Source organism: Argentina anserina, chromosome 7 (assembly GCF_933775445.1).
Source record: "Argentina anserina chromosome 7, drPotAnse1.1, whole genome shotgun sequence".
Lineage (NCBI taxonomy): Eukaryota > Viridiplantae > Streptophyta > Magnoliopsida > Rosales > Rosaceae > Argentina > Argentina anserina.
In genome coordinates, this window is record NC_065878.1 from 5,021,578 (window position 1) to 5,092,433 (window position 70,856).

Below are 70,856 nucleotides of genomic sequence, written 5' to 3' on the forward strand. Positions count from 1 at the left end.
AAACAAGGAGACTGCTGTGCATAATAAAAGGAGAAGATAATTATCAAGAAATAGAGGAGCAGCCATGAGAATGGAGAAGATAATGCACGGTATAACTTAATGAGGATGTTGTTCAATACTTGATGATAGGAGAAGAAGATGACGTGCTACAATTAAGGGTGAATTATATGAAGATAATGGATTCATAATTAAAGGAGAGAAGCCGTGCACAATAGTAAGAGAAGAGGAAGGAAGCGTTGCAGCCAATGAGGAGAAGTCAACGATTTAGAGAAAATTAAGAAGCCGTGAAGCTTGAATGAAAGGAGAGAAGATAGAAGAGAGAATTAAGGAAAGAAGAATTCAACCATGCAGCCCTAGAGATAATTAAAGAAAGATAAGTCAAATACTTGGAGAGTATATGGATAGCACGGCATGATTAAATGAAGATAATTGAGTCGTAAGAGGATGCCATACAACAGACCAAGGACAAGATAATTAAGGAGAAGGATAGCCATGCAACCAAGGATAATTACAAGATAAACATTCTCATCATTCAAAATGAAGAGACTCACGGCAAAGAAAGTAGGGAGAAGCGATAGGGAAGAGAGAAGAGTCACGGCTGTGTAACCTATCACCCTCACTCTTCTATAAATAGCCACGTCATAGCATTCATTCACCATCACATCTCATTCACAAAGCTAATTCGAACCTCTGCCAAAATACATCCAGAAAATTCAAGCCACAAACTTCATTCATCACCACAAAACCGTGCTACCCTTTCTCCTCTTCCATACTGAATTCATCCTTGCCGAATCCTTCAAGGTTTCTAATGTGTGATTCATCCATGACTTGTAATTTTTCTTTTGGTTTTCTGAATATTTCGAATTCATTGTATGAGTTATTGGATACTATTTTCGGTTTCATATATGAAAAACATATTTTCAAACTTATTTGGTTTTATGTTTTGATTATATGAACTCTTGAATGTGTATGTATGCCGTGCTTGATGACTAAGGGCAGTAGGTTTCCGATTTCTTTTTAGGTTTTATTTTGATTGATTCCTTGAACTTGTACATCTAAATCAATGCTTGAGGAAGCCACGGCCATGGCTCTCCTAAGGTTGCGATTTCATTCACCAGAGTAATCTTTAATTGAGTTATGCGCTTCGTGTTTCAATTTTTGGTACTTAGATAGGGCTGTGATAGTTCTAGGAATTTGCATGCTTAATCAAGATGAGTGACGCCATGCTTGTGTTCATATTTCCGATTCGACTTAATGTGTTTATGTGTTTAACTAGTACGCTTCGTTATGTTAAACTCTTTTTAGAAAATGTTTAGGATTGGACGCTTCGTTGATTCTAAATAGTTAAGAAGTCTTAACGATTAGATGTTTCGCTTCGGGCTCTAATTAGAATTGGAATTGAAATGGATTAAGAATGAATCGAAATTGCTTGATGCCTATTAGTTGTTTTGTGCGTGTCATACATGTTCTATGAGAAGCATTCGTGTTTTGGTTATGTGATGAGTGGTAGATCAATTGTATATAAGTAATTTAGGATTTATTTTAAGTAGTAGTTTTAGAATCCAAATCAAATCCTCCGATAACATGATAAGTTTTGAGTACCCTTTGATTCCCCGGACTGAACGATCCCTGCTTATTCTATACTAACGATGATATTTTTCAGGGTTTACTATAGACATTCTAACTAACGATCTATCAATTGGTTAACTTAAATGACATTACTAACCACTCATATTGTCCATACCACGTGTTGAATGCGGTTTTAATCTTATCATCCTTTTTGACAAGAAGTTGGTGGTACCCAGAGCGTAAGTCGATCTTTTAGAATACTCGAACTCCTCGTAATTGATCAAATAAATCATCAATTCGCGAAAATGGGTACTTGTTATTGATAGTCACCTTGTTTAGTTGTTGGTAGTTGATGCATAGATGGAATGATTCATCTTTCTTTTTCACGAACAACATAGGTGCTCCCCAGCTAGAAGAACTACGCCGAATAAATCCAAGATCGAGCAACCCATTGATTTGCTTTTGTAGCTCATTTAATTCCTTCGGTGTCATTCTATAGGGTATCACATAAATTGGACTAGCTTTGGGTATTAGATCAATGCTGAACTCAATTTCTCGACTTGATGGTAAATGAGTGATTTCTTGGAAAACATCTTTATAAGTGTTCACCACATAAATTTAGTCTATTGAAGGTTCATAATTCTTCGATTCAACATTGGCAAGAAATTTAGTAGGAGTTGATTTTCTTGGAAAGTTACAATGGAGTTTTGGAATAGGTTGGCTAGGTATCGAAAAAGTGATAGTTTTCCCACGACAATCTACAAGGGCATGATATTTGCTTAACCAATAAAATCCTAGTATTATGTCACAACGCCTGAAATTTAAAACTATAAGGTCCTATGAGAAATTTTGTATCCAAAACATGTATAGGACATGATTTGCAAACTTTGGTTAAGATGACAGATTTTTCTAATGGTATCAAGACCATTAGAAACTCATCTTGTTCAGTTGGCGTTAAGCCTAATATTGCGACAAATGCAACAAATATAAACGAATCAGATGCACCGGTATCAAATAGTATATGAGCATGAGTACTATATGCTACTAGCGTACCTTCCATGTATAGATTAATTCCTTGATTAACATACATAGTCACCATGTAGTGTTTTATCATCTAGGTTGATACTATGATTGTTTAGGGAAATATAAACACACATATTATAGGCCAGTTGCCTAGCATTAGCATCTAGTTCCAAATACTCATTACCGAATTGAAAATCATTTCTTAGTGCTTCTACGAACCGATGATCCATACTGTCAAATAATCATTGTTAGTTAGACCAATCAACTCTAATTTCAAAAGACATCGATTCAAATCAAGCACAAAACTTCAAGATGCAACAAATTATATGTGGGAACTTATATCCAACTCTTCTAACTTTGAGAAATACATTCGCATACAACATAAATACATAACCCTCCCTGTTCTTGTTAAGTTTTTGAAAATATATATAGATTTATTTTTAAAACAAAAACTTAAGAGAGTGAATGCTCTGATACCAATATGTCACGCCCCCAAATCCGAGACCACTATTATATGAAATATGGTTCCCGAATCAGAGGTGTGACATTAAAACCAATAAAATTTTCTCAATAAAACTGATATAAATATATGTCTGAATAATATTTTTATTAGGAAATAAAATCAGAGTTATTTTACAATACAGCAGATTAAGAAATACTGAATTTTAACGTAGATAGATGAGTCTTGCATTTATTGTCTTGAAATAGTAATTGAAGAAAAACCATCATTATATTTATTAGATTCATCACATTCTCCAACCATCTACTCATTACTTGAAAATAAGATTGTGTAACATCATGAGTACACAGACCCACTAAGTACATAGTACATTTTAATAATAATTTAGCTAATGAGAAATTCAAATATGAACAACCAAGTAAAATGTACCAAAAACCAGGTGTATTTGGTAACACGATTTCTTATTTATGCATATAGATATACATATCAGCATCAATATATTCAATTAATTGTGTGAATTTTTAAGAAAACTAGTAATTAATTACAAAGTCACATGTTAGGGTTCACGTTTACCTAAAACACGGATAAGCCTCAGCATACCGAGGCCAACACCAAAGTATGTATACTCAAGGTCAATTCTCCTATGAGTATAATAGTTTTTTGAGTGAGTTTATTAACTCTAACTTTGATTAGCCATAACTTCTCCATTTCCAAACATTTTTGAGTGATTCAAAAGTCTAAATTGAAGCATTTTCATGAGGAAACCTATGCCCCTACCGTACTTCAGTTTGGTAGTTTCCACCGCCTGTCCAGGGTTGAGCCCTGGGATTTGATGGTGGACTTAAAAAACCACCTACAGACGCTTTACGCCCAATCATTCCGGATAATGTTTAATGCTATTGTTATCTTGGACAAACTCAGAAGTTATAAAATACGAAAATATAGCTCTTACAAAAACATGGTCTTTTCCATTTTATCCTTAGGTTTTCACTTTGATAAATCTTAAAAGACAAAAGATTATAAGGATGTAAGATGTACTTACCTTAAAGTTTCAGGAGTAAAAAAAAGGTTTTGATGTGGATCCAAAGTTGAATTACTTTAGTAAAGAAGGAACTTGTTTAAGAGAGAAATAGTGAAGGCTAGAATTTTTGCTTGAGAAACATTGGCTGGTTGAGTTTTCTATCAACTACGAGAACTGTAGACTTGCATGATTTCTGATTTTGAAGTATGAAGAAAGCTGAAGGCAGCTCACAAATATAAACTGGCCAAGAAAGAACACAAAAATTTAATTATCAACTACCATTCTTGACTTAAGAGACCAAGAATTAATATGAGTGATAACTTAGCTAGTTATGGTGGTTGCTCACAAAGAATAAAAAATAGTGCGATAAGATAAAACATAAAAATCAACTAGGTTCAAAATGTATTAGCATAAGGATTATATATATATATATATGTAGATATAACAAACACATTTATGTGTTATTCTAAAAAGTAAAGGAATGTAGTATATTTTTTTCATAAGGTTTTAATATATTTGCACTATCCAATACTAATATAATGCATAAAAGATAATACTATTAGTATTAGTCTTAAACTCGATTATAAAGTATCAAGTATACGCAAGAAATATGAGCTAACGTACTCAAATTGTGGTCTAATAATTACAAAAAAAAATTCTCTATCTTTAAAAATATGAACCTTAACATCATTGGTTTCTAAAGAGAAATATTAGAAGAAAAATTGAATTAATTCTAAGTTAATATAACCTTAGAGCACTAAGTAGTAGTAAATACTAAATTTTGGTATTACAACCCCAAGAAGAAGAAGATGGGTCGTTTAATCACCGAAGAAGATACCGCCACTCTTATACAGAGATATACAGCGACGACGATTTTGGCGTTGCTGCAGGAAGTGCACACAGCACACTTGTCCTCGTCGGAGAAGATTGACTATGATCAGTTGGTGGCTAAGACTACAATTGGGATCAGAAACCCTATAGTATCAGATGCTTTGGCGACATTTGGCTTATAGGGAGCCTTTGCCCGACAAAATTGAAGACGGAGCTCGACCTACGGATGTGGATAGTGACTACAAATATGAAATCGAAGCTGCTCCTCCTGTTACTGCTGATGCTTCAACTGAGGCCGCAGCATGTGTGAAGGTCCTTATGACTTCTGGAATACCGATAAGTGATTCCAGGAAAGGTACAACGACGGTGGATGATCCATGGACAAAAACATACCTAATGGCCAGTCGTCGGAAACATATGAACCATCTGCTAGCTTCACCAAAAGGCATAACATTACAGTTCCGGTTTCGACTCGGAAAAACAGAGCCTTCCTCCTGCCATGACAACTACTGCAGCAGCAAAAGATGAAGGAGATGATGCAAATACTCCATATAGCAATATCATGTCACCTTGGTAGAAAAGAAGAAGGTGGTCAGAGGAGGAGGATTTGAAACTGATGACTGGTGTGAAGATATATGGTGAAGGAAATTGGACTAAAATCGTAAAAGCAAACTTCAGAGGGGAAAGAAATGCTAATCAGCTATCTCAGAGATATAGTATTCTTAAGAAGCGACCAAAGTTGGGTCTGCGAGAAGAAGGCACACCGTGCAATAAAAAAGAGGAGGATATTCTGAGAGCTCACCAAGCAGTCACCCATTTTATAGGTAATGGGCAGAAGAGAACACCTATTACAGTGGGGAGTGGTGGAACAATCGTAGAGAGCAATGCTGCTGAAGCAAATGCAAACAGGGAGCCTGGTGTAACAAATGAAATACGTAACTCTTGGCTGCAAACTACTAGAGCTGAAGGCCTTAATGTACGAAAGACGTCTACGAATCGGATGGGATCATTCAGTCCGACTCCAAAAGGTGGAGTTGTGTCCAAGAAAACATTGCCAAAGTCTAATATGGATGCAGATGGCTTAACATCAACTGGGGTTGCTGCTGGGACACCCATTGTCTCTCAATCAGATGCTCAAGCAAATAACACTAGCACTATTTGTACTAAGCTGGTTGCGACACTGCTACCTTCTACCCACACACCCACACACCCTGCGGGATCCTTAAAAGCTGTATCCCAGACAAGTCGGCAAGCTTTAAAGATTGAAACATCCAGGAAAATCACTGGGTTTAAGAGTAGCCTTGGTGCTCAAGTCTTACCAGAGCAGGTCCAAACTGGAGCTGGAGTATATCTCTCTGGCAGTGAACAGGTTCAAGAAGGTAAAGTAGAGTAACCAAAGTAGAAAGCTGTGGTATAAAATTCATTAACGAATGCTCAAAATCCTGCTGCCGGTTAGTGTCCCATGAAGAAATAAGATCATTAGGTGGTATATAGGAGGCAGCCATTAAGGAGTAGTAGGTAGAGATGGAAGATGGTGGTCAAACATTTTTTTTTGTGATGGTGGTCAGACATAGATAAATTGAGTACATGTAAATGTTTTTAAAATCTCTTGGAAATAAAACAAAAGGGCGTGATGGATCTTCTTCTGGAATCATGGAAAGTCTTGCGAATTTCAGTTAAGTCCGATCCTACTCAAAATGACTTTCATGTTCAAAACTAACTAGAGTCCAATTGCAATGCATAAGATATGTTTGTATGAGGGTACCATACTTGTACACAATGTTCTAAAAAGCGGCCCCTTGTATCGCCTAGGCAGCGCTTAGGAGTTAGGAGGTGGGTCACCACCATGTTTTTTGCATATTCGGTCATCCGTGGCGTTTGAGAGATTTGGCGGCCGCCTAAGCGGTCCGTAACAATCAAAATCGGTGGACATTTAGGAAAAAAAATTAAAACACAGTGAAAGTAAAACAATTTCAGGATGAAGATTTTATTTTAGAAGATGAGGAATGAGAAATTGATATTGAGTTTGAATCCGATACCGAAGAAGTTGGTGAAAGATTTGGAGAAAAATAACTTGAGATATTAGTCTTTCATTTGTTTTACAATTTACCTTTTGTTTTAATATTTTTATATGCACTTTGAACTTAAGTAATTTTGAGTTTAGACTATTTTGAAAATTAATATTGAGCATTATTAAATATTTTTAATCATATAAATAGTTTAAATACATGTATAAAAATAAATAAATATTTAATAATTCGAATCCACCTAGGTGCCGTCTAAGAGGACGTCTAGCCGTGTAGGCGTTAGGAAATAGTTGTCTACCTACATACTGCCTAACGCTTTTTCGAACTTTCCTCATACATAAACGAAAAAAACCAATATTTTCTAAGGCAAAAACGAAGACCAAGGCTAGTGCCTTTACCTTTTGTAGTCATCAACATATAAACACACAATTTGCCATGCTTTCATATACTCCAATTTGTTTGTGTGTATTTCCATACTTCAAATTGTCTCTTCCATTTTCCTTTCCCACCAGTTTCAGGTTATCATCGACTTCAAACATGTTTCAGGGCTTCTAATAGTGTCTTTTCTGGGTTAACTTTTATCCTACCCCTAGTATGTGTTGTGTAATAGTAGTCTTTTCTTTGCAAATCATTAAACGAAAAAAGAAACCTTTTAAAGTTTGGGCCTTGCCCATAGAGATAGGGATGAGCAGACCAAAAATAAAGGAATGAGCAGACCCCTCTCGTGTTTCTCGCTACACAAGTGTAAAACCCACTGAAAAGCCAGACCAAGCAAGGGTAGAACGGTTGCCACTGACTCAGAGGAAGGTAAGGAAGCGACTTTGTGTTTCTTATGGTTTGAGATTTGATTTCTTTGGTACATTGAACTGTTTTGATGTCGATTTTGGGTTGACAACGATACTTCATATGATTGGAATTAAAGGAAAAACAATTTGGCTTAGTTGATGTAATTGTAGTTATGGTTATTCTGTTGGGTTCTTCAAAAGGTGTCATCTTTGTTTTAAGTATATGTTTAATTAGTTGGGAACTGAGGAAGTGAGGAGAATCAATAAACTAGCTACCAGTTCTGAAGCTTCAGAGTATAGGGTAGCTTCATGTTCGTAATTATATGTATTTTTTGTTTCAATTTGATATGCTATACCAATTATCGGAATATATGAAAAACTTTGAGGGAAAGGAACGGAATAGAAACCAAGTTTGCTGCCCAATCATCTACTTGTCTCTTCTTGGTCAGGTCACGATCGCAAAGGGTTCATGTTTTGCATTACTTCATAATTTTATTTGAGCATTTGGGGTGGAAATGTTCCTGATATTCGACACGTTTGATGATTCTTGCCGGGTATCTGATATTCTGCAATTTTGGATACTTGAGTTTGACTGAGAACATATTCCACTGCCCAATAACTTATTGTTGCAATTTGTCTCTGATGGTCTTTTAGCTTCTTTGTTTTTTTAGAAAGCCAGAGTTCTAGTCATGTATTCATTATAGTATGTTTGTCTTGTTTGTATGTGCTTATCTTGAGTATGTTCTTGCCATTTGTTGTAACCATAGTACTATCTACCCACAGATACTAGAGAACACATATCTTCTAACTTTCTAAGATATGAAAGCTATTCTTGGGTAGTGGAATCAAGTTACCATAAGGTTTAGGGAGATTTTGTTTATCCCTTAGGCTTCTTGCAGTTGCAGATAATCTAGGTGGAGAGAAGGGACAGGAGTGACAGAGACAACAAAGAGATATGCTTCGTTTGTCTGCTACTGCTGGTGCTCCTGCGGTTACAACATCTAACACCAATCTTGTGCTGTTATTCTCCACCAAACTTTTAATTACTGATTCTACTACATTCTCTTCTTTCACGGTACAATCCAATCACAAGCTTTACCTTCATTTCATATTATTCATAATGTATAAATCTGTCTCTATATATGTATGTTTATTGATATATATCTATCTTTTTAGTGTACAGTCTTGCTCACTGAGGACATCTCGGCTGCACACCAGTTGTAGACCAATAAAAACGCTGGCTGCCCAAGAAACTCAATCCTCAGCCTCAGCCTCATCCTCAGGTTTCGTTCTTTTTTACTATGCTTTATGATAAAGAAAAAGAAAAAGAATAAATAATTTTTCACTTTTTTGTTTTGTTTTTAAAATTGTTCTGTTGCTGTTTTTATGGTCTGATGAAGCTTGATTGTTGGTTCGTGCAACCTTCTTCTTTGTTTCAGGTGACAGGCAGGCTCTGATATCTTTGTCAGACAAAAACAATCTTGCCTTTTTAGGGAATGGGCTTCAAAGCTTGGGGTAAATTCCGGAGCCTACTTTTTCACCAAAATATTAAAATTCTGCAGTAATTATAAGAGGACATGTCACTTTTTAAATGTCCTTTATAAATTCAATTTGTGCTCGCGCGTACGTATCACATTGATGTCTCCCCCGTGATGATGATTAGGAGAGTGGACTTCTTTTGTGTTATAAGGCTTTTTTCTCTGTACACTATCTTGTTGTTGGGTCTTTAAGCTTTCTGTATTGTTCTGCGGGATGATCGTCTTTATTTAATCTCTTTATGATCTCATCCCTAGTTTGGTTTTAATGGTTAGCAATATCTGGTTCTCGCCTTAGCACTTTAAAAAAAAAAATTTAGTTGGCCCCTCCTAGTTTGAACCTCTTTGGGAAACTTTACATGATGTTTCATTAGATTTTAATTTTAACTGTATTTAAATAATGGGAAGTATATGTACTTGACTGACAAGTTTTTCTACATTTTTTTGGACACTAGATATAAAATTGTTTCCACTGGAGGAACTGCATCTGCTTTAGAAAGTGCCGGGGTGTTTGTCACTAAAGTTGAAGAACTTACTTGCTTCCCGGAGATAGTAAGCTAGCTGGCACTTTTCTTGGTTTGTTGTAGAGTATACAGAACTGAGATGTTATCTGCATTATGATTTGCCTCATAATCTGTCTAGATATGTATTGCAGCTCGATGGTCGTGTAAAAACTTTACACCCCAACATTCATGGGGGTATCCTTGCTAGAAGAGACCAAAAACATCATATGGAAGCTCTTAGTAATCATGTAATCGGTGAGATTTCCTATATGAATGCCTGCATTAACCACTCTTTGTAATGTGAATTCTCTTATAAGTATATTTGGTCACAACATTTTTACAGGTACATTTGATGTAGTTGTGGTGAATTTATATCCATTTATGATAAAGTTACTTCAAAGTGAGGAATAGAATTTGAGGATGGAATTGAGAATATAGATATTGGTGGTCCTGCCCTGATTAGAGTGGTTGCAAAGGTAGTTTATTTAAATCACAAGGATAGCATATTGTTGGTTGTATAAGTTCATAATTCATAATTGTCTTTGCACATGGCACATACAAAACTCTAAGGTTTGCTCTACGAGTACCTTTTGATATTACCAATGTAATACTACATTGGTGTTGTGATATCTTTATACAATATTTTAAATAAAATATGCCTGTCAAACAGAATCACAGAGATGTCCTGGTGGTTGTTGATTCAGAAGACTATCCTGCGCTACTAGAATATCTTAAAGCAGACAATGACGTCCAACAATTCCGAAGAAACCTTGCGTGGAAGGCTTTCCAACATGTTGCTTCTTATGATTCTGCCATTTCAGAGTGGCTTTGGAGGCAGACTACCAAAGGTACTTTGCTGAGTGACTTATACAGTTAAAAATTGTTCTTGATTCAATTTAATTATGTAGAGATCATAATCAGAATTGAGATACGGCACATGCCAGTTCATTATTAATGAGCATGAACACCGAATCGACTGACATTCATGAAAATAGAATCATGAGTATTCAGTTGTGTGCAGAGAGAAGGTGGAGTTTGTTCTAATTTCTTGAATGGCAATATGATGCTCATAGTAAATATAAATGATTGAGTTAGGTAGGGAGGGACTGGGGGTCGGTCTGAAAACATAATTTCTTTAGGAACACACTCAACTCTTTTGTCTTTGACTTCTTTTACGATTGCCCACGTAATTGACTTATTTGATTTTTTGAAGATAAATTCCCTTCTAGCTTAATCGTCCCTCTGTTGCTCAAAAGTTCCCTTCGCTATGGTGAAATCCTCATCAAAAGGCTGCATTTTATGTTGACAAGAGTCTTTCTGAGGTTAACGCTGGTGGCATTGCAACTGCTATTCAACATCATGGGGAGGTAAAGGAATCTTGCAGTAACAATTCACTCCACTTCAATTTAAGCTTTGGCAGTGATATTTATGGTATTTTTATTTTGTCGAATACATCATATTAAGATATTTAATTGATGAGGTTAAATCTGAGTTTTATAATGAATGTTTGTTCAAAATTAGAATATCAGGGTATAAAAAGCACACTAATTAACTACTCTGTGTAATGTTACTTGCCGTTATGCAGATTACTGCATATATTGCTGGTGGCTATAAAAAAAGCACACTAATATTACTTGGAATGACCCACTTTTGAATGTTGCTGTGCGAGAGGTTACAGTTTGCTTAAGAAAAGAGGTATAATACTTGGGGTGGCTATTTTTGGTGGAGAGTTGGACTCTTGATGGAAAAGGTTCACCATGTGATTCTGTATGGGAATCAGTAAAATCAGAATTTCGGAGGAGCATTTTTCGGGCTATGCTATTGGCATGGATTGTGGAACTGCTGTGTATAGGAACTCTTTCTTAGCCATTCCAATAGCTGTATAACTTGCATTACTCTGATGTGTGGCTTTTTTGTATTTCCTGTCGAATCTATGAATGTCATATAAGTTCCTTTTTTTTTTGTTGGGTAGGAAGAATCCACTCTGTGGATAAATGTTGAATTTGATGGTTAGCGGGGATGGTGACGCTTGATCTTCATAAATGAACCTTCTTTCTATGCAATACATATGTTCTTATCTCATATATGTTCTTTTTAACTGTAATTTTTTCCTGCAGGAAATGTCATATAATAACTATTTAGATGCTGATGCGGCTTGGAATTGTGTGTCAGAGTTCAGGAGTCCTACCTGTGTTATTGTAAAGCATACAAATCCTTGTGGTGTAGCATCACGTGATGATATACGTGAAGCATACATGCTTGCTGTCAAAGCAGATCCAGTGAGTGGATTTGGTGGCATTGTAGCTTTCAACATAGAGGTTGACGAGGTAAGTTTCAGATTGCAGGGCTTGACATAGATGCATAGATTGTATAGATGATACGTGACTTATTTTTTGGTATGGTCTTCCTAAAATATTGGTTCACCAAGCTTGTGGAACTGGATTGAAAATAAAATTATGGCTCTCCTTTTCTGCCACACTAAATTGATAAAAAGAAACGGCTAAGGTGCACCTCAATCGAACCACAAACTTGTACCAGTTGCACGCGCTTATACCAAGGGCTAAATCTATTTATGTGCAATGAAAAAAATGAAAATGTGTTGTCTGTGCAATGGATAACTTGAATGCAAACTTGCTCCAGTACAAAAAGTTGGTATGCACTGAGAAGTTGAATCTTAGTATTATTACCTGATATGCTGCATCCTTTATTTTCTATAATAATATTTTTCTTTGTTTGTAGGATATTGCTAAAGAAATCCGAGAGTTTAGAAGTCCAACAGATGGTGACACTCGGATGTTTAAGTATTCAAAGAAAGGGCTTGAAATCCTTCGTGGAAAATCAAAGACTCTAAGGATCCTTGAGGCAAGTAAAAATGAGAAAGGAAAACTTTCTCTAAGACAGGTTGGTGGTGGGTGGTTAGCCCAGGACTCGGACGATTTGACTCCCCAAGATATCCAGTTTAATGTTGTGTCTAAGAAGTGTCCACAAGAACATGAGCTCAGTGATGTAGAGTTCGCATGGTTGTGTGTCAAACATGTCAAAAGCAATGCCATAGTAATTGCAAAGGTAGTCATTCTTTGTTTTTACCCTAACCCTTCATCCTGTTCGGTCTTGTACTAAAGAAAATTTAGGTCCTTGAAATATCTAATTGTTGGAATTTGGAAAGAATAACTGCATGTTGGGCATGGGAAGTGGACAGCCGAACCGTCTGGAGAGTTTAAGAATAGCATTGAAGAAAGCAGGAGAGGAGGTCAAGGGCGCAGCTATGGCTAGCGATGCCTTCTTCCCATTCGGTAATTTTCATTTCTCAGTAGTCTTTTTATGTATGCTTAATATAACACAATTTTTTAAAAATATATTTATGGGGTTCAACCAAGTAAAAGGATAATTAAACAAATAGAAGCAAAAAATCATGCAATGGTCGAATTGTTGTATACTGCAATATCTACTGAGAGCAATTATGCTAAACTGAAAATAGATGTCAGAACCTGTAAATTAATGTGAACAATAACTGTTTACACGTAGCTTGGAAAGATGCCGTGGAAGAAGCATGTGAAAGTGGAGTTAGTGTTATTGCAGAACCTGGTGGCAGTATAAGAGACGGAGATGCTATAGATTGCTGCAACAAGTATGACGTTTCACTTATTTTTACTAATGTGAGGCACTTCAGGCATTAATTTCAGATTCTTTTTTTTTCACTTACATCCCACCACCATCGCTTAGAGCTCAGAATCTATTTTCTTCGGATCAGTAGGTATTTTTTTCTTCTCAGCTGTATGATGCATGTATTTTTTTATGCCGACTGGCTAATGTTGATAACTATATGATCCATTTATCTGAAGTTAAGGAAGCTTCATTTCCATTTGTAGAAATATACTGATCAATAACTGTCACTACCAAACCATTAAACTTCAGCCACGGAGCAATTTTGATCACCTTCACTACTGAAAAAAAATGCTCTTCAGTTGTTTGCCATGGTGTCTTGGTAACATGTGACCATTTCTTAATACCTTGTATTTTGTTGAGGTTGTTAAGAACAAGGTAGGCTGTTAAAGATTGTGAACTGTATCAGTTCGAGATTCCTCGTCTGTGGAAATGCACTACTGAAGAGAAGGAGAAAGAGAAATAAGTGAAGCGTGGAAGTAGAAATAAGTGAGGATAGGGTGAAAGTGACGATCTTAAGCTTGCGGGTTTTTTTGTTTGTTTTTCTTTTGTTTGCTGTCTAGGGGTAGGGCTAGGGCTAAGTCGAAATTGTGGGCAGATGGAGAAGAGAGAGAGCTAAGGAAGGAAAAGAATAATTCCACTGGATGATTTGCACGGTGACTGGTAGGTAACCAGAATAGGCATGTACATAGGATAATAAGATTGGGATAAGTAGAATGAAATCCTGGTCGTATACTCGGATTCTGAATCTAGTGACAGTGATGATGAAGAGGAGGAAGATGAAGGTGAGTAATCAGATGCAAATGATGAAGCTGAGGTTAATGATGAAGAGCAAGGAGAGGAAGGTGTTAGCTAGGGCTGACCACCCATTTAGAGGGTATGTAGTCCTAGAGAATCATGGTCTCATTACTTTGCTAATGGGATTGAGAGGAAAATAGGAAAGCAGCCGAAGCTAATGGAGCTTCAAATTCTGCATAAAGATGCATAGGATTCTCTGGTAGAAGCAGAGAATCTAGAAGACCATGATTTTGCATGCGTTAGAAATCACAAGCAAAACAGTAAAAGGAAGAAGTCACATGCATAACAGTAACAACGAGAGCAATCACACTTACAAATGGTAAGCATATGTAGTAACATTTGAGCAATTCCTTTAGTTCTATTAAAAAAAAGCTGGGTCCTTTTGAACCAAAATTGCTGGTTTTAGACTTCTAATTTCTATTTTCTTTTTAGTTGTAGCTTTGGTGATGTAATAACTATGGTGATGTAGTAGCACACCAAATTTACTGAAAATTCCACTCACCAAACTAAATGGTACAAACTTAAGTCAAAATGGGAACCCATTGATGTCACATTTATTGTCACCCCATTTTATTACCCACCCTAAAATGGGTTTCACTATATTCGACCACTGTCAATTCCAGACAGTAAAACTTACCCAAAAGACGTAACAAAGTAAAAAGTTTGCTTTCCATATTCCCCTATATAAAAGGGCTTTGTTTACAGAGTGACCAAACATTTAGCAACAAAGACCGGAACTGAGCTAACTGCGCTCTCTCTCTTGGAAGACTCCAAGGCCCAGTAATCGATGAACACAGCAAACAGGTAATGATCTATTTCTTTTCTTGTTCTTCTCCAACTGGATATTCTCTTGCATGTTGAATCTGGCTGCTGTTTATGTTTCAGATACTATTAACGCTTCTTTGTTCTCTGACCAAGTGCCCCTTTGATGCATGTTTCCCGTGTTTTCTAGATCTCGTTATCTCTAGATTTTCTGTTCAGTTTTGATTCCTGTCTTCAAATTATGTTTCTTTTTTTTGAATAAGTGGTAGCTCAGACTGCAATCTTTTCATGCAGAGAAACATGTCTTCAGCAGAAATGAAAGCTATGTCTTTGATGATCTAGTTGAGAACCTGGGATCTAGAGGAATGTTCAGGACCCAAGAAATGGGCATTTTGGGTTTGTGGGAGGAGTGAGGAAAAAGTCAAAATTTTGTGTTGGTTTTTGTTGTGAACTGAAGGGTTTTGTGTGATTATGGAGCCTCCCAATGGTATTGATAAGTCGAGGGTTTTGGATGTTAAACCTCTGCGTACTTTGACCCCGGTGTTTCCAGCCGGCGGTCAGGCCCCTAACTTTGGTTGCATGCCTCCCTTTGGCCATACCCCTAATGGGTTTTCGCCTTTTTACCCATTTAATGCACCACCACAAGCCACTCAACAAGCACCAGATCTCAATAATCATGTGAATCATACCGGAATGCAGACACCAGTTGGTCACATGCCGGCTCCACTTCGGTCGTATAGAGCCCCGAACCCGTCTGCAGGACTGCCCCATGACTTTCCGGAGGAGTCCAATGGAGATAGGGAGTCGTCAATGGGTGGGACGGGTGACGAAGATGGGTATTTTGATGGTCATAAGGACGTGTCTGCTCACCGTGGTTCCAGTTCAGCTCGAAAGACTAACAGAGCTAGTTCATCTCGTAAGAAGGTTAGGAAACGTGGAGATGCTGATGCATTATTTTTTCCTGGAAACAAAGGATCAGGGGTGAACTTTGTTTCTGTGATCAGTCCAACTCAACTGGAAGATGGTAACATTGAGTTGGTCAATTATGTACTCATGAACTTTGATGCTGTCAGGAGAAGAATCTGCCAGATTGAAGATACCAAGGAAAAGAATACCGACTCCATTAAGCGTGCAGATTTAAAAGCTGGTAATATTGCAATGACCAAAAAGGTTCGAACAAACATGAGGAGGAGAATTGGAGCTGTCCCTGGAGTTGGGATTGGGGACATTTTCTTTTTCAGGATGGAAATGTGTGTGGTGGGATTACATGCTCCATCAATGGCGGGTATTGATTACATGACTCTCAAGGGTGATTTGGAAAAAGATCCCATAGCCTTGAGCATAGTTTCTTCAGGAGGCTACGAGGATGACACAGATAGCAGTGATGTTTTGATATATAGTGGTCAGGGTGGTAATACCAACAACAAAGATAAGCTGATGGCTGTCACTGATCAGAAGCTTGAAAGAGGAAATCTTGCTCTTGAGAGAAGCCTGCACCGTGGCAATGAAGTAAGAGTGATTCGAGGGTTGAAAGATGATACAACTCCAAATTCCAAGGTCTATATCTATGATGGCCTGTACAAAATCCAAGAGTCATGGATGGAGAGGGGAAAATCTGGTGGTAACATGTTCAAGTACAAGATAGTGAGAGTGCCTGGACAACCAGATGCCTTCTCAGTTCTGCAAACAATCCGGAAGTGGAAGGACGGGACTTCATCAAGGCCTGGGCTTGTTCTCCCAGACCTCACTTCAGCTGCTGAACGTATACCTGTTTCCCTCGTAAATGAAGTTGACAACGAGAAGGGGCCTGCTTATTTCACATATTTCCCTTCACTCAAGTATTCCAAATCTTTCACTTTAATGCAGCCTTCTCTAGGTTGCAATTGTCGTAGTGCATGCCTCCCAGGTGATATGAATTGCTCCTGCATTCAAAATAATGAGGGTGAATTTCCTTACACTGGTAATGGGATTCTAGTTAGCCGCAAACAGTTGGTGTATGAATGTGGTTCTTCATGTCCATGCGCTCCTAACTGCAAAAACCGGGTATCCCAAGGTGGTTTAAAAGTGCGCTTGGAAGTGTTCAGGACAAAGGATAGGGGCTGGGGCCTATGGTCATGGGATCCTATTCGTGCTGGTACCTTTATATGTGAGTATGCTGGTGAAGTTATAGATGAACTGAAATTCAAAAATAAAGGGTACGAAGGCGAAACTGATGAGTTTATCTTTGATACAAGGCGTGATTATAACCCCTTCAAGTGGAATTATGAACCTGGCTTGCTAGATGAGGAGAGTCCTAATGAGTCTGTCGAGGACTATAGCATCCCATATCCGCTGATCATAAGTGCCAAGAATGCTGGGAATGTATCTCGTTTTATCAATCACAGCTGTTCACCCAATGTCTTTTGGCAGCCAGTTCTATATGAACAGAACAACCAGTCTTTTCTCCATATTGGGTTTTTTGCAATCAGACACATTCCTCCCTTGACAGAATTGACATATGATTATGGGATTTCAATGTCTGTTGAAGTGGACAATAACAATGGCCCCCATAGGAGAAAGAAATGCTTATGTGGATCCTCAAAATGCCGGGGTTATTTTGGCTGATGGTTTCTGTAGTTTGTACCAACAGAGGAGGACAGTGCCAGCGAACATGGACACTGGTTAACAATGTTAGCATCCTTCACCATGTTTATTTATTTTAGAACCAAGCTTTTGTGATTTCTCTTTTGTATCTTTGAATCTCGGATTGTTTAGTATGCAGGATACACCATGTATAAGTATTGAAGCTTGGGTTGACTTTAATTTTCTTGATGTATCTTTCCAACTTATATGTTTTAGGGTTATAGGTTTAGATGATTCTGGTACCGGCCTGTAGATGTGACCTGGTTATAGGTTTAGCCTCTTCATCTAAGTCTATGTTCTTGAACAACTTGGTGTAACTCCTTTATCTTTCCACCTTCATGGAACACATGCTTGCTTAGTTTACTTTCGAGTTTAGGCTTTTCACTTCATCTTTAAAGCTTGTTGCCTGCAAACAGTATGAACGCTGGTATGGAGATGTGAGAAGAATTCATCTAAATTCACATACTGTTTGTTGGTTTTTAATCTATTCAAGTACTTTTGGGGTCCATTTAGCACAGTTTAATAGTTATACTCCTTTTTCAGGTTATTCTGATACATGTAATCCGAAGCAAAGTTCTTTTGGTTATTCTAAACCAGACTGACTGTTCCTTATTTGATTTCAAGCATTCACTTTGTTTACAGGCCAAGTACTTTGTTCACCAAAACTTGTTTTAAATGTGGTTCTGTTGTCATCGAGATGCTTATTCTTCATCAGTTGAATAGATGTTTGGATTTCTGTATTTCCAGAAAGTGCATTGGAAAGTTTTATGTTTTGTGTGGAGTGGTATTCTATGTAAAGACTGTTGAGTTTAAGAATATTTTGCTTGTCTAATAGCTAAAGTACTTTTAAGTTTTACTGATTGGTTCTTCATTGCCATCTAGCATTTATGATACTTATAGTGGAAGCCTGAGAAGGGTCTCAATAACTTGGACTATTTTTGGATTTCTCGGTACTGATTTCTGCTGCTTTGCTTAAACTTATGCAAACGGAGTAGTTGTCCTTGAAGGTTTCTCTAAACCTTTAACCGTTAACATTCACAAATGAAGGTGGTGGGAGATTGCATCTGTTTTTCTCTGTTTAAAAACGGGGTAGTTTCCTCTGTTTTACAATGTTTTCGAGTTTTTCAATTCTCCATCATCCTGTGAACTGGTCGTTGTCAAGTAATAATACAAATGTCTAGTTGTCAAAACATTATTGTGGCCGAGGGTGTGATCATGCCAGCAATAAGGCACATAATCACAACAATTATGCACCCGTTAAGTTAAGTTTGCTTGGGTGAATAAGTTAAGCTTGCTCGGGCGACCTCCGGTGTTGCGCCCCTAATACAGTCAGAGGAAACAGTACGAGGATATGAAGCGATCATATATGCTATGGTTCAAGACAAATATACACAAGCAGATTTGTTTAAATGGGTACTTACTGTTTATACTCTCACAGCATCATTTGCATGTATTGAGTTGAATTTCCATACAAAAAAGTAGCAAAGCATTATTCCGATAAATTGATAACATCTTCTGGTTACTACTAGGGGTGTGAATCTGAGTTCATCAACAACATAGTGGAGCACAAATATTGTAGAAAATACAGCATAATATTAAGTTCGACTACTTTCATAAATAAGATTATAGAACCAGTCATCCATAAGTTCGATTCACAAATCTATACTTACAAAGAATATGCCAATGAACCAAATGGAAATATAATCTACCCTTTAGCCATTGTGCATCATGTTCAGAGATTAACCCAATAACAGCCAATTCCCGCCATAACTGCAACCAAATAACTTTGACTATATTCCCATAATGCTCTAAATTTTTTCTCAAGGGGGATAATTCGATTACATGATTTACATCAAACATACAATCCTGAGATTTCTTTCCCGTTTGAATGAATATATAGAGGCAACTACAACTACAAATAATGCTTTCAATGAGTCAACAATAAAGTTGTTTGTTGTTGTTGTTGTTGCTTTGTAGTTCTTTTTGTTTTGGTTTTCTTGATGTGGATTGAACTAATTCCATGGTGTTTCCATGGTAATTCACCCCTGTCTATTTTCATGTACAATAAGAAATGGCTTACACGTCATGACAACTGCAACTAACTCCACCAGATTCAAGATGAAGAAAACCATCTGGATACCTGTAAGCAAAAACGCAGCAGTAAATTTTCAGAACCTTCAAAAATCAGTTGATACTTATAGTTAGTCTGATGTAGAAACATAAATATTATCAAGCAACTGAATTATGAAAAGAAGGTGGTGAAAGTACATACAATATGCAAATTGAGATGATGAAAACAAGGTACATTTATTTCCTACTCTGATTATGAATGACCTCTGAAAATGTACTGCATTATCTGACTATATTCACTTAAGCGATCTCTAATCTGATTCTTTGTTACTCAATAATAAACCACTATCCCCTCAAGATCTAGCTGAATACTTGCTGGAGTTTTTTGTTCGGCAGGAGCTACAGAGTGGTTATCATTTCCATTCCAAGTTTCCAACAAGCACAAACGATATAATACAACAAAATAGATATTTGATGGCCAAGCATGCCAATACTTTGGCGTTGGGTTAGATTTGAGTTTCATTGGTACTGTGTTGTCTTCTGATTATGTAAAATTAGCTCAGCCTTATGATACCAAGGGCCATCCAAGTATATTGGGGTCAAAAACTGTTCTAAATATGTAAACATATGATTTTCCAAGTCAATGGATGGAAACAAAACTGTTAACTGGAAACATATCATTTTTGTAATAAGAACCAGTTACCCTAGAGCAGTAGAGCCTGGTAATCTAGATAACATAACTGCGTGATAAAATAATAATATGTACCAGGTAGAAAGGAAGCATCCAGGCGTTTTTGTGCCCAAGAAAACCTGTTAAGAGAAAATCATAATCAACAAAGCCTTATTTGAAATACCAAGACGTTGTAAAATATCTGACTGAGTATGATTTCAACTGTAAGCTGTATCAGGTGCTATTAAATTGTAATGCTGTGTGATTTCCTGGTGTCACAGCATCAGTAATCTCAATAACATCACAGAAATAAACAACAGAAAATATCGACAACTGTAAGTAGACATCTAAATAGAGATTGCAATAACAAATAAAATATATGTCTTGTATAAATAATCACATAACAATTACTACAGATCCAGGGCATTATCACTAACTAGATTATGGATTCATACATCGAATTCAATTAAGATAATCAAAGACTTACACTGTACCACCACCAGCTGGACCAACTGCCTTGAACAGCGACATCAGAGTCATAGCAATTCCATTAGCAGCACCTCTTTGACGCTGGTCCTGTTGTGCAGTTAAGATCAGGTTAAGACACCTTCAGTTGAAGACCACTTATACATGATATGAAAATAGAAGGTAAAAAGTAAAATTACCACAGCTCTGTTTTGGAGAATGAACAGGCCAGTGACGATCATGATCTAGTTACAAAGAAAGCTTTAAACGTCAGAAGAACATACAAATAGTTGACACATATCAGCTTCTGTGGTATAGCTAAGTGGATATTTGAAGTCCCATATGTACGTACAGATATGACATTTTTCGGCAGCGATGCAATATTTAACAGCACGGAGAGGGAAATCCCAGACAATAATGCTATAAAGGGGTAGCTTGACAAAAGAGGTATACTCAAAACCTGCAAACAGGATTATGTGCTAGCTCAAATATTATAAAAAGGGAAACTGAAAATGCAACCAAAGATTGGTGAGAGGATAATCCTCGAACTATCATATTAAAGAGGAGGTAAAACAAATGCAGTGAGGCAAGAGATAAGGATTACCCCTCCAATTCGAGCAATTCTTATAGGACCAAGCATCTTTTCCACATACGGGTACAGAGTAGTTTGAAAGACAAAAAGACCAAAACCTACAAGTTGATTTAGTTGTCAGAAATTTCCAACTACGTAGTATATTAAATGTTGTAAGTTGAATGATCAATTGCAGTAACTAGTATATATGGAATACAAAAGCTCATAATTCACATAAACCATCCCGAAATTTCATGCAAGTCCTTTTAAGCACCATGCATGCTATCTCAGGCAAATAGAGATAACATGCAGGTGATAGCTACAACTTTTTTGCTATTATAAGAAAGACCATAAACTCCCCTATTTTGGTATGTGAGAAGCTAAGACAGAGTTTAGGCTTGTTTGTTTAGAATTCAAAGGGAAAAAATTTACAATTTCCAGCAATTAACATTCACGTCAGCAGAGATCAATTTTATCCGTTACAGTAGTAAAAAGAAATTGTCCGTGATTGGCTTCAAAGGGTATTGCAATAATATAACAATAGATACAATACGAGCAGTGCATCATGCCAACCAACTTCAAACCAATAACGTAGTTACTGTAATTAACAAAATCATTATGGGATGAATGGCCAATGAAGATGATAATGTTACTTATATCATCTACACTAGAAACCTTCACAAGGAGTGGTATTTGATTCAAAGCAGTAACAGTAGTTACTATAATCAATAAAATAATCGTCTGCTATTCAACTTCATTGTATATTGGTGACTGCTACTCTACGGGACAGTAGCCATCTTCTATTCATCTTAATAGGAGATTTGTGACTGCTTTCTGTAACTTCCATTCTTCTACCGGACACTAATCATCAAGCTTAAAGATCAAATACCCCTTTTACCTGGACACCAACTTACTGACCTGTTGATTTATACTAGTCCCTTCAAACGGAATAACTTTATCCCCAGATAGTATGACCCAGAGCTCCTGGTTTTCGAACTCCTGAATTCTAAAAGTTGGCCTGATGCATGTAATTCTGTTGTTCTTTTCTAATTGTCTGTGGGGCCGAAAATAACAAAACCAGAATAAGTTATCCTCCGATTTTCCATTCTCCATTTGATACATATATCCTTCAAGTTCAGCATGTACTTAAAGAGACAGATCTTACATTATTAGCATCCAATTGGGTTCAATAAGAACCAAGACAGGGTTTATTCATTTATTATACCCAACTTATGGTTTTGAGTCTACTGGAACTAATGAAATTTCACTTGAATTACGATGTAGGTGTCTTAATGGTATATCATGTCTCCTTATCTTATTTCTGAAGTCCCTGGGAGTCTGTACATGTTATATGAAATGTGATCACGAAATGTCAAATAGTGCAGACATATCAATTGATTATTTGCTAAATGTGTAATGGGTAATACTAAAATTGGAGAAAATTAAAAGCCATTGAAATAGAAGGGGAGATATATTAACATGTGATCCCATTTTAGCAATGCAAAATGTGGATCAACCAATGAGCATAAGGAAATATTAAACAGTACCTGAGATTGCTAGAACTTCACCAACATCCTCAGTTGAGTAGCTTAAACCCCCTAACTTTCGAGGACTCTCCGCCCATAATGAGAATATCTGATTTTTTATTGACAGATAAAATGCACTTATTAGCCCATACTTGGATGGAAATGCTAGCAGACTATATATACAGTTGGAACCAAAATTAAAAATAAACATTACACCAGCATTTTGTATGATAATTTGGCGTTGCTGTCATGCTAATACTGTTATAATTGAAGCACAAAAATCCTACAAGTCCTCAAACTAATTGAAGTTCTGTTGTATTTTTCATTATTTATTTTTTGTCCGCTCAGAGGTAAGACCAAACTATGTCCTGACTCTGCTACCAAAGTTCAAAGTATCATCGATACCAATGTAATAAAACTCCATTTTGATCAAATGCAGCAATTAGAATTCTATGTCTCAGCAAGAAAGAGAATCTGAGAATGTTAAGCATTTTGTGCACTCATATTTCAAACCAATCAGACTAAACTTGTACCAAAATTGCAAGAAACCATTCAAAGGAAGGAAACCAAATTTTATTTATTTATTTTTTTAAAAATTGTGGAAAGATCAATGTCTGCTAACATGAAAAAGGTACTAAATACCTCTGTGTAAGCCATGTCGTGGAGTGAAAAAACACAATAAACAATGATTGATGACATTAATGGCCAATTCTTCATGAGGTTTTCTTTAGGCTTTTGCTCTTCAGATTTTTGTTTCATTATATTTGCATCTGACCCACAGGATGCAAACTCCAATCCTTCAACAGAATTATCATGTGATCTGGCGTTTTCATTGTGATTGTGTAAAGTTTCCTGCAACCACTTAGATAAAAGATTAGTTGCTACTACTTGCAATTTCAATTAGTCTCTACGAGCCGTGCCACATAATATATACTTTTAATTTATAAATTATAAAAATAAAATTAGAAAGGTCAGGGGGGAAATCAGAAATGGCCTTATAACCATGTTATGGACATAGTATACAGGTGAATTAAATTATAATAGTCAAAGATATAGAGAGAAGATATGTACCGGCAGCCAGAAACATGCAATGGTTACTCCGAGAGCAAAAACCGAGATACAAAGGCAAGGTAAGAAGTATGGAAACCTGCATTACAGTTTCACATGTTGGAATATCATGGGGTAACAGTTGAACAAATTGCAAATGGTCAGACATGACCGTCTCACTTCCCATCACTTAAGGAATGAGTGTGAAACTCACTTACCTCCCAAATATAGAGTCCGGGGAAAATATAGCGGGATATTTCTCTGCTGGCTAAATTTAAAAACAATAATTTAGAAACATTTGATTTAGAGACAGGAGTCAAATAGCAAAACACAGAGCATACATATATGTCATCATTGGTGTCTAATAGCTCTAACAGTCATATACTAAAAGAATGTGCTTTTTGCAAGCCCCAGAATAGGTCAGCGAGAAAAAATGGTTCTTATTTTCACCTTGTAGAATAATCTTTCACTGAACATTTTAGAGTGCAGACATAAAAATATATAGTCCTTGGGGTTTGACACAAAAACAAACAGAAAATTATCTATTCATCCCACATCGATTGGAAATGATAGCTAGAAAGAGATAATTACTTATACTTGCGCCCCTTTTATCCTACACTTTCAAAATACCACCTTACCAATACTCGATTAAACGATAACATATGTGGAAATATGTAATATATCAAATTATCCACCCTATTCTAAAAATTAAGAAACCAAAGTATGGTTGTAGTAGTCAAATTGATGAAACACTCTTCCACCGTTTAACACTCTTCAACTCATATTGATGAGGAATCACAACATTCCATTATAGGTAAGAAAAAATTACATGATGATTTTATCCTCATGGAATCTGTCAAAATAAGTTCAGCAAACTTCAAGAAAAGCAAGGTCATATTAGGCTGAGTTCAAAATAATTTCACACATACTCAGATTACAGCATTTATGAGTGCGTTTCATCGCCTGAAGTCAGATGAAGTAACATTACCTGCGCAAAGAATCCTCCCATAGCTGGACCAATAATCAATCCAATACCCCATGCTGTGCTAACCTGAAATCAAATAGTCTTAATTCAGGAATAGTAACTGTACAATTGTAAGACTTGTATATAAACAACAAACATGACTCACTGTTGACATCCCTAACGCTTGGTGTTCTTCCCGAAAGACTTCACTTGCATATGCCTGGTCATGCAGGTAAATCAAATAAGAAAACTAACCCATGAATATTGACAAGTTAGCAATTCCATCATTTATAATACTATCTATAACAATTTGATACCTTTATTGGGCCAAGCAAACCATTTAAACTTCCTAGAAGAAATCTTGTAATGATGGCCATCCAAAAGTTTACACTGAGTCCAAAGAGAGTATTGAAAATAACCCTGAGACAACAAAGATACACATATCAGAAATCTGCCAGAAAAGCATCCATCCCTAATAACTCCAGAAAAACTCATTTGCAGAATTGCATTTACTAACACTGCAATAGTCCCTATTATTATGACAGGTTTGCGACCATAGCGATCAGCCACTATTCCCCAAAAAACTGATGTCAGTGCTCTTCCAAGCATAAATGAAGAACCTTCAAAATATATGGAAGCGTGTTAAGAGCACCAAAAACAAAAACAGAACATAAATGTCAAAATTAAACAAATTTAGTCACCAAGAAAAATTGATGACTTTTGACCAAAACAAATTTGATGACAATAATCTCACCTACATACCCAGCATAGAACCCAATATCTTCCTCTCTATTTGTTATATGAAAATCTCTAATCTGTGATGCAAACAACACTTAGTATTCTGCAATCATTAGGATCTCAAGTAGAATTCATTGGGTTCTGAAGGTTGCAAGTTACAGAGTGTTTATAAAACACAAGAAGGAGAGAATACAAAACAGCAAGTGAGCACAATACACTTTCATTTTGTTACGAAAAAGAATTCATCACATTTCTGGAAAGGATTGCTATTGGGCGATGTGCAGTAATGCTTTTGAGAATGTGAAGAGGAAGGATCAACACGTTTTGTAGAAAAGGGTTCGGTTTTGGTCATCTTTATGGTCATAAATTTCAGAAACATCTCCTTTTCTGCACTTCATTTATATCAGAATGCAAGTGTTTTTTAAGTTCACTGTAACTATCTGGTCACGATATTTGTTTGAATGAATTAGCTGGTATGTTCCATGGTAATTAATTCTCAGACATATCAGCAATAAAAGTTAAATTTCTTTCTGAAGATTTAAAAACTTGATCAGATTCCCACACATACAATAATACATAGTGCATTTATAAAAATGCAATGAAACAAAAAGAAGGAAAAAGGTTAGAAACAAAGAGATACACAACTTGAGGGAAAAGAACTGTGGTGCAATAAGACAGATAGGCTACTGTGTGTCTTTCAAGTTCAAGACGATGACATATACTCTAACTTTACTTCAGCTCTTGATCCATTATAGAAATGGAAATAAATAGCAGGGTGAATATATTGTAGTTCATGCACTGAATAAAGTTTGCGGAATTTATATTCTTTGTATCACCTTTAGAGTGGTTCTTAATTTCTTTATATTACGAAAGAACTCAAAACAAATTCTTATAAGGTTATGCAGAACTTGTAATGATTTTGGAAAATCACACAGAAAGTTCTAAAAATGGTAATAAACTAATAATGGTGTCAGTCGAAATATAGATTGTCTGAAAGCTAAAGCATATACAGGCTTACAGGACAAGAGATCAACAGTTTGAGAGCCAAGTCGGTGTGTTATGTCCCTAAATATTCAGCAAACAAGATTGAGATTTCTTTCATTTTTCAGATAAAAATTCACAGGTAGCAAGCACGAGCATTTCGAAAGACATGCGCAAACAAAAGTCAATATTTTTTTGAATGTATCGCAATCAGGAAAAGAATAGGGGATGCATTCAGTAGGTAGCGGCCACTAATATTCACTACCCAGATTCTGATAAGGCAAAATAGAACCCTTAGCACTAAATTGGACTGTCTGGAAATAATCCTGTTCCATAAACAGACGGCCAATATTCATTCAATTTCATTGTCATAAAAATCCAACAAAAGTAACAAGAGCTGAACGTAAGTATAACACTTACCATAAAATAAAGAAAGGGAAACAGAGATGATATAGGCAGCGCTGAAAATATCAAAAATACTGAATCAGGATCAGAAAATTTGCTATAAATTAGAAGCCAGTGAAAAGAGATGAAACCAAAAATTAAATCATAATTACAAATGATTGAATATCCAGAAATTATTGACCAAAAAAGAATATCCAGAAATTCTACTGTACTTCAGATTTTCTACAGCAAAGAAGTTGTAAATGCTTCAGAAAGTGAATTGTAATATCTCAAGCTAGTGACAAACGAATTGAACTCTAGCAAGCTACCCCTTGTAAATGCTATCCTTCACAATAGAAGCAGACAACTCAACACTTGCACCAGTGCACAGCATTCTTAATATTTGAATAATAGACCATTTAACCCAAAAATTCACCCTATTCATGGCCGCTGAGTCGATTATAAATTCTTGTAAAACATTTTACCCCATATAGCCTTTTAATCGATTACAAACTGTGTTATGACACACCTAACAGGTTTTGAGTGCTTCCAAGAAAACATCCCTGGTAACTTGTACTAAAACCATTGTTTTTCCATAGTTGTTGTAATCTCAAACCTCAAATTAAATCAATGAACCAAAGTTGGTTAATTGTAGACCACACATGTTAGCAGAAATGCAAAATCTATCCATGATCATATATTATGTGTCAAACCATTTGCGACACATGATTGAACACAGAAATGAATGAATGAATGATACTAAAAGGAAAACTTACCGGCAGAGAGAACGATCATCCAGATAGATAGCCATAAGCTTTCGAACAGGGACGCCTCGTTGCAGCTCCTTCTCATCTTCCACCTTACAACCTGGACAATTTTCATAGTATACCTTCTTCAACAAGCTCTCCCTGTACTCCTCCCCCTCTGCAGCCATGCTTTGCTTCCTTTCTTTGATTCAACCCAATAACGAAAATGGTGAAAGAAACGTGAAGGGTTTTCTCTTTCACTCAATTATTTGCCATAATTGTTGTTTGCAGCTTAATAAATGGTTACTGGGATGCATTCTCATGGAACGCATTGCCATCATTGCAGGCGTCAGCAAAAGTCACAGTACAGTGAAATATTCATGACAAAGATTTGAAGGCAACGATACCCGAGAAAAATTAACGACAAAATGATGGGGTTTGAATCACCATGCTCCTCCAGTCCTCGCTCCCAACCTCAGCTTTGTTTTCTTGTCAGGTCTTAAGGATTAATCTAATTTAAGTAATAATCTATTCTGCGTGTGATTATCATGTCTCTCGTGTAAGTGCACTATGTGGAGGTACGTCGAATACGAAAAGGAAGCGAAAACCAAAGGAAATCATTACCAAAAAAAAAATACCAAAGGAAGTAATAATCTATTCCGCATGTGACTATCATGTCTCTCGTGTAAATTAACGTGTCACTTGACTTGTCCGTCGTTTTCAATAGCTCGGTGAAGGGGTCATCACGGGCTAGGGCTAGCACTGCCCTAAAATTTATGGCTTAGGTCGGGCCGGAATTTGATAAAGTCAATAAAATAAAATGTAGGGCTGCAGTAAGGCCACGATGTGTAAGCCTTCCGTCCGCCTTAACGGTCAATTCCTCTAGGGCTAATAAGGCCGGACCTGCCCAACATATAGGACTAAAGGGCTAAAACAGGTTGAATTTCGCATTAGGTTTATAAAATTAATTGAAATAAATATATTATAGTTATTTTTTTCCTCAAAATTTAGCTATATAATTATACACATAATATAAGATTGATCTTTTTAATTTATAATCATATTTTGCAAACATATATATAATTGATTTAGCTTAAGAAATTTATAAATAAAAGCCGAAATGCAATGAACTTTCACTCAAAATTAAAGGTTATTTAACCCAAGGGGTTTGGTGTAGTGGTAATGTAGGCTGCATCTGCATGTTGGGCGAATGCTAATGTGATACTCCTGGTAATAAGAGGTCACTAGTTCGATCATCCGCATGTGAAAAACACCCCCTGGGGAGGGCCTGTACCGTATCTGCTCTCCGGGCCCGGAGTGGTAGACGTGGCACCCGTCCACCATTTTTTTGTACCAAAAAAATTAAAGGTTATTTAACAAAATAAAAATAAAACTTATAAAATGAATAAAAAAATAAAGATAAGTTATATTGTATATGTAATAGAAGAAACATATTTTAAAAATATATAAAATATATGTTATTATTATGACCAAAAGGACGGACTTTTAGGGTCAGGCGAGGTTTAGTCTTATAAAGGTCATTATACTCGGGTTGTATGATAGGGCCGTGTTTTTTTTTTCACAACCCTTATTATAAAAAATCTTAAGCCCGCCCTTGCATTACAGTGGGCCGTGCCGAGCTTGGCCCTTTAGAGTAGGGCGGTCTGGGCTTTAGGCTTTAGGGCCGGATGAAGAGACCTAATTCGGTGATACAACTTTCTTTCCTCGAAATTTTCTATGCGTTATTCTTTTGACCAAATATTTCATTATGATATAGTAGGTTGGAGTTAGTACTGATATGCAAAACTACAAAGAGTCCTAATGTAGATGTAGACAAAATTGAATGCTTTGTCGAACTCAATGATGAGTGTTTAAAAAGTGGGGAGATCTGGGGTCGGGGGCTAGGACTCGTCAACTTTGCCTATTTAAAACATTGCACGTTTTGCAGTTGTGAATCGTAGCCCCTCAACTTAAATGAATAAAATAGATCGAAATGACGCATGAATTATAAACTTGCATGAATAAATTACAAGTCATATGTGGCTCTAAGGAGCGAGGGGGAGGCGCGGTCTGAGGTCAGAAGATGTGGATAGTGAGTCGTCCGTGGCGGCCTGTGTTGATATTGATCGGGCTTTGCCGACAACCTGTTTCCCTGCAAGGATAGACTCTTTGTAATTGGGTTCGGTTTGCTTGGCTTTAGTTGTGCCCAATCTAGGTAGCTACGTTTTCTCTCTTTTTCAGTTATTGTTTCTGACTTTCTACTTTCTTTAGGTGTAGGTTACCCTAAAGAAAATGGATTATCCTCATACCGAAGCAGGCATGTGGTGGCTGCGATCTTCTTGCAACTTGATTGAGCTTGGATTGTATCCCAAGTTTCATTTTATTTATTTAGAATATTTTGTGTTCTCGAGAAATAGGTGTGAGTGTTGTCTCGAGAATGAGCACATTTTGTCTCTTGTCTACTCTACGACAACGGTGAGTATCTTGCATTGTCAAGTGGTAACCGTCTACTAAAGACAAAATGAAGTTTATGGACGATTTTATGTTTGGTGGGAATATAATAGGGGAAACTGTTTGTATCAAAAATATGCGGTTTTGAGTGACTAACTTTTTTCGTGTATGTCTCCTGTCACATCCCAGAATGGATAATAACAATATTAGAGTTAAAAATTTCGACTAATAAGCGAACAAACGAATTTAGTTCTTTTGAACACTCGTCTTTTAGAAAATCTGTACAAATTTTTCGCAATAGAAAGAACAAGTGAAAGAAGTTTCCAAACGTAACTTGAATTGAAAATTCAAATTACAAAATGGAAACTCAAATGCAACTTTACAAATAGAAATTATTGAGAATATAAATGATTATGCGACTTTGGAAACACACTTGGAATGATTATGCAAGCTTTACAAACAACTTGAAGATCAATGAAAGGTGATCAAAGAGTCACCGGCCCAAAAACAAATACAACTATGGCAACCCAAATTATACAATAACGGTGACATACAAGAGTTATACACCTCAGAATTTATATAGCAAATGATACAAGAAATAAGAGAGAACTAATAATCTAAAAATGACTTCAAACGGCTCAAATGATGTGTACTCTTAAACTTCACGTTTCTTAAACCCTTGCTATATCCTAACCTGCACAGAAGAACTATAGTAGGGGTGAGCTACGTCCTCGCTCACCCAGAGGGGTCTGCCCACCTATTTTGTTTGAAAATAAGATAGGTTAAGTTTTATGAAAACTTAAATAGTTTAGATGTGAGCACGTGCTTTAAATCATTTATAAAATAAAAAAAGCACATTATGTTATCATTTACGAGAAAACAATGCAAAACATGCGTGATGACTATCAATAATCATCAGTCAGTTGTGACCAAAACCTAGCGACTAGGAGGCGAATGAATCACCTCGTAAGTCGAAAAAAACTGCCTCTGTAGCAACAACAGAGAAGCGATAGTGTCCATTTACTGGAATGTCCTCAATAGTAACAAATGGATCTAATAATAAACAGGACATTGCCCCTCTGGAGGTTCACGGTCATTGACACCGTAGGATTACCTAGAATGCTAGGGTCTCGTTCACTCTCATGTCTACACACCAATGTCACAATCCGTCTATCCTCGGGTTTTAGCATATGCAATTTTCATCAATAAACAATCGCCGAGGCATAAACAATGAATTTAAGGGCACGAAATACACACAGGGGGTTAGCTCACCCTACCTGAATTAAAGTGCAGAATCCTCGCTGCTATTCCAGTTCCGAAATAACGTTGTTGTTGTTGCTCCAGCTTTGTACGATTTCGTTGCATCAATTCTGAATCGATTTATCAAAGAGTCAATACTAATTTCTTAGTATCATAAATTGACTCGATTCTGTATTCCTATTTGACCAAAAAAAGTCAAAGGTTGACTTTTAGTTAACCAATTATTGACTAATTCTCGGAACGACGACTTTATTATTTACCGACATATTTCTAAGTTAAACGGTTCTCGATTTCCGAACCGGGCGGAAATCAAAACTAATATTATTCATAATTAAGTGTTACGTTAATCGTCGTCATTTTAAACAAATTAGGTTTTGACCAAGTTACCTCATGTAAAAGTAAAACTGTTAAAATCATTTGGTAAAACAGTAATAGGTAACTTATGATAAAATCTTAAAACAGTAAAATTGTAACTTTCTGCCATGTACAGTAAAGTAATTTCACACTGTAGTAAAACAGTAAAAGGGTAAAGTTAAAAAAGTAAAAACCATGGATTTTACCCTTTTCACTTCCGATCGATTCTCTCAATACAAAAAGTGACTCCGATTAACAACAACCAACAAGAATTTCATTCACAAAAGCTTCTCAACAACTCAAAATCGCCAAATCAATTTAACAGAGGTAGGAATGGATGGATTCACTACCTCGTTGAGTCCAGGAAAGAGAGACAAATTGTGTTATGTTCCCGAGCTGCTGCATTTCATTTCCCGAGCTACTGCATTTCATCTCCCGAGCTGCTGCACTTCTAGAGATCCTCCCAACTCTTAAAGAAGTTGTCTCGTCGTCGGGAATCCACAAAAATAATGACAGAAAGAGGGAATTTCAATTAGGCTCCAATTTGTGAAGTTGGAAATGAAAATTGAATTAGAGATGATAATAAGAGGCTAGACTTACCAATCAATGAAAATTGACTAGCTTCGCTGGAAAAGAGGAGAACGATGGAGGAGATGCAGAGGCGTTAAACCCAAAAAAAAGAGAAGCTTGAATCAACTTCATTCAATGAAATTGAAGAATGAATTTAATTAGGGATGAGGATTGGAGGACTGGGCTTACCAAACCGTGGTCAAGGATGCTTGCCGGAGCTCAAAACCAAGTCGGAATCCACAGAGCTTCTCCAATTATTAATTTATATATTCAATTGAGTCTATATCAATTCTCAAATTTTTATTATCTTATTAATTTAACATATTAGTTTCAAATTGGAAACAGCCAAAAAATATTATTTTAACGAGATTATTAATTGATCGGATATTATTTTAATGAGATTCTACTGTATCTCTTTTTTTACTATGCTACCTTATTTTTTATGTAAATGTATAACTATGCAAATCTCTACTGTTGCGGTATGAAAATGTTCACGTAGATTCTGCTGTCTGCAGGGAACTATTGCTAGACTTTATAATGCTTCAAACTATAGTTATATAACTACAACGATTAATTTTTTTAGTCTTATAATAATTCCTTTTTTGTTTGATCTGTGAAGTAGACCATGTGCTTGTTTGATATTCTTTATCAGACCAAAGATGTATACTCTAAAGATCAATACCTTAAGATTGTGGCAATGAAAAAGCCATCAATTAGATCAGAAGAAAACATAATATAGATAACTGCATGTTTTATCTACTTACCTTGTATTATTGTTATCATAGTCAGTGACTTCAGTAGTTCCCAGGAAAATAGTATCACTCATAAAATGTACATTTATTTCTCTCGAAGTCACGATATGCAATCTTGAACTGTACTGGAACATTTTCCATCACTCAGTCATCTATACTTGAATGTCTATTACCTCTTATCACCCAGTGTTTCTCTTGTTCAGGGATGGAGTGAGTGAGTCACAGTTCGACCAAGAATTGAATGTAGAATTGGATCAGATTATTGAGGTCATCCATAACTGATCTATAATTTCTTTGTACATGCTTCAGTTTAGTAAGAGAAAAAATGTCTTAACTCTTCACTTGGGATTCTTTATATCTTGCAGGCCTGCAAGTTCCTTGATGAGAGCTGCTCACCAAAGTTCGTGGTTATTATTGCTCAAAAGAATCTTCATACAAAATTCTTCCGGACTGATAGTTCTCCGGACAATGTTCCACCTGGTTAGTCATTTTACCGTTGGTAACAAATATAATGTCAGATTGAAAGAAGAAAATGAGCTTTTCATTGTTTACTGCTGATCTTTTTATGACTTCATCGCAGGAACTATAATTGACAACAAAGTCTGACATCCAAAGAACAATGATTTCTACTTGTGTGCTCATGCTGGGATGATTGTTATCCAATACACTATGCTCATGGAGCTGCAGCGCAGATGAGTCAGTTTATTAAGTTCGACGAAATGTCAGAGACTGCTTCAAGCCAAGGTGGTTCTGGTGGTGTTACTGTTCCTGGAGCTGTACCAGTGCAGAAATTACCACAGCTACAAAAAAAATGTTACCAACTCAATGTTCTTTTGTTAGAATTTTGTATCCTATGTTACTCGTAGGTTATTTTTTCTAGGAAGGATTGAACTTTCGATGTTTGTTGGTTTCACATCGCACTGGACATAGGATATATTGACGATTAATTTGCTCATTCCTAAACAATTTTAATTTGATATTAAATCCCTTTAATTCAGGACAAGGTCAAAGGTAAAAACTGGTATGGATCAGTACATTCAATTTCTAAACTTAATCCCTTCAACAACTAAATTGGGTCCAGATTGTTATAGTTGTACTGTGAGTAAAATGACTTTTGAAATTGCTGTGAGCAAAATAATTTTTGAAACTATTATGAGAGAAAGCAGTTGAGGCGTTTGGTAAATTGTTTTCAAAACTATTGTGGGAGCGAAAAGCTATTATTTGTATTTGGTAAATTTTAAATAAAAATGGCTTTTAGTATGTATAATTACTAAAATGTTAATAAATGTTTAAAGTTTTATTAAAATGGACAAAATGATTCATTCACTTTTAATTTGTGTATTAATGATCTGAATTATGCACTATGGGATATTTCAATTGTTAGTATAATTGTTTGCAAATGTTTTGGTTATACGTTGTTTGAACCAAATAAACAATTTACGTTAAAACTCTTAAATTTTCAACAAAATCCATCTAGAATATTACACAAAATATTTATCCACCATAATTAAATTGAATAACTACACAAAATATATTAGAGTCGATTTAAATTGCAACTACAATGTATCCATTAGACTTTGTGCAATCATATTTCTTAGCACCACTATTTCTTGTCTTCCCACACCATCTTCTTCATACTCATTATCCTCCATATCATCACCAATTTCTTCATTTGGGTAATCATCATCTTCATAAAAATCTTGATCTTGTTGAGCATACCTTCTTATATAATTATGAATAGACATGGTAGCAATAACTATTTGTACTTGTTTTTCATAAGAAAAACTTGGCATATCATGTAAAATACTATTTGTTTTTTCAAACCCCAAACGTACGCTCAATTATACTCCTAAGGGAAGAATGTGTGTCACATCCCGGATTGAACATGAACAGTATATTAGGATAAAGGATATTAGCAAGCGAACAGAGCAATTAGGTTTCGCTCAGACACTCACTAACGTGAACAAGTGAATAAAAATTTTTGACAAGACAAACATGTTTTCACGAATAAATAATAATACTTTACATTTCCGCAAAAGTAAATAATTTATACAACAAATAACGCGGAAGGTAGCGCTAGTGCCACCGTCCCAATACTAAACATATTTAACAACCCAAAAACTAAATAAAAAGTGGCAAAATACTAAGAGGAGACCTTGGAGAAACTTTACTCGAAAACATTAGTACAAGACATGAGAAAGAGATGCATGAGGGTGAACACGAACGCTAACTCTCAAATGAGGCTCCTAGCTTCAGAAATCACAATCGAACCTACAAAGGAACTAAAGTAGGGGTGAGCGTCATCCTCGCTTACCCAGTAGAGGCCAGCCCGCCCGCCCATGAGGTTTGAAAATCAGGTAAGGATAAGTTTTATAAAACATTGAGGGTATGTTTTGGACGTCCAGAGAACACCATATTCAAAACATAATGCAAGTTTAGGAATATCATGCTAAAATAGTTTGTGGAGCTCCAAATGTAGGGTAAGGCGAATTCAACTTCAAGCAATGCTCGACCAATCCTAGCGACTAAATAGTCAAGGCCAACTACATGTCTATTGTAGCACAAAGTAGCAAGAGTGTCCATTTAAACGGAATGTCCTCAATAGTATAGAATAGAATGGATCCAATAATAAACAAGGCATTGCCCCTCCGGAGGTTCATGGTCATCGACACCGTAGGATTACCTATAATGCTAGGCTCATGTCACTCTCACGTCAACACACGCGAGAATTCACTATTTACCCTATCACGAAATCGTGTCTAGTCTTGGGTTTTCGCAACATTTAATGCATCATAAATCATTCAACCGAGAACTAGACTATATAATTATAATCGGCCCAAAATCAACATTGGAGGGTTAGCTCCCCAACCTGGAATGACGTGCAGAATCTCAACTGTTATCCAAATCGATAAAAGTAGCTGCTACTGCTGCTCCACTGCTCGATCTCCTAGCATCAACTCTGAATTTATGAATCACATAAAGAGTCAATTTCAATTCGAAAATCAAAGATAAGTTGACTCAACCCTTTTCCTAGTTTGACCAGGAAAGTCCTTTGACTTTTTGTTGACGAAGTTTTTCCTGGTTTGACCAGGAATTAACCATGTTAATCAATTCTCAGAAAATCCGAAAATAATCCTACTTCAATAGTCGACCGATACTAAGCATACTTTATAGTTATAAAAGTTACTTAGAATCATATCGATGACTTATTTATTATATCGACACATGGCTAAGTTAAATAGTTCTCGATTCTCGAACCGGGTGAGAATCGGAACTAACATTAGTCGTAACTAAAAGTTATCCTTATTCGTCGCCTTTTTAGTTAAAATTAAGTTTTCACTAAGTTACTGTAGGTAAAAGTAAAATCGTTAAAATCATTTAGTAAATGGTAAAAAGGTAACTTAGGAGAAAACCGTAAAAGTCAGAGTCAAACAGTAAATAGTAACAGTAAAACTGCCATAGGTATTTTGGTAATTTCACATCATAGTAAAACAACTAAAAGCGTAATAATAAAACAGTAAAAACCAAGGGTTTTCACCCTCTTGTTTCTCGACCAGCAATCCGACCTAAAAGTCTACTCCGATCACCACAAAACCAAAATGCAGAAACATTGAAAGGTTCACCACATTCCAACAAGTTCAAATCTAAAAGGAAAGAAGGAAAATGAGGCAATTTGCAGCAACATTGAAAGCTTCACCTCTCAGACTCAAAACGCAGTCGAGGCTGCTGCACTTCCTCCATGTTACTGCTACTGTCCCAAAAGCTTATGTCCTTCATCAAGATCATCTCATCGACGCAAAGATGAGGAAAAAGAATTATCGGCATTACGAGGGTCACGGCAGAGACAGGAAAGAGTGATTTTAGGTTCCAATTCGATGAAATACAAAGAAAGAACATGATCAAAAAGGCTACTTGAGCCTAACTTACCAATAAGATGTGTACAAGCTCGATGATGCTCTTGGAATCCCTGGAAGGAGAAAGCTCGAAGGCGGAACACAGTGGTGGTAACAAAACCCAGAAAACAAAGAACAAGAATTTAAGCTTAGTTAATTGAATCAAAAGAGGAGCTGAACTGGGTTTTGAGGAACGAGAATCAAGCTTACCAAACGAGACGGTTTTTTAGCTCAAATCAGCCGCCGGAGCTCTTCGTCGGAGTCCCTCTGCAACAACTCCAATTTCACCAAAATTGGGGTTGTTTGGGGAGGTTTCTAATATGAGGTGGTGAGTATAAATTTGTGGTTGCATGTTGGCTCCCTTGTTCGAGGATGGCAGCACAAGGCTGAGAAGGTGGCGGTGTGGTCTCGGTGGAGGAAGAAGGAAAAGAAAATCAAAGAAATGAGGGAGAAGAAGAAGACGTGAGGAAGAAAAAGAAAAGGGAGAGAGAGAGAGAGAGTTGGGCTCGGGCCTTGGGTTCGGGTCAAAAGATTTTGGGCTTTTTCTTAAAAGTCTGAAAACAAATACCCAAAACAGAAAATTATTTTTAAAATAAAACGCAACTTTAGAAATTTGTAAAAACAAAACCGAGCGTCGGAAAAATATTCTGAAAACATTTTCGAGCTCATGGCGACATGTAGTCTAATATCGACATATTAAACTATGTACTCGACATTTAATTAAATGTTAGTTATTCCTAAAGTGTCAGTAATCGAGATTAGAAATATCGGGTCTTACAATGTGCATGATTGAATACTTCTTTATGACCCGTAGGTTCATCACCTCTACGAAAATGTGGAAGGTGATATCGCTCACCTTTGTACGGTCATAAATAACCCTTTTGTTGTGGATAATCGGCATCCACTAAATAATATTTTCCTGAATTAAAGAGTACAAAATGAATATTTAGTCTATAGTTTAGAAATTACCGTTTGAAGGATGTGGAAAATTTGATCGAGGGTCTTGTGTAGCATATGAAAATACCAATGTTTTAAAAATCCCCGCCTAGGACCGCCTAGGCGCCCGGAGACCCTTAGTCGCCTCAATTTTGGGCCGATAAATCCCCGATTAATCCTCTGGGCGCTGGTTTTTAGCTGTCCGTCCGATTAACGCCTAGCGTTTTTTAGAACCTTGAAAAATACTCTACTATCATGAGCAATGTCTTCCCACCTTGCACATACAAATATGAATTGCATGTCAAAGTTGCATACAGCCATCTCATTTTGGGTGGGTGACCCTTTCCTACCAATATATGACACTACATTTTTTGGAGAAACCACAGCTTGCACATGAACCCCATCAATTGCCCCAATGCAGTCCTACAAATTTGTAGTAATATGTTATCTTGATTTAAACAAATATCTATGGATATTAAAGTGACAAGTATTGGATATAACAATATACATACCTTAAAATGAGGCATATACCTTCCATCACTCTCAATCTCTTTCGGAGTGCTCCTAAATTCGGGATCTAATGGTTTATAAGCTCTTTTGCCATATTATAGAATATATCCAGTATTATACCAAAATATATGCTCATTGTCTCTCCCGAACATAGAAAACGTTCTTGTGTGTGTCTATTTGTCTCATCACCTCCCAAAATATAAAGAAACATTGCTGAAGTTTCAGCCGTGCCAATGTGCTTTGAACCCTTGAACACCTTTTCAACATCTTTCATTTAAACAACACTAGCTTCGTGTTTTTGACAAAAACCACTTTCAAAAATCACCCTCCCATAGCTTCTCAATTTCGCCTGTTGTGAAAATCAATTTGGGCTAAAAGCAGATTTAGAGAAGTTTACCAAACGTTATGAATCTCTCAAAACCTCAAGCAGCCCCAAAAACACGCACAAAAGTTGTGCCAAACTTGCCCATTAGCAATTACTCCCAAAAGCTCAAGCAGCCCCAAAAGCTGTGCCAAACTGGCCCTGGAACTCCACAATAGCTGGGAAAGCCTTAGCAATACACTGGAGTGGTCTCAAGCGTCCTAAGTTACATTTCTCTTTTTTTCTTGGTTAAACTGGAGTGTTAAAATGACCCAGGGTATGCTAACAGGCACAAGAAATGGACCATTAACTTAAAACATATTTGAAAACCATACACTAAAACTTTCTAGACAAAGTCTTAGAGACAATAGCGAGAGTACAGAGGTCCCATGAGAAATTCTAATACAACTACTGCCACCAAACAAAAAAAAAAGGAAAAGGCTCATGACAGATGGCACAAGCAACTGATGCACATAGATACAAGTCAGAATGAAGCTGATGTTGTTCTGCGAAGCTGATACTTTGGCTCAGGAGATGGTGCGGTAGGCAACACCTTCTCTAGCTCCTGCATGAAAAAAAGAAAAAAATTATATCAGCTAAGGAATCTGTTAACGTAGAATTTTGAAAAGCATTGAACGTGCTCAATTTTCTCTCATTCTAAGGTTGAGAAACAATGTGATCAATTCTCTTTCTCAAAGTTAAGGAGTTTCCGCTTTCGTTTTATTTCAACGGATAAAGGGCAGACAGAAGAACAATTAAAGAGGTGGAAAAAAAAAAGTGATGACAGATCATGTTCATAAGAAAACAAGATAAACATGTTAAGGCATCTTCCTCCCAGAAATCATCCAACAATATCATCTCCATGCATAAGAACTACCCATTAGCATCATAAGTTCAAGTAATATCTACTAGTTATTCATTCGAGCGGCAAAAATAATTTGTCACAATATGTTCCAATCTTCCAGGTAGCATGAAAAGCAAGGCATCCTAGACACTACAAACTAGGCCTGTAAAATGGGCAGGGCACGGCCAGCCCTAATCCTAATATGTGAAGCCCGAGCCCGCCCTTTGGGCGGATAAACCATTTATTACTAACATGGGCCGAGAATGGGCCGAGCTACGGGTCGGCCCTATAATATACCATATGGGCAGGGCTTTGGGTTGGCCCAGGGCTTGAAAAGTATTACCCATACCCTACCCATTCCAAAATGCCCCGAATAAAGCCCGCCCATCAGTTTGAGCTGAGTCGGCCCACGACCCAATTTTTTGGGCTAAGTTTGGGTATGCCCGTCAGCCCTGGGCTTAATTTACAGGCCTACTACAAACTGAACATATATGACTAGTTACCAACTACCAATCACAAGTCTTTAAAGAATGTAGGAATAATATGAAAGCAACATCTCCAACACTCGGTCCTTGTCATATACAAGCTACCAATCCTCTTTATCCATCAAACCATGTCACACTAAATTGCTTACTAAAGCCACTTACCTTGCAGTAAGCATGCTTGATGGCTCGTCTCTTTAGAATATCTTTCTAATTAGTAGTGGTAGATGGGGACAACCACATTTAAAAACCCATATCTATTTTAAATAGTTTCTTGAGTGAGCTCAGCAAACTAAAGACGCATTCGAGAAACTTGTGGGTCAAAAAAGGGACGATATGCAAGCATGCTGTTATTCACAAGGACACTGTTCTCATCTGTGCAGTTTGGCATACCAAACAGTTGCGTGTTTTCTTGTCCTACTAGTTTTTCCTATTGATGCAGGAAACATATAATCATCAGAAAATACAAAAGATTGTACAAAACAGTGAATAAGAAACCTATTGGGTAGACAACAGTGAAAAAGAAAAACAAACAGAACAAAGTTGATGTAATATAGAAAGGCACCACATTTGATAAATTAGCAAAAACGACCCATCTCTGAACTTAGAACAAAAGGGAGCCCACAAAAGGAAGCTAGAATGGAAACCTAACCCAGAGACTGACTAGGTCCTCCAACCTCACATCCTCAAAATTACTTGTGTTCCTTTACGTTTGACTAACTCAGACACAATTACCCCTAGTACCAAAAAAAGAAGTCTTGACCCAATTTCCTACTTTCCTAGTCAAGTGCACAACTATAAACCCAGTCAATAGGATCAAATCTGCCTAGGCCAACATATTTCCTTATTTAATTCATGAGTTCAATGCGCAACAATTTGCCTAAATTGGTGGGATATAGACCCAAGTATATATACCAGAGTAAGCACAAAACTGTAATTTCAATTTCTAGGAACCAAGTAACAGTCATTAGATTATTTCTTTTGGCCGGAAAGAGAAACAAAAACCCTAAGCCTTAAAAAGTTATGAACGAACAACAGATGCACACACAATTCAGACTCTGTCAAAGAGCTTTCACAAAGCAACTTATTTATTTCCAGTCAAAGTTGGATCCATTATGGCTGATTCAAGCAAATTCCAGAAGCTCTTTTGTCACACTTCAATGATTTAACATCTCCTCCCATAAGATAATAAAACAATCACCAACAATGAAAACAAAACATAACTGAAAAGGCCAAAAGAAAAGAAACTTATATCTAATTTTTAAAGCACGTACAAATCTACTCGACTCATCCATGTGTGGTTAATGCGGTTTGCCATCAACAGAATCTAAGTTTAAGCATAGTATATATTTTTTGTAAAAGAAACTCTTCAGTCTTCAGAGACCGTATCTATATTTAAAAACTCTCAAACAGCAAAGTTTAGATCAAGAATCTGTGAGTGTGCACACGTGTCCAGACATGGTTTCCTAAAGTTATGTTCAAATTAGTGAACCACTGGAAGAAATTCTAAGCCCACAACTTTTCAACAACGGCTAACAACTATACCGCCACATAAATTGAGTGAGGGTAACATATTAACAAACAGGCAGCATGATATCAGTTTGGAAGCTTCTCAGATAACATAAATTTAGAGACTGACTGCAATTATAATATCCCCAGCAGGGATTATGCTTGACTACATCAATTTACTGTCATAAACAAAGCAATTAGTTTGGCCATTTTAACAAATCAGCACCAAAATGGTAGCTTAGGTAACGTCATCGCATCTGGGATTACTGATCCACCAACTAAATTCAGTTTATAAGCATAACAATTTTTTTATTAATTCTTCTGTTAATCTTTGGACATTATCATGTCAAAATGGACCTTTTCTACATGTTTTAACAATAATCACTTCAGATTTTGAATGTCATTAGAGCATTTGGTGCTCATTAAATAGTGTAACTACCAGAATGGACATAGTGGCACACAAGGAAGGTCTGAATAACTAAGATACACACCTACACGGACATTCGGCAACAATGGATTGTCAGAGATAAGAAAGCAAGATGAAAGTTCATACAAGGTATAAATGAATAAATAAATAAAAATTGAAAATCTAATCACCTTATTAAGTGCAAATTTCAATGAAAATCATCTTTGTATAATAATTGAGCATCAAAGCAACTCCCAAAATTGGCTGCTGCAATGCAATAGCAACAGCTAAAAAAACAGAAAAAAAAAACTGGTATAACTAGGTTAAAAGAAATTTATTAAGAATACTTCAGTCAATGAGATGAAGCATATGTAACAGCATGAAAGACAATTTAACAAGAGTTACTTGTTGTGGACAAAACTTCTACCAAATGAATGAAAGTTGGTGTCTGTGCACCTATATGGGGCTATATTTGTCCTTTTCACAGTTAATTGGGTACCACCAGGGTAGGGTTGTGGCTTACTACTGGATGAAATGACAATTTTGCAAAACAAATCACACGAGAAATAATATGTTCGATATTCCTTCTTGACTCTGCTTGATATTTGGATACTGCCCCTCAGCGTCCCTATTCCTTCAAAACAATTTTTGCACTACCAAAAACAATTCATCTTTCCCACATTCCATCACCCAAGAGCACAATTTTAGTAAACTCTAGCTAGCCACATTAACAAGAAAGACAATTGTGTATATTGTACATTGATATCGTTCCAGAATCAGTGACCCTAGTTATCATATTAATAAGTAAAATCAAGGATATTAACACAAAAGCTAAACCACAATTCTAATGGCCATAAGATCATGTCAATTGCTTTTCAAAAAAAAAAAAAGATCCTACAAATTGTGCTCTTGTGTATGTGTTGTGTCACATGTCACCTGAAACGAGCTTATTTCTGAACTAACAAAAAGGCAACTAAAATTTTTCTCTTTTTCTTTAAAAAAAAATGTTTGATTATAGTAGCACTAAAGTCAACCACAATTATCATTTAATAATCAAGGTGTATTAGAGATACAAATGAATGAAATACGAAAACGATATCATATAGAAGTAAACCCTAACCTTTTGCTTCCTTAGCCTTTCATTTTCCTCCTCCAGACGTGAAACTTTGTTCTCCAGCTCATTTGTATAAGCCTGTTACAACTTTCACTTTTCAGATAAAAGAAGCAGAAGAAAATTCAAAGAACGAAAATAAAAGAATGAAAAATTAAACCTGCTTCCTTGCACGTGAACGAGCAGCAGATTCTCGATTCTTTATCATTCTCTTCTGCCTCCTCTCAACAGTCTTCTCAACTATGTCCTCTGGGTTGCCCCTTTTCCTCCCAGGTGTCTGTGTATCTGATAATGTACCCATTAATGGTGAAGGCATCCCAAGCTGGTTATCTGAGTAAGGCACATCCATTACACCACCAGCCCCTACATGCATTGGAGGTGGTATAGGCTGACTTGACATATATACACCCATCATACTTTGCTGTGGATGCTGATATTGTGGTTGTGGGTACTGCAGCCACTGACCTTGAGGAAACTGTGATGCAACATTGGCATCAACGCCAACAAGAATGCCACCAGTGTTTTTCTTGTCTGATGCTTCAGCAACAACTCCTGCTTTGACCAAGAAATCCTCCAAAGTCATCTCTCCTAAAGTAGGTTGTCTTTCTCGGGTTCTCTTTTCCTCATTATCTTTACTTTGTTGAATATCTCTCCAAACCTCATCGACTGTTTTCTTGCTCAGCGCACTAGTTAACGACAGGCTAGCCTGACGCTGCAGGGAAGCTTGATTCACCATGGTGGTACCTTCAATGTCCATACTAATGTTCTGGTTCGCCTCAGCACTCCATACATTTTTGAGAAGTTCATCAAGGTTCATGCTGCTGAGTGGCTTCCCCAAGTCACCTAACTGATTTTGTACCTCATCAAGGGTGAGGTTGTAAATCGAGTTTTGTCTTGTCAAAGGCTGGAACTGTGATTGCTTGCAATTACCATCAGCCCCACCTTGAGAACCCATAGTCTGTATCCCCATTCACCAAACTTCAATAAGAAAAGGTCATCAAACAAATCCTTAAATAACCAAATACATTAACCGATACCAAAAGCTCAGCTCGAAAACCACCAGAGGCAACCTCCGAAGTCCCCCAAAACTCAGAAACCTAACAAACAAAAAATTAAGTGTACACTCATTATTCTCCAGAAATTAACAGCATGCACGTCGCCAGTAATCAAGGCGACTGTCACAACACCACACACAAAACGAGGGTTACAACAATATCAACAACCCCATGCAACCGAAGATGCAGACACATTAAGGCTAAAGCTACAAAGCTGAACTACACAATGTCGCAGTTTCGAGATAATAAAATTTCAGACAAAAAAGAACAAACAAAAAATTGAAATCACCAGAGTTAAGTTGCAATTTCTACTCAGCAATTACTTACCTAATAAGGAAAAAAAATAAGATTAAAGGCATTCTAATGAGACCCTGATAATCTAGATCAAGAAAATAGGAGCTAAAAGGTTGCATGCAAGTGAGTGAAGAACACCCACACCCTCCGTTACACCCAATGCTTTCAAACCCTAAACCCAAAATCAAACTCTGCAACTCTCCAACTCTATGACACATTTCCCAAACAACAAAAATAACAAAAACCAAACCCACCCACATTCATCTTCTCAGAAGATAAAAAATCGCAGCACTAACCCCAAATCCAAACCGACCTTGATTTGCATGCAACCAAAAAATAAAAACAATCCAAAAACTGTCCAGAAGAAGCAAGATCACTCCCGGCAACTTCATTTTCAGAGAGCTCCCCAAAAGAGATGACGTCATCGAATACCAAAATGAGAGAGAGAGAGAGAGCACTCACTTTTGAAACAGTCCGATCTGAATCCAAGGGAGGAGAGTTTTGGGGGCTATGAAATTTTTGGAAGAGGGGGTTTGAGAATCACAGCACATACAAAACTGGGTGTTTGTGTTAATGTGTGTATCTATCTATTTTGTTTCTGAAAAAAAATGGAATCCCAATTCGCGCAACTGCGCAAGTTTGCAGAGAAAAGAAGAAGAGAGAGAGAGAGAGAGAGGTTTCTTTCTGGCTTTTTTCTCCTGCAAAAACCAAAAATTTCCCCAATTTCTTTTCCATTTTTATATTATTGTTTGTGTGCCCAAAATTTTAATTATTTCTTACTTCTTTCTTGGGAATTACTCCTCTGCTAGCTCCCTCATGTGTTCTTCATCATGGGTTTCCCAATCTACGTGGTCCACTTTTGCCACCAACTCACTCTCTCTCCTACTTGTCAATTTCCTCTATTTTTCGTTCTTTGTTTTGAACATGTAAGTAGGGAAAGTGAGTGTTGTATTTATCAAAATTTTACATTGGAATCTGAATTTAGCGAATGATGTTCAATCCTTTTAACAAAGCTTGGAAAAGAAAATCGTAGGTGATTAATGATATTTATATTTGGTTGAGGGTATTAATACATTATCGTCGATTATAGGCTATGTTTCTTGAGTAACTTGTAAACGATGAAAACTATATGCACTGCATGCTTCGAGAGCAGTAAAAGTTACATTACGTTTCATTTGGGGATGAGGAAAATTATGACTTGCATTTAAACGTCTAAATACTCAGTTTCAGTGAGAAAGTTGCGTACCACCCTACGTGTTTTCTAAACGATGATTACTATGCACACGACATCTTTCGAGAGATATAAAAGACCAATTTCTTTGCGGTCGAGAAAAACTATAATTTGCATTTTAACGCCTTGATACACAGTTTCAATGAGATAAAGTATAAAAGCACAATTAACTATACTGACATGTTGCATCACTCATTGGTGTCACCAGGGGTGGAACCAGGATTTGATCTTGGGGGGGATTCAGATATAATGCATCGAATCAATGATCATAAGTTGAAAATCGAAAACAGTAATATAATAATATTTTAAAACTATATTCGATAACTAATAATCCAACAATTAAAAATTAAGTAAATTTCAAACTCATAAAAGTTTAATAAAATACAATATCAAATTAACCATATATCAAAACAAAACTCGGCGTTCTTGCATGTCTTGAAAGTCATCTATTATTGAGTCAATGTCGAACTTTTCTGCAATTTCTTTCTCAATGTACATCAGAAAGGAGTCTATAAGAAAATCATTATCCATTCGGTTATGAAGCCTTGTCTTGATTATACGCATAGCAGAAAATGATCGCTCTGTAGTTGATGTAGAAACTGGAAGAGTAAGCCCAAGCACAATCGCTCTATAAACAAGTGGATACATTGTTGATCTTCTAGTTTTTACTAACCACTGAGATATGTCAGAAATAGTTGAAAAACTTTTAAACTCTTCATTTCAGACTGCATCATACTCAAAAAATTCAAGTTGCTTCTTGAGTTGTAGCTTCTCATGATCTGCAAAGTCTTGTGGATAGAATTTTTCAACTAACTGATATACGCTATTAATCTTGAATGAACTTCTTATTTTACTAGGATCTAAAGCTGAACTCAAAATAAGTAGTTCAACAAAACGTTCACTAAACCAGTAATTCAACTCCTGCCATTGAGAATCAATGGTAACATTAAATATATCTACCTAGTAATAGCGTAGAGTTGTCCAGTCTTCTTGGTGATGAGCTCGACTTCCCCTTCCAACATAAGGAACATACATATCTGGGATCTCTATGTTACGTTTCTCACAAAACGAATTTACCTTGATCAATAAAGAAACAAATCCGTCATCTTTTGAATGAAATCTTTAGTAGCAGAAACAAGCTGTCATATGTTGTCATTGACTCAAATTGCATCTGCATCTCCTGTCTGTCTGAGCATTTTTTTCCTTCATTAATTAACTTGAGAGAACTTGACAAACTGAGCTAAATTTCATTCTTACACTATAATAGACCTATAGTGAGAACTCCAACAAGTATCTCCAGCACGCTGCAAAGTTCCAATTTGATTAAGCTCTTTTCTAGTCTCGAGTTCATCAATAGAAGTCAAATACTCAATCTCTTCTGCTTGAGCAACTTGAAATTCATCATGGCGCTTACATGAAGCACCGATAATGTTGACAATAAAAGTCAATTTAGTGTAAAACGTTTGTATAGGAATAACTCCCCTGGATGCTGCAACCAAAGCCAATTGCAATGTGTGCTAAACAATGAATATAGTAAGCATATGGGCAATCCTTCAAAATCAAAGCTTGTAATCCATTCAACTCACCTCGCATGTAAGTAGCATCATCCTATCCTTGACCTCTAATATTTTGGCTATCTAAATTGTGATTAGATAATACCGAATATATTGATGTTTGAGACATGAACAAGCCCAAAAAAATGCTCTCGAATGAGACCATATTTGTCAACAAATCTCAATACTATAGCCATCTGCTCCTTTGACTGATCATGAGCTTCATCAACAATTATGAAAAATTTTGAATCACTAATTTCATCCCGAATTGCCTTCATAACTCATGCACAAAAGGCTTGTAACATTTGTTTTTGAATCTTTGGCGATGTGTAAGAAGCATTCATTGGAGCATTCTGTAATATTACTGTAGTAACTTTTTTCATTATATGAATCAATCAAGTCTAAGAGTCTTATGAAAATACCATGATTGATTGAATCAAGAGTTTCATCTTGACTCTTAAAAGCACAACCTTGGATCGCAAGTCATTGAACTGTTACAATTGACGTTCTGACTCATAGACAGTTCTCTTCAATTTGCTTTGAAGTATCTTTTTCAACAACATGATGTATATGTTGGGATTGCTTTAGCAAGTCGTCACAATCTCTTACAATATTCTTATGAAGCGAGTCTGAATCTTTCCCCATATGACAAAGAAAGCACAATTCTTCTCGGCTCTTACTTTCTTCCCCGAATGTCCAGTTGGCGGGTTGAATAGGAAACATTTTAGACAATAAGCCTTTCTTTAGTCGGGGAGTATTCCAACCAATCTTTAAAAAGTATACACCAAGAATATTGAAAACTACGCTTACGATGTCCTTGTTGAGGATATGACGATAATTCTTGCCAGTATGCCCCATGGCTTAGATAAGCATGTCGGACCTCATCCTGTATATTAGGATCATATTCCCATATTTGTGGATGTTTACCTGGATCACGTTCTAGTGAATGGAGCTGAATTTCACTTATTACAGTTCTCAAAATCTTCACACGACTTTCCGGCTCTTGAGGCTCAATATTAGATTGCGGTACAACGGCGCTTAGTTAAAAAATATCAGGTATTTTTCTTTTGCGTGTAAACCAGTTATCAATAGTCTGTTGTTTCATCATCTACAAATAATAAAAAATATATATAAATATAAAATCATAGTAATGAAAAAAATAAGTGAAATAGTATATAAGATTATTAAGATACAGTAGAAGAAAACATCTCATCATCCCTTACTGTCAGAAAACCCTATGTTTGTTGCCTCGGTATTGTTATAGGCTTCTGTAGATTTTTTATATGAACACTCCCAATATATAGGTGAAAAGGTTAAAAAAATCTTAATCCCTTTCGTAAAACAAATCTTTTTTTAGTAGAAAAGAAAAATTACAGAGAACTGCCCCTTGGGCGACCAACACTAGAACAATCAAGCAACAAGACCGGGTTGGCTTGAGGAGGGACACCATTCCACCTTCTTGAATCATCAATGGAGAGGCCAATAGAAGCAATGGAGTCAACAAAGAAGTTGGCTTCACGGAAAATATGATCAATGAAACTCTAATGAAAAGACCTCGACAGAGCCTTGATGTCACGAACCAAGGAGGCAATAACCCATGGGGTAATACAATTGTCTTTTACACTGTTGATAAGAGTGGAAGAATCACCTTCCACGAGAATGTTGGGGATGTTCATGTCTTTAGCAGCTAGAAGACCATCACGCAAAGCCGAGGCTTCAGAGATCAACACGGAGTTAGAGGAGATCTTCCTAGCACCCGAGCAGAGAGGCTGGTTATTCGAGTCACGGATAACAAAACCAGCAACTGCTAAGGAGGAAGATACAGCACCATCAAAATTCAATTTCCACCATCAAATCCTTTAATTAAATGGTAGTTTGACAGTTTGACTTTTATTTTGCTTTATTGTATTACTACTTTAAATTAAGTAATTTTAAGTGGAAGATGAAAACGTGGTGAACTGAAGGGGGTTGAGAAGAATTTTAACACGGGATCCACTAATGATAAAGACATGTAGAGTACACCAATTAATGTAACTAACACCTAGTAGAATCATATCTATGGAAAACCCACGAGGTTTGGACCACCCCAAGCTTCAACACATTTCCGCCCTTGGGTGTCACAATGTGGTATCTCATGCGTCTCTTCAACGCTAAAACCTGCATATTTTGTGTCTCTCATTAATATAACTTTATTTTTATAAGAGAAAATTTTACTAATTCAAATTGGATCGGTAATGAAATAAAATGCAAATGTGTGAATCTTCTTATTCTTATGAAGAAATTGACTGATGGTGTTGGGTGATTTGTATATTTATTGTGAGGGGAATTCCTAAAGAACAAGCGTGGGAAGGCAGGCAGGGGAGCACGAGTGTATGCAGTAAACCCAACTAATGAGAGTTTTGTCCAATAGTGGAAGTGAGATATATTTCTTATGAATAGTCATTTAAATATTCAAAATGCAACCAAAAGTGGCGTGTGGCACTCCCCCCCCCCCATCTTCCTAGTTCATATTATATTGCTAAATGACATTTTTCTCTTTGGAGACTACTAGGAGTCTAAAACACCCCTATCTTACACTCTTTTATGCATCAACAATTAAAAATTAAATTCCCCTTTTGTTATGGGGATATTGAGAGAAAAAATTAACAATACAAAATTAAGCAATTTGTACAATTAATTTGCATTATAGATAGCATCGCATTTGGTACACATAATTGATTGGCCTTAGTACATAAAATCGACTAGCCTATTGTGCTTTTATGATGATGATGATGATATGACATTACATGAAAAATGCCACTTTCCTCAACAATTTTTTGTTTTTCACATTGTATGATTTGAGCATCATTGAGTTGATCTGAGCAAAAGATAGTACAACTGACACCCTGTTTGGCGAAGAGCTTATCACCATCATCAGACAACTGAGACAAGCCTTGTCGTCTATGTGTGGGCGATTCATTAGTTTTCTGGAATCCTAATATAAGGTTGGATAGGGAAGATCGTGGTGATTGTTAAGAAGAGGAAAATCAAGCATAAAGTCGAAAATTGGTTGGTAAATTGCTTGACTCGTTGCCATAATGGATCGTTAAAGTCAGTGGCGGATCTAGAGCCCAAAAGTTAGGCAAGTGGGAAAAACAAAGTATAGTAATGTGGTTACAATAAAATCAAATCGGCGAAATAAATTTCTTATATATTTATCTTATCTTTATGTTTATTTTATCATTATATCATCTTATCTAGCTAGTTTTATATCTAGTCCACGAAATCAATAAGGTACTATATCATGCATGATAGTGATAAAACCTTTATTTCTACCCAACATAAAATTTGAAATAGCACGGTCCAATTAAAACTTGCCCAACGGGTGCTGGGACGCCCACTCTAAGATTGGATGGTGGCGGAAAGGCTGCGATGTCGAGTATTTCCTAGCTCGACATCGGGTTGGATCAATCTAATATGGATCGTGGTTCATAGATTAGACATGTGGCGTGACATAAAAAGGTTAAAGTCACTTGTAGATTAAGAGTTTCGTTGAATGACACATTAGAGTTCTTCGATTTTGGAATAAGAGTTCGCACAAATTAGGTGTCAGCTAGTTGTTAACGTAGTGATTACCGGATGAGTGACTGATCACACAGTTATCTATTAGTGAGTGTTAGTTTGACATGAGAAGTATAGTGATTCACCTCCCTCTCTTAGGATAGGCTACGTCCCCTTGAATCCACTAGTATAGGCAAATAACCTTAAGTTATACATGTAGTTCTCCCCCTCTAAGTGGGATGAAGGGTCCCTTTTATAGGTGAGGGAACCCCTCTCATTTACATATTCTTCAATGTGGGACAAGTGCCGCTCTAGGCTTACTATGGAGCCATCTTGATGAGGCCGGAAAGGTGACTTCCCGGTGGTGTCTTGGTGAGTTCCGACTATCATTGGAAAACTTGTATGACGAGGTACGCTATTAATATCATGGTTGAGCCACATAGTGACTTGTAGAGCCGCCTAGAGAGTCATGCTTATGCTCGGTGGCATGCCATGCTAGCTCTATGCTAGTAGGGGTGCCAACACTAGTGAACTTTTCGAATTTGTGTTTAAAACGCGGTTGCATTTAGATCGATATGGTATATAATTCTAGATTGCCTACATACTTGTGTGGAATCAAAGCACATGAAGTTCCGGCTAGAGATGGCAAACGGCCCGGCTGATCCATTTTAAGCGGGCCAAAACCGTACCCGTGATGTGCTTAGGCCGACCCATTTATTTTTCGGACCGTGCTCAAACCGGCCCATTTGCTTAAATATTAAGCCCGGCCCGGCCCATGGCCCAAGCCTATGTCGAGCTGAGCCCGGACCCATGCCAGACCAAGAAGCGGGCTGGCCTGGCCCATTAGTATTATAAGACACAATTAACATAAAAAAATTGTGTAATTAGAATATTTGTTTTATATAACTATTTAAAATAGTAAAATAAATAAAATACTACAACACATTTGATAATCTTATTTCTAAAACCATACATATGTCAAAAGTATGACTTTTTTATCACTACTTTGATGATCTTTGTGACATAATGTAATTAAAATAATGAAATAATCAAGAGGTTTATATTTAAAAGGTATAATATTTAATTCTCTGTTGCAGGATGAAAATTGTGTATTATTAAATGATATGGGGGCCTATATATAGACATTAATCACCTGAATCCCGCAGGATTCGGAGTCCTAATCTATTACAGAAATGCAAATCTATCTCTAATAGGAAACATAATAAGGCTAAGACACACACAAGGGTAGAATAATAATTCTCCCGGAACACTCCCCCTTGTGTCGCATGCCTAGTAGATATGCAAAATGAAATCACCAAAGTCGTGGAAGTGAACTCTCCAACGGTATCCAATCAAATATATTTGAGAGGATGGGAAGGGTGGTGAGCCCTTAGTATGATGATCATAGCTAAAAACATAGCAAATGCATCGTTCCTTGTGGAAAGTAAAGCGACGTGTGACCAACGCGTCGATGCTCTTAACCTATACCATAAAAATACCGGAAAATGTTTGCATTCGGTTGAATAGGGTCCACTAATGCCACCTTAAATACTTTGTAAGAATAGAATGTTCTCGGTTAGAGCCTTAGCAAATAAGGACTTCCTTGAAATCTAGCAAAAGAACAAGCTTTGCAAAATGAGCGAAGGGCATCAGAGATTCTTATGGAGGCATTAGAAAACACGGGAGGCATCACAAGCTCCTCTGAAGGAAGGGATGCCGCCACTGACGGCTTAAATGCCATGGAGCCGCCGAGAGGGGTAACCTCGGCCTCACCGTGCATGACACGGATAGGCATGGCCTCACCGTGTGGAGCACGGGTGAGGTGATCCTCCAATCGCTTCGTGAACATCAAAAATAGATGATCATGTGAATTTCAAAGAACTCGAATCATCATATCTCGTTCAAAATGACAAAAAAATGATCATGTCAAAACCGAGGAGACAGGAAAACCGAATCCATGATTCAAAGAATTTTGAGTTACATAAAACTACTGCTGCAGGCAAGCAAAGCTATGTCCACATGCTAACAAAGCTACTGTCTAAGCTTGAAAAAGTTATTGTCAATGAAATTTGACAGATTTATTCCTCTCCATTCTTAACACAAATATCAAGATGAAAATTCATCTTTGGCATGTAGGGCCTTTGAAAACTTAGAAAGGCACGAAGATATAAAACATAATCTCCACACAAGATCCGTAAAATAACTACTTGTGCCGTAAGACAATGTGGTTGGTTACGCAATTAGCAAGAAACTCGATTTCACGGCAAGACATGCCCAAAATAAAATTAAGAGAGTCAACAACGCGGTGAACTTCTCTAGACAATAAAACTACATTCTTTAACTTAAGAGTTTAAAAAACATGGTATTGGAGCAGTTGAATACCAAACAATTAAAGTGGAAAACCATCCATTTGGTGCGGGTGGTCACCAATAATAATAAAATCGTTTGAGCTATGAAACGACTTGGAGAAAACCGGAAAATTAACCGGAAAACCATGTCAAAATAACTCAAAACTGGGTGAAATTTGGACTGGAAAACGTGGCAGTAAAAACTACGGGAAATATGTCAGAAAAATGACGAGAAACGACAAAACAATTATCGAAAACTCGCCGGAACCGACGGCGCCGATTGCTGGAAAACCGATCGGCGGCAGTCGGAGCTGGCCGACAGGGGACACCGGAAACGCCGGCAAGTGGCCGGAAGGCGGCCAAAACACCGGAACAGTAACTGGGAAAAACGACGTCAATTTTGACGTTCCGAGGTCCGTTTTCCAAATTTCAAGGTCCAAAATCACAATGTAGTGCTATTGGGGTCCCATGTAACCCAAAATCGGCCAATTTAAAAACCACGTGAGTTGCAAACGTTGACCATTCATGCTAGGTTTAAAGCAAATAAAATTCTCACGAGTTCATCTTGTAAACAAGAAATACGAGAAATTTTATTTAATATGCCAATATTTAATACAACACAAACAAACTTCCAATTCCAATAGACGACTTAAGCTAAAGTCGAGCAAGAATCATGGCAATGCCAATGTCATACTTGAAAAATAGTAAGCAGAAAACATAGTCAAAATAGATTGACTAATCAAAAGTTCGTAGCAACAAAATCTTGCATATCAGATCGGGCGGAGCCTTAGCCTGAGGCTAAAAAATGTGCTTACTTGAGAATGGAAGAATGTTACTTTTCCATTTCCAAAATTCCCTCAAGAAATAGATACAGGTGCCAAAAATGGCATGTGTTTCTCGGATGTGAAGCATGGTTTAAGGTTAACTCTGGTAATACAATGCCATAGACGTTTATTGAATCACTTTTAAGTGTGTCCTATAAAATTCGTTATTTTGGGGATCTTTTGTCAGCAAATAGTGCTGCTTCAGAGTAATGAATTTCAGCTCAAATAAATGAGTACGTAGACCTTGAGATTATCGTTTATAGACAAGAGTTTAAGAAAACTCAAACAATCAAATAACAGTCGCGATGGCGACACATCCATAAGAAACGAAGGTTGTATAGGTTTCGAATAATCAAAACTATTCAAGTATGTAACCGGAATTATAAGGGTTGTGATGTATATGGTCACAAAATAATTGATGCATATCGGTGATTCTCATGATCGCACCCAAAACAGCGGTGCACTCAGTCGACCACACGAAATCGATTTCTTCCCTTTAAATAATAACGTGACTCCCCCAGGACCGTCACACGAAAAACGTCGACCAAGAGGGGAATCATATCCCTCTTTGGTCTGATCAGCGTTATAAGAAATGACAGAATAAAGACAAGAAGAAGGCTAATAGTGCCCGATATAATATATATATACGTTTAAAAGCGGGAACGTTAATGAAAAATTTACCTTTTAAGGTTTGTAGAAGACGGGAGTAGGTTCTCTTGAGCGAAGACTTTGCTTGTGAATTTCGCGTTTCTTGCGTGAATATGAAGGAGGAGCAATTTTAAATCCTTTGATGCGGGGTCTTACGGGGCATAAAAAATGTTTTTGCGGAGCGAATGCAGAGGAGACCTTGCGGGGCTACGTGTAGAGGCTGCAGAAGCTGCGTGTAGGGGCTGCGGGGGTTGCGTGCAGGGGCTACAGGGGTGGTTGCATGCAAGGGCTGCGTGCAGGGCTACAAGGAGGGGTTGCAGGGGCAGAAGGGGGGGGGGGGTCGCAGGGGCTGTAGGGCAGAAGGTTATGGTGGCTGCAGGGTTCGGCAGATTCTGCATGGGGTCTGCAACGGTGGCAAGCAAGAGCAGTGGCCGACGGGGAGTGCCGACGGGAAGATGCCAAAGGCTGGAGACGAAGGTGGCCGGCGGTTTTAGGGCAAAGTGCGTGATAATGTGTTGCATAATGAAAATTGTGTATTATTGAATGATATGGAGGCCTATATATATATATGCATTAATCACCTGAATCCCGCAGGATTCGGAGTCCTAATCTATTACAGAGATGCAAATATATCTTTAACAGGAAACCTAATAAGGCTAAGACACACAAAAGGGTAGAATAATAATTCTCCCTGAACATACTTATTATTATAATTGTTTATATATTTATATAAAATTATGTGTTTAATAAGCCGACCCATGAATTTATCGTGCTCAGGTTGTGTCGAGCCAAAAACGGGTTTGGACCGAGCCCATAGGCTAAATATCTAGGTCCGGCCCGACCCATTACAATAACGGGCCGGGCTAGGCTGCTAACGGGCTAGGCCGCTAACGGGCTCGGACCGAGGTTTCTGGCACACTTGCCACCTCTAGTTTCGGCTTGTGGAATTCAAACGGATAGGTGACCTATCTATCTCGAATCAATATGTGTTTAAATGAGAGTGTCGGAGCCCATCAATTGGGTTTGGATTTTTTTTTTGAAGGTTTGTGATTTGGGAATGGATATGATTTCGTGGTGTTGGGGGAATAAAACTAGAGCCAATGTCACAATGATTCATATGGGACTCGCAAATTTGACTGGGATTATGTTTAGATTTTTGGACGAATTTGATTGGTGAAATCAGAGATTCTGTTTGCATTTGTGATGAATTTGACTGGTGAAATTAGAGATTATGTTTGAACTTGTGGTTTTTTCTAATGGGTTGCTAGATTGCCTATATATTCTTTTTGAGATCAAACTTATTGTAATTTGTGTCAAGTAAATTATATATATATATATATATATATATTCATTTTCGGTTTTTTCAAATAGTGTCTATCTGAAAATAGAAAAATAGGAATTATTAAAAAGCAATTTAAAGACTTTTAAAACACACAAAATTCAAAAGTACGTAAAAAAAATAACAGAGCATCGAAAAAATATTGTGCAAATATTTTCGCTAGCCAACGTATAGTTTAATTCAAGATATTAAACTACATATTCGAAATGTCAGTCAACGTCTCACTCGTATCATAAAATAAAGGGAAAATTCTAGGTGGCTCAAATTGTTTTCTCATCCTGCCCAGTAACTCAAATATGGGCTTCGCAGTTTGTTAAGGGACGAAACAAGTGTTGGGGTAGCTTGTTTGTCCTTTTGTTTGCACAAGAGTTCAAAGGTGTCCCAACCAATTTTTTCGACCTATATTTGGTTTTTTGTCAATGCAATAACTTCCTTGTATTAGGATGCATACTGACTTTTATGTGCGCATATGACTTTTTTTAATGGGTGTAAACTGACTTTTATCATGAGATTTAGTTTTGAATATAGATGTTCGATTTTTTATGTATCATGTTGATGTTTTATAATTACTAACCTCGTTTATGTGCGATGCACTTGATTTTGCTTTACTAAAAAGAATAATTATGGAAAAACACATTGTTAAATATTTGTATTTTTACGTAATTATATTGATGCGCATGTGTGAGGGTAAAGATGGAGATTATGAAATTCACAATTTGGTGATTTTATTTGATGCTGACATTATAATAACAGATATTAAAGATGATGGAGTTATGAGGTGGTGGCGCGGACCGATACTCGATAGTACCCAATTAATGCCTATTTGACTAGAATTGGGCCGGGCTCGTAACAAAACGTTGGGCCGTGCATTAAACTAGCCGGTCACAAACAAACGATGTGAAAGATTCGCCCAAAAAAAAAAAAAACCAACCAACGCGTCGGTTCGGGCACAAAAAATCCCTCATTTTCAAATTCACTTCCATTCCATATCTCTTTATCTCTCTCATTTCTTCAACATCTGATTTCAATTTTTCACCCTCCAAATTCAAATTTTCTCTCCGTCAAAATCCAAGAAGAATGTCGGCGTCAACTGTGTCAATCACGGCTGCCCCGACGACCCGGAGGCGATCCGTCGTGGCCGTCGAGAAGAGGTCGGCCAACATCGAACTCGTCTCCGCCGAGCCCCAATCCCAGAGAGCCGACGACCCAACCGCGGCTAACAACAGAGATCTGAGTCACCAGTCCATCCGAAGCGAAACCGCCGTCGACCGCTCCGCCCAGGCCCGAAGAACCGGCGGCACTTCCACCGTGTCGCCGCCTTCCGGTCGCCGCTCCTCCCGCAAAGCCCTGGACGGAACTCAGAGGCCTCGCTGGCTCAGGCTCCTCCGTATCTTCGGCAAGTGGCTCGGCCTTCTGGTCTTCGTCGGCGGTTTGGGGCAGATACTCACGCGCCTCGCGTACTGGCCAAGCGCCGCCGGGCCGATGGCGTTCACCGACTTAGAGGGCCGGATTGCGGAGGTGGAGGCGTCGATGAAGGAGACGAGTCGGATGCTTCAGGTTGGGGTGGACATGGCGAGCAGGAAGGTTGATAAAGTGGTGGGAGAGTTGAGGAAGGAAGTGGAGGAGAGAGGTGTTTCTTTGGCCGGTGAGTTGCGGAAAATGGCGGCGAAAAGCGAAGGGCTGGAGAGGTCTGTGGAGGAGCTGAAGAGCGTGGATTGGCTGTCCAAGCAGGAGTTTGAGAGGATTTATGAGGAAATGGAAGGGAAGAGCGGCGAGTTGGGTGCGAGTTTTGATGATATAATGGCGTATGCGAGGAATGTGGTGGAGAAGGAGATAGAGAAGCATACTGCGGACGGGCTTGCTAGGGTGGATTATGCATTGGGGAGCGGCGGCGCTGTGGTTGTGAAGCATTCCGAGCCGTATGTGGTGGGTAAAGGGAGTGGTTGGTGGACAAATATGAGGAATCGGGTTCATAGTGATGCTGAGAAGATGCTGAGGCCGAGTTTTGGAGAGCCTGGGCACTGCTTTCCATTGAAAGGGAGTAGCGGGTTTGTGCAGATTAAGCTCAGGACAGCAATTATTCCCGAGGCTATCACTCTGGAGCATGTCTCCAAGGTATTGGTTATTGCCCACTATTTCGTATTTTTCTGTGTGCATTGATTTATCGTTTAGTTTTACATCCTGGTAAATGAATGTGATTCACTAGGTTATGTCAGAGTAAAAAAAAGATCAGGTTTTGTGTTTTTTTTTGGGTAATGAGGGGGTGGGCCTGCAAAGAGACCAATGTGAACAGCATCTAACAGCCATGTGAATGGTGAGAGTGTTGATAATGTGAGGATCTCGAGTATCATTTTGAATTAGTATGAGCCTGAATCTTGTAGAAATCTACTAATTTGTGAACTTTTACTGAAACCTGATTCAATGGCTAGTCCAATGGAATCTAAACTTCAAATTGCTGTTATGTCCGGAATAAGTATATTCAATAAAATTTCAAAATGAATTTATCAGAAGGTGTGTGAAGAGAAGACTCCGTTTGTCATTAAGGTGTAATGAAATTTTTGTTCAGCTTTGTGCATATCATGTATGTACAGTGAAGTAGGTTGAGATTTTACTTGCAACATATATACCAGGGCATGGTATTTGGGTAAAATCATAAAAGTAATGTGAAACTACAAATAGCAGTAACATGCTCTGCATTTTCTATAGATCAAAAGGAAACAAGGATTTTCAGTTTCTCACCAACCAGTATGGTTGACTACTTGAATTGGGGTCTGTGTGTATTTGGTGCAGTATTGGTGTGAAGTAGGCACTCTTTATTGCTTGGCACATTGAAGTTATGCTAAGTAGTATAGTCTGTCAACTAAACAACATAATCACATTAGTCTCTCTCTCTCTCTCTCATTAACATTTATTTATTTATTTTATGTGTTTCACTCACAACTTTTTTCCTTTTGTCTTTGAATAGAGTGTTGCTTACGACAGAACAAGTGCTCCCAAGGACTGTCGCCTATCTGCGTGGTTACGAGGAGTGCATGATCAGGGTTTAGAAGTCCATACAGAGAAGATGTTACTTCTGGCTGAGTTCACATATGACCTCGACAAGAGCAATGCCCAGACAGTCCCAGTATTGGACTCAGCTGTGTCTAACATTGTTGACACAGTGAGGTTGGACTTCACATCTAATCATGGTAGCCCTTCACATACTTGCATATATCGTGTGCGAGTTCATGGGCATGAACCTGAATCTGTTTCTGTGATGGCCATGCCCCAGTCTTAGATGTTAGCCCTCAAAGATCAGTCATCTGTTTTGTAGTTTAAGTACTCGATAGGTACAGATTTATGGTTATGTGCTTAGGGTTGTTCTCTATGTCATCTACGATTTCTGAATACTAGTTAACTAGTGTAATGTAGTAGTCATGTATTTTTCATTCTATGCAGCTTGTGCAGGTCTCATTTTGTTGCTTTCGAGGTATACTTTAGGCATGGACTATAAATCTATAATTTTAGCTCCTTGTATCATTCAATCTGTATTTGAATTTTGTAGTCCTAGCGTTTGGGAGGGAGGAGACTCCAAAGTGAGTCCAGGTGGGTTGGTACAAAGAGATCGGCTGATAACTACTGTGCAGGTTTTTGGGTGGCTGAGGGGGGGGGGGGGGGTTTAGTTTTTGGGTGGGAAAAGGTAACACTGACAGTGTGATCTACTCATTTACAGATGGAGAGAGAGAAATTTTACAACGGATTTGGTTTACTGGCAGTAATTTTGTGTGTGATCTTTGATGGACTTGGGTTTGGTTTATGGCACTAAGATCTACCTTGTTTAAGGGTTTGATATGACTAATTAAAATGTGTTTTGGTCGTTTTGGATCAAAAGAAGGTTTTTAAACAAATGAATCAAATTTTTACTTTTACATTCGTATTATGGACACTTTCATAGTCTTTTGAGTATAATAGGAGTCTAATGATAATATATAATTGGATATTTTATAACTCATATTTAGTAATTTTGTCCTTACTCAATTTTTGTCTTTTTATAAGATCTTTTACCAAATAATGAGAGTTGGAGTGTGGATTATAAATTTGAGTGTAAAGTTCATCTCCCAAATAACATCTTGTTGCTGTTGAAAGATGTCTCGACATCTATCTCTTTAATAATTGTTTGTAAAGCATTGGATTGAGCTTCCATTTTTTTGAGATTTCATTTGTCATCTAGTGTCCAATCAAATTTCGGCTGTGAATTCTTTTTAGACAAAAGGGCTAGAAATGACACCTCTCACACAGTTGCCATTAATGAAATTGTAGAATACAGTTTGTAACAACATCCCGAAAATAATATCAGGAGTTAAGACAAAACCTATGCATTCTGAAGTGCAGTTTAGCAAGACGTGTAACTACAACAACTCCATTTGCTTTACAAAGGGGGCTACATCTTGGAAAGATAACAGTATGACAAAACACATGAGCTATGTCGTTAGCGGCTAAGTGTAGCGTAGCCCTTCAAAGATGCTGCCATTGGAATATGTCAGTGACACGAAGTTTCATCCAAGGACTCACTATTTCAAGGAAGATACAGATTTGCTTCCACCTCTAAGACGTTTTGGAAGCTTCTGCAAGCTCCCAGACAAGCCCAAAACTCCAAAACAATCATCGAACGCGAAGGACGCAGTCGCCAGAGTTCATGGAGTTTGCCGGCGACAAAACCCATAAAACAAAGAGGTTGTGGCTTGTTTTGATCACAAATCGAAAAGAGACTAGGAATTAGAACGAAGGAGGGACTCTGGATTACCAGAGCAATGGGAGGAGGGATCGCATCAGAGCCCAGAGCCTCACCGGAGGCTCGTCGGCGTCGTACAGCTTCGATTCGATATTGTCGAGAACCAATTCGAATCCCACATGCAAGGGCTGGGTCTTAAAGAGCTCGATGAGAGGGAAAGAATGGCGGTGGTGGCGTGCCCTAAACTAGCCGGACGACGGCGGTGTGTCTGGTCAAAGCCGTCGGTATCTGGGTTTCTTTGTATCAAACAGAGAGAAGACAAGGGGAAACGCGTGAGGAAGAGAGAGACATAGAAGAATAAAAGAGAGAAGAAAAAGAAAAAGAAAAAGAAAAAGAGAAAGAGATGATTGTGTGTGGGAGAGCCTAGTGTCAAGTCCCGTTTTCGGCAGTGTCTATCGTGGGCGTCGCTGGTTATATGAGCTTCATGCATGTGTGAGATTGCTCCATGATCAGAAGTGTGGGAGATATATGGTTGCCCCTTCCTAGGGGTTCAAACAGGCCGACTCGGTTAAGTTTGGGGAGCTTGTCGCTAGTCGGGGACTTAACGTCGAAAAAGGGAGTTGGTCGCCTTACACATTGGTCGGGGTCTGGAGCCGATCCCCTAATGAGCCCAAGGAAAGGCGAAACCAGTGCATTGCTCAGTTGGTTAAGGCTGCCTCCATATGGATGGAGTGCCGCATGAACTAAGTGTGGCAGCCGAATGGCTAGGTCAGTGACAAGTGGTATCAAAGTCATCCCGACATCGCTATCATTGTGTCGCTAAGCGCTCACACGTGTCGTCGTGTCCCCAAAATTAGGGGGGCTCTACGAGGGAGTCGAGTAGGCAAGGTGCCTCCAGGGGAGGATCAGACGAGGGTCTATAGCAAAGTGCAAGACGAGAGATCCGACGCGAAGCTTTGTTGGGCGATCTTTGGGAACTCATTTTGTCTCTCAAGCAAGGTGGGCGTACGAGGGTTACGCGTGCCACAGTGGGGATGTTATGTACGAGGAGGTTCACTTTATTTGGTGGGGGAGGATGTCACGTCCCGTTTTTGAGAGTGTTTATCGTGGGTGTCGCTGGTTATATGAGCTTCATGCATATGTGGGGATTGCTCCATGATCAGAACTATGGGAGATATATGGTTGCCCCTTCCTAGGGGTTCAGACATGCCGAACCGATTAAGTTTGAGGAGCATGTCGTTACTCGGGGAGTTAACGTTGAAGAAGGGAGTATGCCGTCCTACACACTTGTCGGGGTTTGGAGCCGATCCCCTGATGAGCCCAAGGCATGGCGAAACCAGTGCATTGCCCCGTTAGATAAGGCTAGCTCTATGGGTATGGAGCGCCGCATGGATCAAGTATGGCAGCCGAATGGCTAGGTCCGTGACACTAGGGTGGGCTCTCATCCTAAAGGAAAAATCAAAGGCCCAGATTGTACGATGGAGATCAAGGGCCAAGAGTAAAACATGGGAAAAATAATTCATGAAAATATGATTTAAAAGTCATTAATTTCGTAAATGTGTAAAAAATAACGGAGCGTCAGAAAAATATTCCGCGAATACCTCTGCGCTCATGACAACGCGTAGTTTAAAACAAAAATGATAAACTAAAAATTTAACATCTCAAAAAAATATCGGTTAGCGTGTTTGTTACGCTGGAAAGAATAAAGAAAATTTTTCATGTGCTTACCCTTCCAATTTCTACAACAACTACAAAGCAATCATTTTCTGCTATGCGTATAGTAAAGACAAGGCTTCGTAACCGAATGGACAATGATTTTCTTACAGACTCCTTATTGATGTACATTGAGAAATAAATTACATAAAAGTTCGACATTGACTCAATAATAGATGACTTTCGAGACATGCAAGAACACCGACTTTTGTTATGATATATGGTTAATTTGATATTGTATTTTATTGATTTTTTTCAGTTCGGAATTTAACTTTATTTTTAGGCATAAATACCGATTTGCACCCCAAACTTGGCTGAAATTGTCAATTTGCACCCTGAACTTGCATTTGAGTCAATTTACCTTCTAAACTTGGTAAAAATTGCCGATTTACACCCCGAACTTGTATTTGAGTCAATTTACCTCCTAAACTTGGTAAAAATTTCCGATTTGCACCACATTCATTAAATTTAACTGATTCTATCCAATTTTGCGTCACATGTCATGCACATGAGAGGTAATGTTGTCATTTTCTATTTATATTTTTCTTAAAAACAAATAAAAAAATTCTTTAAAATGAGGATTATTTTGTTAATCAAATTATTTTTTACATCTTTTTTTCTACCTACTTAACCCTACTTTGTATTATACATTCAATATACCCACCAATTCAAAAATAGTGTGTGTTGTATAAATATATTTTTATATGTACACATTGTTGGAGGATGAACAAAACGAGAATAATAGCGACGTAATAGAACAAAACGTAACCGTTTATTGATTGATACTGAGGCCAATATATAGGCATTACATAACCACAATCATGTAGGATTCAGAGTCCTAATCTATTACAGAGATGCGAATCTATCTCTAACAGGAAACCTAATAAGGCTAGGACACACACAATGGTAGAATAGTAATTCTCTCGGAACACACATTTATTTTTAATTTTCAATGTATTTATTTATTCATATTTTTTCTAATATCTTTTAACATATCATATCACATAAAATAATAAATATATAAATCAATAACATGTTTCGAAAAAACAAACATTGTAGCAAGTGTTCCTCTTAAGTAATTTTATTAATTTATTTCATTATTCAATATGAATAAATATATAATGACAATACTACCCCTTAAATGCATGACATGTGACGTAAAATTGGATAAAAATAGTTAAATTTAACTGATGAAGTGCAAATCGGTAATTTTTACCAAGTTTAGGAGGTAAATTGACTCAAATACAAATTCGGGGTGTAAATCGGCAATTTTTACCAAGTTTATGAGGTAAATTGACTCAAATGTAAGTTCGGGGTGCAAATTGACAATTTCAACTAAATTTAAGGTACAAATCGTCATTTATGCTTTATTTTTAATTATTGAAATATTAGTTATCGAATATAATTTGAAAATATTATTATATTAGTGCTTTCAATTTTCAACATCGTTGATTCGATACATTATCTGAACCCCCATAAGATCAAATCTTGATTCCGCCCAAGCCGACCAATGACATTTTTGCAATTAAAACGAAAGCCCCTTAGCTACAGTGCCATCCCTCTCCCATCCTTAACGGTTAGGAAATAAATGAATGCACTTTTGAAGAAAAAAAAAACATTTGTAGAAGCTAGAAACCGGTACGTGTGGCAGTTGTCCTGATTTCGTTCAAAGAAAAGTGATGATAAATAGGCCGGGGGACTCCCTGAGGATAACGGAAAATAAACAAAAGGAAAAAAAAAGGGTTAAAAGGGGAGACGAGAAGCAAACAAGCCTTTGTTATCCACTGTAGCACGAAACCCCCCCCTTCTTCTTCTTCTCCACATCTCCGATCTTCAGCCACTTCCAAACTCGCACGCTCTTGATCGGGTTTTGATTCCGAATATTTAGCTCCAAATCCAACCCTAACCCTAACCCCAACAATCGATTCGTTTATTTTTCAGACTAGTGATTAGGGTTTCAATTCGGGGGATGGCTCCGGCGGCGGTGAAGCCGGGGAAGCAGGGCGGCGGAGAAGAGGGGAGAGCGATGTCGAACAATCTCTGGGTCGGGAACATCGGGAGGGACGTCACCGACTCCAATCTGTACGACCTGTTCTCCCAATACGGCGCGCTGGACGGCGTGACGTCATACTCGACGCGCAGCTACGCGTTCGTGTTGTTCAAACTCAAGGAGGAGGCCGCGGCGGCCAAGGAGGCTCTGCAGGGCACTCCGGTGCGGGGGCTGCCCATTAAGATCGAATTTGCTCGACCGGTTGGTATTATTGATCTTTCTGCTTCTTCTTCTTCTAATCTTTATATTTCTGTATATCATGATAATTGTGAATTTGTTGAACAACGAGTTTGGAATCCAACCTTAATTGTGAATCTGTCTATTCTGTTGTTTGCTTCCAATTCAAATGCACAATTGACAATACACGAATTCCTGTTTATAACACAGTGAATCGTTTAGAACACATCGAATCATACGTTGGTGTTTTGATTACTTTTTTGGTCTTCCTTTGGATCCAAACAGTTGCCAACAGTTCGTGTTTAGGTTAGAGAACATCCCGGAGTGCGTCAAACTAATCTACTCCTTTCTAATATGGATAGGAGGATCGTTTTCGTGGTCTTTCGTTCAATTGCGTTTAATCAATCAAACACATAACCAATATGGATATGCAATTTTTTCTAGGGAAACAACCCTCTTAACACAAAACCATTGAATTTGAGAGAGGGAGATTTGTCGGATATGCAAATTTTTCTTAGGGGAACAAAGCCTCTTGCACAAAACCAAAATATCTTAGAATTGTCTGAAGCCTCTAGCTCAAAACCAAAATATCTTGAATTATAACTGGATTTCCGTCAGATATGATTAGGGGGACAGAGCCTCCTCTAGCACAAACCCAAATATGTTTAGATCGATAGAGGGACATTCATCGGGGTCAAAACTCTTAACCTGCCCCATAAAGTTGCCAACCCTGCAATGTCAAACGCCCAATGGATCCTTCCATTCGACCACAACGGATCATAGTCCGATGTGAATGAGAATCCTGACGTGTTTAGCTGTTGTACTGTTTTAGGCGGAATAATGACGGTAAACGTCTGAGAAGAAAGTTTACTGGCTTAATTTGACGTGATATGTGGTAGTATGCAGATGGCAGTAGCTAGCCTGTTTGTAACAATTGCTGATCAATATACCACTGGACAAAACATTTCAATAGCCAGCCTTAATGACAAATTTGTGGTGAGTGATTTTCACGAGAAAGGCGTGTTTCTCTTCTACTATGCTTAAGTGAACTTGTACACACCACCAATCTGGCATATAAATCTCAAAAATTATACCTCACACAACACAACAAAAGGATATGAAAATCCTGCAATTATACGCCTGTTTGTGTATATGAATAGGTATCCTCCATGTCCCTTATATTGAAAGCTGTTTATTTTACGATCAGATATAATATAATTTATAATGCAAGGGATTAGATGGATTCTGATATCAAGTCCCATGGTCTCGAGCTCAAAATGGCGAGCATAAATTCTTGAACTACACCAGTGTCTGTTCATTAACCGTATAAAGACTGAAGCATTTCCTATTCTATCTCTTGCAACAGACAATAGTTCCTAAACGAATCACTCATTAGCACATCCAGGAGGGGGATGCCATGGAAGCAATGTTTGGGTAGTCAGGATGAAACTGAAAGAACTATTAAGATTATAAAATAATATATTTTATTACTTGCATTTCATCTTCTAACTGGAAGGGCATGGAGAGAAGGAAATTGATTTCCTTGCCAAGGGAAGGTAGGAATGTAGCTATGGGGATAATTTTATATACCATAAATGTTGGAGCAGAAAACCAGCCTGTAATAGATGTCTGGAGGCCCTCGATCTGTATTCCTTTGACGTATGCATTTTTACAGTTCCGCCTTCTGCTGCTACTGCACAATGATATTTTTTTGCTTATCTTTCGCTCTGGGTAGCTCCAGTTATTGGCACTAGCAATTCTTTGTGTATAGCAATTGTAATTCTTAAGCTACAGCAGCAGAAATTTACTTCTGTTTTTGCTTTCGAAGTCATGAGAAACATGTGAAGGAGGGAATGAACCCATTCCACAATTTGTGGTTTCATATACTCTTTCAATGCTGTTGTTATCTTTTAAAAGCACAAATAGCTTTGCAGTTTGTATACATTCTAATGTGACTTATCTATCCACTACTTTGACCATTTTATTCCACCAAATAGAAACGTACAGTAACAGCATGGACATCCCAGTTCTTTTGTACTTGATATCAGAAGAGAAGCGATCTTTCTTCACTCAAGTAACCCATCTTAGAAAGAGTGCAAACAAACCTTTAAAAAAAAAAAAACCAAAACAACCACATTCCCTTCCTCTCAAAGATTAGCAAAAAGTTAATCAAAATGGTTTGGCCAGTTTATTATCTTTCTCATTCTAGGTCTAGGTTAAACTTAGGGGAGAAGGGATATAATTGTTATACATGTGATTTCTCCCTCTGCTTAATCTGTGAGTTTCATCAATGCCGTCTATGATAAGATTAAGAATTATTTTTCAAGTACTCCCTTGACTTTACATGTTTCCTTTCTGTGTATTGTTTCTTCTATCCGTATTGAAGTATCAATAATGCACACCGGCCTGTCTCGCCTTCTACATATAATCTTGCCTTGAGATGCTAAACTTTTGGTTCTTACAAATTAACTATGTTTTAAATTTCAGGCAAAACCATCTAAGAAGCTATGGGTTGGTGGAATTAGCCCATCTGTGTCAAAGGAAGAATTAGAAGAAGAATTTCTCAAGTTTGGGAAATTGGAGGACTTTAAGTTCCTTAGAGATCGAAATACTGCATGTCTTGAATACTGTAGATTGGAGGATGCTTCTGAAGCAATGAGAAATATGAATGGGAAGCGATTGGGTGGTGACCAAATGCAAATACATGTGGATTTTCTCCGATCACAACCTGCGGCCTTAAGAAGAGTAAGCTTATTATTTAATCTTTAGCATAATTCCTATATATAAAATTATAATTATATTTGTACTGATTACAGAAGCAGACATCCATCTTGTGCTTTGTAGAAAAAAAAAGTAGATATATTATCCTATGTTAAAAAGGAGTTTCTTATTGTGTTTAGGAGGACTCTTTATCCTTTGTTTATATTTTTTGGGTGTCCAAGGACATGATGCTCAGGCCAACTGTGTATCAATTGTGAAAACATGCATGAAATTTATTTGACAGTATATGAAGAAAAGAAAACCGAACTTACTGAGGAATGAATGCAATGTTTTGTACACGTTGTGGAATTTTGTGAAGGAACATAACATTGATAAACTTTTATTTGAATGTTGAATGCAAACATTCAACAGTATATCTGCTGTTGAAAGATATCGAACTCATGTTCTTGTCAACATGCCATATTTTGGTGTCAATTTGGAGGGGCTGAATGTTAATGCATGTGTATTAGAATAGTTCTTTTGGAATGCTTCGGTTGCTTATAAGTTTCTACATTGATATTGTTTGTGATTAGTCTGTCTCCCTTGGTCATTTGAACAGGAACAGTTGCCTGACTACCGAGATGGACAGTTTCCAGGCAGGGGTATCATGGGACCTGCTGCTGATTCACATTCTGGTCATAAAAGAAAACAGGTGCGAACTTAGCTGCTGCAAGAGTGTTGTTTGCTGCTAGATAAGCTTATACTGCTTTTTTTTTTCTCTCTCTCTCTCTGTTTGAAGCATCCATGAGAATTATCTGATAGGTGATTATGTGACATGGTTTCATCTTACCTTATATCTTTAATGGCTTTGTGGTTGCACTTGTTACAGTGACATTCCCATGTGAATTCTACTTTTCTGATAATCTAAAGGTGAATTTTGTATTAACTCATGTTGCAGCATTATTCTCAACTTCCAGGCCAGACCAGTAGCTCAGTTCTGTGGGTTGGGTACCCTCCTTCTGTCCAAATTGATGAACAAATGCTCCACAATGCTATGATTTTGTTTGGTGAGATTGAGAGGATTAAAAGTTTCCCTTCAAGGCACTACTCATTTGTCGAATTCAGGAGCGTAGATGAAGCTCGACGCGCGAAGGAGGGTTTGCAAGGTAGACTTTTCAATGATCCTCGGATTACAATTATGTTTTCAACCAGTGATTTGCCACCAGCTGGCGCATACCAACCGGGAGGTGGTAAATGGTCTGCTCCTAGACCTGATATGCATCTATATAATGAACACGCAATCAGCAACTTAGGTCCTGGGAATCTACCACAAAGTCCAACTGGTAACTTTCTTGGACCAAATGACGTTCCAATGAGGCCTTTAGGTTCTCTACCTCCAGGTAGATTTGATGATCTGCATTATTATCAAGATGTCAGTTCCAAGAAGAGCCGACTTAGTCCACCCGTTGTCAGGGGAATAGTTGGAGGTCCTAGGCCTCCTGATGATGATCACATCTGGCGTGGCATTATTGCCAAGGGTGGAACACCAATATGTCGTGCTCGCTGTGTCCCTGTAGGCAAAGGGATACGAATTGAGATGTGAGTATACATCCTTTGCTGTACTATCTCTTTTCTTTTGTCTATTTTCCTTTGTGATTTCTTGTTGGGGGTGACAGATGACATTTTTTTCTTGCTAGTATCTGCTTAGTACGTGAGGCATGCTATCTATCCTCTCTTTGTATGAATGTTATTACCTTACAATTTCCCTGCTGTCTCCATGATACAACTACAAGGGGACTCAAGACAATAACTTAATCTCTTTATTTGAGTTATAGACATAGCAAAGCTAAATCTTCATTATTATGTCACTGTTTCCTGTTTCTATGATTTTGATCTACTATGTTTCTTTAATTTGGAATTCTACTTGGTCAGTAATAAGTACTGCCCACAATCTTTGTATATGAGCACAATGAGCAATCTTACTTGTCCAACAGCTGACGAGTGCTTATGTCAAATATGGCTATAATTTTATTGTTTTCTTTTTTTGCAGTCCTGAAGTTGTCAACTGTTCAGCTAGAACTGGATTGGATATGCTGACAAAACACTTTGCTGAGGCCATTGCATTTGACATTGTGTTCTTTTTGCCAGACAGCGAAGATGATTTTGCTTCCTATACTGAATTCCTCCATTATCTGGGTGCGAAAAACCGGGCCGGTGTTGCAAAGTTTGACGATGGGATGACATTATTTTTGGTACCTCCTTCAGACTTCCTGAAGAATGTTTTGAAAGTTGCCGGCCCCGAACGTCTGTATGGTGTGGTTCTCAAGTTTCCAGAGCAAGATCCTAGTGCTGCTTCCATTCAGCAACCATCGCATCTACCCATTGAATCTGCACAATATATAGATAAACAACAGATTCCACCTATGCATGCGGAGTATAGTATTCCATCGAAGGATGAATATGGTTTCCCTATAGAATATTATAACAGGGTTTCAAGTGAGGAACCAAAGCTTTCTACAAAACCACTCTATCCACCTACTAGCAATTCCTCTATGGTGCAGTCAGTAAGCCAAGATTACTCTTCTAGATATAGTAATACTGGTGCAGTATCTCAAGCTGGACATCCATTATTAACACCTGAACTTATTGGCTCTCTGGCGAATTTACTGCCTGGAAATGCACAGCTGCCTTTGCCAAAAGGTCCGAAGCGGGCATGGGAAACAAGATCAGCTGTTAGGCCCTCATTTCCTGGATGGAAACAAGATCAACAAATTTCTGATCACAGCGCTCATGCACTGCAACAGTTAGGTAGTCAGTTCAATCCACAAGAACAAATTCTTCCACAGTACCAGCCTACTTATCCATCCGGTTCAAACACCTCAAATTACCACTCTGCCCCACTGGTCCTTGGTAGCACCCAAATGTCAGATTCTTCTGTCAGTCTGCCTCTGCCGCAGGCTACAAATTCATCTAGGCCCTTGAGTAATTTTATGGCACCTTCTCAAGGTGGACAGATTACTGGATCCTTGCTTCCTAATCATCAAAGTTATTTGGCTGAAGCTTCTCCTGTCAGCAATTATATGGCTTCCTCTGGTGGTAATTTGCAGTCTGATCGGACCATTGTGCCATCGGGACCTAACAAAGTTAACCCAGAATACCCAAATCAGATGCAGCAGGTTCATTCTGCGCTTATAGGTGCTGGTCAGAGTACCTCAGAGGGTGAGGCAGACAAAAATCACCGCTACCAGTCCACGCTTCAATTTGCTGCTAACCTTCTTCTCCAGTTACAACAGCAACAACAGCAGCAGGAAACGGGTAGTCAAGCAAGTAGAGGGTCTGGAAGTCAACAATGATACTCCGGATAGGTATCTTCTCTATGACATATACTATTCTTGAATGCATGTATCTGTTGGCTGATTTTAGAAGAATGCATATTCATGGTGCTTGCTTCTTGTGTAAATATTATAGGATTA

At 37.7% G+C, this 70,856-nt stretch overlaps 7 protein-coding genes across 9 annotated transcripts in view; 4 read left to right on the forward strand and 3 right to left on the reverse strand.

Moving 5' to 3' along the window:
- The first annotated feature begins 7,418 nt into the window (after window positions 1–7,418).
- Window positions 7,419–13,616, forward strand: LOC126803235 (uncharacterized). Its single transcript, XM_050531020.1, is given in 15 exon segments — window positions 7,419–7,738; window positions 8,616–8,791; window positions 8,900–8,999; window positions 9,156–9,231; window positions 9,707–9,803; window positions 9,907–10,009; window positions 10,098–10,130; window positions 10,133–10,230; window positions 10,425–10,602; window positions 10,968–11,024; window positions 11,027–11,121; window positions 11,872–12,081; window positions 12,494–12,820; window positions 12,921–13,047; window positions 13,280–13,616. Coding segments are annotated over 14 exon segments (1,773 nt in total). The 5' UTR covers window positions 7,419–7,738; window positions 8,616–8,671; the 3' UTR covers window positions 13,432–13,616.
- Window positions 13,617–14,938: 1,322 nt separating this feature from the next.
- On the forward strand, window positions 14,939–17,788 carry LOC126803232 (histone-lysine N-methyltransferase, H3 lysine-9 specific SUVH1). The gene is made up of 2 exons (XM_050531018.1): window positions 14,939–15,019; window positions 15,272–17,788. Exon 2 carries the CDS (start codon window positions 15,449–15,451, stop codon window positions 17,579–17,581), a length of 2,133 nt encoding a protein of 710 aa, XP_050386975.1. The 5' UTR covers window positions 14,939–15,019; window positions 15,272–15,448; the 3' UTR covers window positions 17,582–17,788.
- A 1,640-nt stretch (window positions 17,789–19,428) lies between these two features.
- On the reverse strand, window positions 19,429–25,533 carry LOC126803254 (protein ZINC INDUCED FACILITATOR 1-like). Its single transcript, XM_050531047.1, has 14 exons — window positions 25,430–25,533; window positions 25,230–25,332; window positions 25,079–25,132; window positions 24,937–24,999; window positions 24,167–24,216; window positions 23,973–24,048; window positions 23,544–23,753; window positions 22,923–23,010; window positions 21,409–21,494; window positions 21,157–21,264; window positions 21,005–21,049; window positions 20,827–20,915; window positions 20,436–20,479; window positions 19,429–19,739 (listed from the first exon to the last, which is right to left on the reverse strand). The coding sequence occupies exons 1-14, from the start codon at window positions 25,519–25,521 to the stop codon at window positions 19,639–19,641; spliced, it is 1,209 nt and encodes a 402-aa protein (XP_050387004.1). The 5' UTR covers window positions 25,522–25,533; the 3' UTR covers window positions 19,429–19,638.
- Window positions 25,534–39,140: 13,607 nt separating this feature from the next.
- LOC126803248 (ABSCISIC ACID-INSENSITIVE 5-like protein 2) lies at window positions 39,141–45,219 on the reverse strand. The gene is made up of 4 exons (XM_050531041.1): window positions 45,012–45,219; window positions 43,361–44,297; window positions 43,210–43,281; window positions 39,141–39,413 (listed from the first exon to the last, which is right to left on the reverse strand). Exons 2-4 carry the CDS (start codon window positions 44,168–44,170, stop codon window positions 39,333–39,335), a joined length of 963 nt encoding a protein of 320 aa, XP_050386998.1. The 5' UTR covers window positions 44,171–44,297; window positions 45,012–45,219; the 3' UTR covers window positions 39,141–39,332.
- Window positions 45,220–47,033: 1,814 nt separating this feature from the next.
- LOC126803452 (uncharacterized) lies at window positions 47,034–48,191 on the reverse strand. Its single transcript, XM_050531259.1, has 4 exons — window positions 47,943–48,191; window positions 47,756–47,824; window positions 47,440–47,605; window positions 47,034–47,269 (listed from the first exon to the last, which is right to left on the reverse strand). The coding sequence occupies exons 1-4, from the start codon at window positions 48,189–48,191 to the stop codon at window positions 47,034–47,036; spliced, it is 720 nt and encodes a 239-aa protein (XP_050387216.1).
- An 8,804-nt stretch (window positions 48,192–56,995) lies between these two features.
- LOC126803239 (SUN domain-containing protein 1-like) lies at window positions 56,996–59,465 on the forward strand. The gene is made up of 2 exons (XM_050531027.1): window positions 56,996–58,147; window positions 58,998–59,465. The coding sequence occupies exons 1-2, from the start codon at window positions 57,110–57,112 to the stop codon at window positions 59,307–59,309; spliced, it is 1,350 nt and encodes a 449-aa protein (XP_050386984.1). The 5' UTR covers window positions 56,996–57,109; the 3' UTR covers window positions 59,310–59,465.
- Window positions 59,466–64,186: 4,721 nt separating this feature from the next.
- LOC126803229 (flowering time control protein FPA) overlaps window positions 64,187–70,856 on the forward strand; it is a 7,859-nt gene continuing 1,189 nt past the window's right edge. The window contains exons 1-6 of one of the 3 annotated variants that reach the window (XM_050531014.1): window positions 64,187–64,707; window positions 67,171–67,428; window positions 68,003–68,095; window positions 68,342–68,982; window positions 69,434–70,748; window positions 70,852–70,856. The exon at window positions 70,852–70,856 is cut by the window's right edge and continues 444 nt beyond it. In XM_050531014.1, the coding sequence (XP_050386971.1) occupies window positions 64,426–64,707; window positions 67,171–67,428; window positions 68,003–68,095; window positions 68,342–68,982; window positions 69,434–70,736 (2,577 nt within the window). In that variant the 5' untranslated portion in view covers window positions 64,187–64,425 and the 3' untranslated portion in view covers window positions 70,737–70,748; window positions 70,852–70,856. Of the gene's footprint in view, window positions 64,708–67,170; window positions 67,429–68,002; window positions 68,096–68,341; window positions 68,983–69,433 lie in introns of all 3 variants that reach the window. The other 2 variants (XM_050531015.1, XM_050531013.1) reach the window with 2 other exon arrangements.

What these genes read in the sequence shown, in the direction of transcription:
- LOC126803232 (XM_050531018.1), top strand. Translation starts at nt 15,449, where the DNA reads ATGGAGCCTCCCAATGGTATTGATAAGTCGAGGGTTTTGGATGTTAAA.
- LOC126803254 (XM_050531047.1), bottom strand. Translation starts at nt 25,521, where the DNA reads ATGCTTGGAAGAGCACTGACATCAGTTTTTTGGGGAATAGTGGCTGAT. An exon ending in GTTTGCTTGGCCCAATAAAG is followed by an intron (nt 25,133 to 25,229) that starts GTATCAAATTGT and finishes CTGCATGACCAG; the next exon opens with GCATATGCAAGTGAAGTCTT. An exon ending in CCGGACTCTATATTTGGGAG is followed by an intron (nt 24,049 to 24,166) that starts GTAAGTGAGTTT and finishes ACTGTAATGCAG; the next exon opens with GTTTCCATACTTCTTACCTT.
- LOC126803248 (XM_050531041.1), bottom strand. Translation starts at nt 44,170, where the DNA reads ATGGGGATACAGACTATGGGTTCTCAAGGTGGGGCTGATGGTAATTGC. An exon ending in GTTCACGTGCAAGGAAGCAG is followed by an intron (nt 43,282 to 43,360) that starts GTTTAATTTTTC and finishes AAGTTGTAACAG; the next exon opens with GCTTATACAAATGAGCTGGA. An exon ending in AAAGGCTAAGGAAGCAAAAG is followed by an intron (nt 39,414 to 43,209) that starts GTTAGGGTTTAC and finishes TTTTTCATGCAG; the next exon opens with GAGCTAGAGAAGGTGTTGCC.
- LOC126803452 (XM_050531259.1), bottom strand. Translation starts at nt 48,191, where the DNA reads ATGGGGCATACTGGCAAGAATTATCGTCATATCCTCAACAAGGACATC. An exon ending in ACTCGCTTCATAAGAATATT is followed by an intron (nt 47,825 to 47,942) that starts GTAAGAGATTGT and finishes CAATTGTAACAG; the next exon opens with TTCAATGACTTGCGATCCAA. An exon ending in CTCAAACATCAATATATTCG is followed by an intron (nt 47,270 to 47,439) that starts GTATTATCTAAT and finishes CTTTGGTTGCAG; the next exon opens with CATCCAGGGGAGTTATTCCT.
- LOC126803239 (XM_050531027.1), top strand. Translation starts at nt 57,110, where the DNA reads ATGTCGGCGTCAACTGTGTCAATCACGGCTGCCCCGACGACCCGGAGG. An exon ending in CTCTGGAGCATGTCTCCAAG is followed by an intron (nt 58,148 to 58,997) that starts GTATTGGTTATT and finishes GTCTTTGAATAG; the next exon opens with AGTGTTGCTTACGACAGAAC.